Source organism: Nematolebias whitei, chromosome 3 (genome assembly GCF_014905685.2).
Source record: "Nematolebias whitei isolate Nwh7 chromosome 3, NemWhi1, whole genome shotgun sequence".
Lineage (NCBI taxonomy): Eukaryota > Metazoa > Chordata > Actinopteri > Cyprinodontiformes > Rivulidae > Nematolebias > Nematolebias whitei.
This window is the reverse complement of record NC_056500.1, coordinates 13260719-13319903: the sequence shown is the minus strand read 5'-3', so window position 1 is coordinate 13319903 and position 59185 is coordinate 13260719. Positions and strand designations below refer to the sequence as shown.

General features: G+C 38.4%; 2 protein-coding genes across 2 annotated transcripts; one reads left to right on the top strand and one right to left on the bottom strand.

Moving 5' to 3' along the window:
• Positions 1 to 6179: 6179 nt before the first annotated feature.
• tie1 (tyrosine kinase with immunoglobulin-like and EGF-like domains 1) lies at positions 6180 to 28879 on the bottom strand. The gene is made up of 23 exons (XM_037674541.1): positions 28814 to 28879; positions 25653 to 25946; positions 25457 to 25567; positions 25133 to 25288; positions 22501 to 22632; positions 20474 to 20620; positions 20264 to 20392; positions 19290 to 19435; positions 17855 to 17999; positions 17609 to 17767; positions 17142 to 17282; positions 15712 to 16002; positions 15137 to 15330; positions 14866 to 15012; positions 14691 to 14754; positions 14428 to 14538; positions 10338 to 10528; positions 10095 to 10208; positions 8997 to 9067; positions 7591 to 7631; positions 6765 to 6861; positions 6555 to 6654; positions 6180 to 6285 (listed from the first exon to the last, which is right to left on the bottom strand). Exons 1-23 carry the CDS (start codon positions 28875 to 28877, stop codon positions 6214 to 6216), a joined length of 3117 nt encoding a protein of 1038 aa, XP_037530469.1. The 5' UTR covers positions 28878 to 28879; the 3' UTR covers positions 6180 to 6213.
• A 28204-nt stretch (positions 28880 to 57083) lies between these two features.
• Positions 57084 to 59051, top strand: c3h1orf210 (chromosome 3 C1orf210 homolog). Its single transcript, XM_037674540.1, has 3 exons — positions 57084 to 57229; positions 57583 to 57777; positions 58799 to 59051. Exons 1-3 carry the CDS (start codon positions 57190 to 57192, stop codon positions 59005 to 59007), a joined length of 444 nt encoding a protein of 147 aa, XP_037530468.1. The 5' UTR covers positions 57084 to 57189; the 3' UTR covers positions 59008 to 59051.
• The last annotated feature ends 134 nt before the right edge of the window (positions 59052 to 59185 follow it).

Sequence of the window (59185 nt, the reverse complement as noted above, 5' to 3'; positions counted from 1 at the left end):
TATATATATAGTCTTTATTAAGTTTAAGGTGAAGGACTGTTCACTAATAATGTTATATTTCTAGCCCTTATAATAATGTGGAGAGTTTCACAGGTTGGTTCTCACACACTTTCTTAAGACTCTCACAGTCTTTTTATTGTAAATACACACAACACTTACATCAACTGAAAAGATTTATTTTAAACACTCTGTGTGTGTGCGTGCGTGCGTGCGTGCGTGTGTGTGTGTGTGTGTGTGTGTATGTTGATTAACCACATCCTTTCACTGCAGCAGCAGATCACACCAACTGCAACATGGTTTGATTACACATGCATATGTAGCATTTATGAAGTAATGGAGGAAGGATGGTGACACTTGCTCCCCAACTTCACTACTCTTGTTTACTTATTTTGCACTCATAAAAATGGGGCACCAGCTTGTTCTTTATTGACCAACAAAACTTAATATATTCACTCTTTAATGATCAGAACTCCATTACTAAAGTAGAATGTGTTAATTACACGGAGTCCTGTAACATAACTGATGAATATATGGCCATATGAAGAAACTAAAGTTGTCTTTGAAATTTTATTTTAAAAAATGAACAATCAAACTAAGAATCAACAACTATAATGAACAATCTAAACAATAATTAATCACTCAAGGCTTAATTCTCTTTTATCTAAGGCAAAATTAACTCTTTGAGCAGTAATTATTTTGGTTTTGTGCACATATTTAGACAAAGTTTGACTATTTTGATGTTTAGTTTGATAGTTTGCTTTGGATTTTGGTTGAAATAAATTATTTAATGTGAGCAGATCAAGTCTTTATCATCACTGCAAGCCAGGAAATTATTTATCAAGTTGCATCAGCTAGACTAAGAGTTGCATTATGACCCCCGGTTTCGGCTCCTTACTGGGTCAGTTCAAGGGCACCAGTTCATTCAAGATAAAAATGAAACCTCTGAGTGGAAAAAAAAAAAAAAAAACGTACTGGTTTGCACAAGAAGAAGGCATTTATAAGAAGATGAGTGCTTCCTGCAGTCAGATATATAACCATCCAGCTTCAAAAAGGAATAGAAAAACTCTGACGGTTCAGTTTGAACTCAATTGACCCCGGTGAACAAAAAGTAGCTTCAATCATTGTATTATACAAACCAATGAGGTGCATGATGATGAACACATTGTGATTTGATCACTAATAAACTACATTGCTTGCACTCCCCAAAAACAGTTGCCACCAAAAAAAAAGGTCACACCCTAATATTTTGTTGGACCACCTTTGATTTGATTACAGCATGCATTTGCTGTGGCATTGTTTTGATAAGCTTCTGCAATGTCACAAGATCTATTTCCATCCAGTGTTGCATTAATTTTTCACCAAGATCTTACATTAATGACTAGGCACAAGGCATGATGGGTGCATCACTCCACCTGCCTCTTTTCTTACCCTGATGCGCACATCACTCTGAAACAGAGCAAATCTGGACTCATGAGACCACATGACCTTCTTCCATTGCTCCACAGTCCAATCTTTATGCTCCCTAGCAAATTGAAGCCCTTTTTTCCAGTTAGCCTCAGTGATTAGTGGTTTTCTTAAGGCTACACAGCTGTTCAGTCCCAATTCCTTGAGTTCCCTTCACATTGTGCATGTGGAAATGCTTTTACTTTCACTATTAAACATGGCCCTGAGTGCTACTGTTGTTTTTCTTCAATATGATTTCACCAAAAATTAAAGTGATCGTCAATCACGATCATTCAGAATATTTTCAGGCCACATTTCTTCCTCGAAGACGATGGGTCCCCTCTATCTTTCCAGGTTTTAATAACAAACCAATTTGTGAGCATGGACTTTGTTGGTTTTGAACCAGTTTGACATGACTGTCGACGAGGGAGAGGGAAGGTACCGGAGGAGGGTGTGTGCCAAAGAGACCATCTTAGCACCAACAAAACTGGTTTGTTCCACTTTGGCGTAAGCTGTTGGGGGAAGAATCAGTTTTGTGTTGTATGTTTCTTTGACTGATGAAGCCTTCTGGATGGAAGGTGAAATGTTTCAGCACACACAAAAAAAGAAACTGTCCAGATGACGTGACTGAAAATTGTTGGATTGTATACCTGGATTATTGAGCATGGACTTTGTTGTTTTTAATTATGTTTTGTGTTTTTATATTTTTATTGCATGTGCTATAATTATTATATCTTGTTACTTTTTATTTGATGGTGTGATCTTTTTGTAAAGCACTTTGATAACAGTTTCTGTTTTAAATCCATCCATCCATTTTCTTCTACTTATCCGGGGTTAGGTCGCGGGGGTAGCAGCCTAAGTAGGGAGGCCCAGACTTCCCTCTCCCCAGCCACTTGGTCCAGCTCCTCCGGGGGAATCCCGAGGCGTTCCCAGGCCAGCCGAGAAACATAGTCCCTCCAGCGTGTCCTGGGTCTTCCTTTAGGTCTCCTCCCGGTGGGACGTGTCCGGAACACCTCACCAGGGAGGCGTCCAGGAGGCATCCTAAACAGATGTCCGAGCCACCTCAACTGGCTCCTCTCGACGTGGAGAAGCAGCGGCTCTACTCTGAGTCTCTCCCGGATGATCAAGCTTCTCACCCTATCTCTAAGGGAGAGCCCAGACACCCTGTGGAGAAAACTCATTTTGGCCGCTTGTATCCAAGATCTCGTTCTTTCAGTCACAACCCAAAGCTCATGACCATAGATGAGGGTAGGAACGTAGATCGATCAGTAAATTGCGAGCTTCGCCTTTTGACTCAGCTCTCTCTTCACCACGACTGACCTGTACAGCGCCCGCTTCACTGCAGACGCTGCACCTATCCGCCTATTGATCTCACGCTCCATTTTTCCCTCATTCGTGAACAAGACCCCGAGATACTTGAACTCCTCCACTTGTGGCAGAACCTCCTCCCTGGCGGAGGTTCCGCTTCCGGCTCAAGACCATGGCCTCGGATTTGGAGGAACTGATCCTCAGCCCGGCCGCGTCGCACTCGGCTGCGAACCGCTCCAGTGAAAGCTGTAGATCACGATCTGATGAAGCCAATAAGACCACATCATCTGCAAAAAGCAGAGACGCAATCCTAAGGTCACCAAAACGGATCCCCTCAACACCTTGGCTGCACCTAGAAATTCTGTCCATAAAAGTTATGAACAGAATTGGTGACAAATGTGCTATATAAATAAAACTGACTTGACCGTGACTAATTCTGCTGGTTAATAGCTAATGTGCTGAAATCACACAGGGGTTTGTAGTTGACCTAAACTACTACCACTTCCAAAACATAAATTTTCCATTGACAAGGAATAAAAATACATTCAAGACCATAACTGTTTCAAAAGTTCTCAGGAAGCTGAAGGCCTGTTGACAGACAGCTTTGAGCCTGCGGTTGGTTTGTGGAGGAAACCCTGTGACAGATCAGCCGAGTGCAGCTGGGCAGATAGATCAGTGAAAGTTGAACATCCTGAACACATCAAAACTCTCAGGCATTTAACTAAGCATTTAGTTTTAAACAAGTTGAATAAAAACACAAAACATTATAGGGCTAGCATTTATTAAAGGATAGACTTTAATGCCAGAGTTTTTAACAAAAATCTTCTTGTGCTGAGAAAGGACAGAGTGATTGCACTATATTGTGAGATGTTATGGTTACTCAGAGAAAGCATTGAAGATGATTCTCTGTGTATGAAAAGTTACGTCATATCATGACTGAATGCAAAGAACTTTGCATTTGTATTTGTGGTTGAAAAGGGGGAAAAAGGGGCATTTCTTCATGATTTCTGAAACATGAGGCCTGTATGTTTGGCTCTTGAACTGGGCAGTTTAGTACTTATGAGTCATGAAGTTCAGCTGATTTGTTCTGGAGTTCATGCATGCACTGATCACCTGTGCTTCCTTGAAGCTGCTTGGCTCATGAGTTAAAATTTGCACCAATCACAAGCCCCATGTAGACATTTCAGGCTTGTTTCGCGTTTCACTTCTGTCACAACTACTGCACTCTTCATACTCTGATGAACTTATGACCTGCTGTAGCACTCATTAAATGGATGCAAATGACAATTATTTTGTTGTTTCCAGTTCAGACCATCTATCCATACATCTTGTGAACATGATAAATTGAAAAATAAATGAGGTACAGACTTTCATGTTGGTGTGTGGCTACATCTAGGCATACCTTTCGAAAATTGGGTTTCCACTTCAAAATCAAACATGGCTGTCACCAGAAATGTTGACAGTGTTGTGAGCAGGATAACTTAAAAAAAGTGAGGTACAAACTTTTATTTTGGGGTGTGACGGCTTTTAAAAGGTCCCCTATCAAAAATGGGTTGCCACATCTATAGTAAGTCCAAGAAGGCCACTGTAATATATAGTAAGTCCATCCATCACGTGAGCTGGGCAACTCGAAACATAAAAAACATGAACATTTAAAAAAAAAAAATCCAAAATGACCACCACCTTTTATATATGTAAACCACAATCATTTGAGAAAACTTTTGTTTTCTAGTTTTTTGTATTGCTTGGACCCACTTCTTCCTTTTTGGATTGCTGTGGTCACTGGTGCCCATATCCACCAATCACGGTGTGAGAGGCAGGGGACACCATGGACAGATGGCAAGAGTCCATCACAGGACCATATAGAGACAAACGAGACAAACAACCATTCACTCTCTCACACCTATGGACAATTTAGAGTTACCAATCAGCCTAACATGCATGTTTTTGTCTGCAAAAGGAAACCGGAGTACCCGGAGAAAACTTACGCATGCACCAACAGAACATACAAACTCCACACAGAAAGGTCCCCGGCCAGGATTTTCATTTGATGGTTGATAAAATTGCTTCCTCCACTCATCAGGATCCATCACTATAAGCTGCCTCAAACAAGAAAAAATACAAAATAAATAAAAATCAACCTCTATTCTGATAGACAGTGTAACCCACTTGAACATTTGGCACCAAAAACAGCAAACATTGCATTACATGTTCTATTGCAGTCCATAAAAACACTCATCTCAAAATCTACAACTGTTCAATATTCAAATCCCTCAGCATTGTTCTAGTTTAATTCTTGAGTTCACCATTGTAACAGAACATCCACCACAACGCCAAAAGTTAATCAATTGTAGATGATTCTTTTCTGATTGTATCAGTAAAGTCTGTCCAGTGAATCAGAAGCTATTCTGCTGATGCTGCAGACAAACATAACAACTGGCAAAAAAACTTATTACCTTATGTCATCAACAGAAGACAATAATCTTGGCTGCAAAGTGCTCAGCAACTTTAGTGTAGAAAACAGATTCAAAGACTCATCATTAATCTGTAAATTTACTGAACTTGTAACAAAAAGTTGAGTTATCATACAAAACTTTTATTAAAAACAGTTATTGGACACGTTCTCTGTACATTATTTCACAGAGGATACATTACTATTAAAGTTAAACTGCAGAAAGTAAACTATATTACATAATGACTGCATATGTGCTGCTTTTTTGTGCCTCTCACAGAAAACAGAACAGTGAAAGAGCCATTTTCTAAATAACACCTTTGGCATAAACTTGCATGCAACACCTCAATATCCACCATGATTGAATTTAAATTAATCTAAAATTGTCTGACTACATTGAATACAAGGCTTTAATACTTCATAATACCTTGAATATGTGTCAAAATACATACATTAGTAGTAACTTTCACATGGCAGTGATAGGCAATAAACAGTTAGGATACAAATTAAACAGATTTAAGTGCTACAAACTTCTTCTTAAAAAAACAACTTCATCTAAAAGTTTGAGAACTATTGTTTGTGATCCACACAGTGTCCTTTAAAATTTTTCCTCAATGAAAAAAAATGTTCTTTTCCACAAATATATATATATATATATTTATATATATAAAGAAAACAGCACTGACGCCCCACAGACCCTGTGGTGTTTCATCAAATCACATAGCTCCAAATCTGCATCTCCCCTTCAATGCTCAGAGAAAAAGAAACACTTTTTTTGCAGTTGCCTCTGTCCATTGAAGGCCCAGACAAACTGTGCGTCATTCATCACCTTTGATATCTCTACAAAGTGTCCTTTCACAGTCCTCCATCTACAGCTGAGTGGTTGCAGTTGAGCGCCTGCTCCTCCTGCCTTGGCGTTGAGCGGCAGGGAGGTGGCAGTAACGTGGTGGCCTGCCACGCCACTTTCTCTTGGAGCTACGTTGAATGCGAGGGTCTGGGGGGGCTGGTAGTCAGGCCTCCTCGGCAGTGGCGTCTATTCCAGCGTAGGTAAAGTTCTCGAAGAGAGCCATGTTAACATAAGCCTAGAAGACAAATGAGGCTTGTGATTAAAGAATTTAAAAAATTGCACAGGACTATTTACAGTATTTGATTGTTACATTTTTTTTTTCCAAATGGGTGACGATGGATGGGTTAAATGCAGAGACTAATTTTGCCATTGTATGGAAACATACAGTGCTGACATTGTGATGACATTATTATTATTATTATTATTATTATTATTCCAAAACAGTAAGAAGAAGATGTTTTACTTTGCTTCAGTTTTGCAAACATGTCATTAACGAAGCGGTACCTTTCTGGCCTCCTGCATCCTGTTGAGCTGGACAGAGATATGGGAGAAGGGTGGTCTCTCATAGGGTCGATCCCTCCAGCACTGCCTCATCAGCTCATAGCTGCAATAGCAGATGGGGTGAAAATATTAAATGGGATAAACATTTTTGATAGTTTCATAAAATTATAAACAAATAAGCTTTTTATAACTCACAGAAAGCAGAGTACTTACACTTCATCATCACAGTTTTTGGGTTTCTCCATCCTGTAACCCTGTGGTAGTTTTTCATAAAGTTCAGCACATGTCATCCCACAGTATGGTGTGCCGCCTGATACACAGGGATATGAGACAAATAACATATTAAAACAAGTTCAAACCATTCTAAATCTTTAACTGATATACAGGCAAGTTTAGAGGAGCTTGTTCTTTCATAAACCAAATTGAAATATTTGTTCAAACTTATGATTTATTGATGAATCTTTGAGTGAACCATCTTTCAAAAACTGCTGAAAAAGTTCCTAATGAGACAAAAGTTGACTTGAGAATGTAAATCTAGATCTTCCAGGTAGAATGTTGTGACTGCTTAGAAGAGCAGACTCAATGCATAGATGAACATCTCTTTTTCAGTTGTTTCTATAACCTAATTATAATAAATAAAATGTATGAATAACTTGAAAATCTTGGTCAACTTGTTACATACATTTCCCCTAAAGACATTGAGAAATGCTACTTTTACAATGCAAAACAAAACTTTTTTTAAAGCACATTGATTTAAATAAGCTTATCAAATTAAACAATACGAATGCAATTCAGTATAAACATTAAAGAGCTGATTCCAAATAAATTTTTCATCTCTTCAAAATATGACATTTGCTAATATTTGTTAACTCAGTCCTGAAATGTAAAAGACAGGAAAAGTGTAACTTTTCTGACAGTGTGAGGTCTGTAGGAAATTCTGCAGTGTGCTCAAAATTAAATGCAAAATAAAATAACACATTATAATACAGTTTCTGTGCTAAACATCTTAGGGTCCATGTTATCATTTTTCCATACCTACCCAAGCTTACAATTTCCCAGAGGAGAACACCAAAAGACCATCTGAAAGAAAAATATGAAGATGATACAAGGGAATACACTTTTATTCACGTTTCGATTAAACAACCTGTTGATCTTATCTGGTGACTTTCATAAAGAAACTCAGCTGTGGTAATCTACGGATAGATTAATCAATTCCTAATCAATTTCAATTCATGGTATTCACAAAACAAAACTTAGAAAAAAGGGTGGAACCAAGCATTACCAAACAAAAAAAAAAGAACGTTAGAGTTAAAATTAGAGTTGGAGGATAGGATTTAATGAATATAACATGATTTGTAGTCTTGTGATCTTTTAGTGTTTGGAGTATGTGGAGTGAATGATTGTGAGCAACTACTGTCAAGTTTCAGCACGATATCTACAAAATAAACAGTTATAGTCATTTACATGAAGGCTGAGGTCAAATAGCTTTGGTGGCCATAAAGATGTCGATGTCCTTTCAATAATTTCCTCCTGAGAGTTTCTTTAACATCTGTCCAGTGGTTTATGAAATATTTTGCCAAGAGTTAAACAGTAAATGTAATTTGTAGTCAAAGAGCACAATCACAAAAAAATGTGATTCACAAGATATGTTTATAATTGTATAGACATACCTATAAGAAATATAAATACAAAAGTATGTATATGCACATAGATATATTGTTATTGTGGTTTTGTGTTGTTAAGTTCATCAACATGAAACCACTATCACCTCTGAAATCTGATAAACAAAATTCTCACAAGAAAACAATACAGCCAGAATCACATGATTACAAACTGTGAGTTCAGTTTTATCAGCAGACAAGTGTTTGTGCTCACACCATCTTCTCGGCTGACACCTTTTTTTTACTTTAAGCTGCACTTAGTTCTCACTTTATCTGCATCTCTGAACGTGTCTTTTTCTCATGTTTACAACTCGCTCTGACACCCCAGACAGAGTTTACGCTTTATCCGTTATTTGCCGTGTGCTTTACTGGCCCACACTCAATGCTGTGTATAAATAGGCTCCAGTTGACAGAACATCTCCGTCTGCCCGCTGGGCTTCCTGGTTGAGCTTATCAGGTATAGAACACACTATCATCAGTCCAACAGTGACAACGGGATGATTTGTTGTTTTCTGTTGGAAGGCATGTTATGGTGTTTACATAAAAAAAATCATATAGGTGAAAGGTTGTTTTCAAAACATTAATAGTGAGCAAACAAAAAAGAAAATCCGTAGTTATTATGATTTATTATTGCAGTTATAATAAAGCCACCAATTAAAATAGTTAAGTAATGATTAGATAAATAAAGACACAGAATGCAGTGAAAAATAAACTAGTACAGTTGTAGGTGTATAAAGTTGAATTATAGGTTATAATAAAGAATTAAACACAATCTGTAACTCACACGTCACTTTTACTTGTATACACGCTGTAATTCAGAGACTCGATGGCCATCCAACGCACTGGCAGCCTTCCCTAAAAAGCCAAAACAACAAATTCAAGTAAAATATTCTGTTTCATGTTTGATTAGTATTATATTTAAAGTCCTGTTACTGAAGAAAACATCAGAGTGACTCAAATAGAATATGATTTGTGTCCGTATATTTAAGTGATATAAATTTTGTGAATGATTTGAGCAACAAAACAGCAGGATGATTGCTCGCTAGAGGTTGTTCAAATGTTTTACAGCAGAACAAATCCTGTGCAGAAACAGGACATGAAACACATTAGTACATTAGATGTCTTTGATCTGGGTTGCATTCGTATTTTTGTTTTTTGGAAAGCAAACTGTGAGTCATGTGTTTGTTATGTTTTAATATGCCTGGGCCTGGTTATAATACACCAAGTTTTATATGAAATATGATGTTCCCTCACAGAACAATCACAGCTGAGTCTGAGTCACAAGAATCAAATATGTTACTTGTAAGTACTTAAACTAATTAGGGCATCATTGTGTTGATTGTATAGTTAAAATCAAATTTTGTTGAAGTGTAACAAACAAAAAAAGACATTTTACTAGGCAATGTACCGACGAGCTGAGTTTACAAGAAAATATTTCATAAAACAACTTTGACAAATGTGTCTCAAAAAGTAGGGTTTGTGTTTTCCTGGTTTCTGGCTCCATCTTGTGTTGTGTTTATGTCTGCGTCCTCCTGGTCCTGTCTCTGTCTTTGGCATCTGTGATCACTCACAGGTGCCTTCACTTTGTCTAATTGGTGTTTCACGTATTTAAGTCTGTGTGTTTGATTTTACCCTTGTCCTGGCATTGTCTCCTGTCATCTGGTGATGTCCTGTCTGCTCCCTGTGTACCTTAAGTTTTGCTGCCCTGTCAGCCTTTTCTGTTATTTTTGTAAATAAATGCTTTATTTAATCATTACCCTGAGTCTTCGATTGCCTGCCCGCACCACTGGGTTCACCAGCACCAGCCTTGTTGTAACAAAAATATAGTGCTATAAACCTTTGCTTCTGCATCTTTTATCAGTTTCAAGTCCAAACAACTCACCATTGTCTTCTTGACGTAAACTTCCTCACCACGTGACAAACCAAAATCTGCTATTTTTGCCACAAGGCTGTCCCCTACAAGAACGTTCCTTGCTGCCAAATCCCTGTGGATGAACTAGGAGAGAGGAAGAGAGGAGCTGTTGAGTCTAACCCTGTTCAGCATAAATAATTAATAAAATCAGAGACTTGAAGAAACTTAAAGACATATCATTCAGCACTAAACACACATCTTTTCTCATTTCACCTGCTTGTCACTGAGGTAATGCATCCCAGTGGCCACATCCACGGCAAACTGCAGCAGCTGCTGCGAGGTGAGGGTGGAAGCAGTACCGTGCTCTTTTGCAAAGGCAGGGTCGGTCTCCAACACACGACTCTTCCTCAGAAAGTCAAGAAGGTTTCCGTAGGGGGCATACTCTATGGCTATGTACAGATAGCCTGAAAAAGATTCAGACATAGACACCTGAAGTTAACTGTAAGGCTTTTTATTATGTTATCATTTTAAACTGTTTCATGATTTATGCACTTCTGTGCACACGAAGCAAAGAAGATTCTGGAAAAAAAGAACCATCAGTCCACGTCCAAGCTGATAGGAATTCTTTGTACTTACACAAGCTGTTTTTTCTTAGAATTGTTTGTTCTTTTATAAAACCAGAAATGTCAAGGTTTATACATATCAACTCATATCCCATCAATCTTACACTGTCATTGTTTCTCTTACCTTTAACTGATACAAAGGGTATCAGAAACTCATTACAGTAAGCATTTAATCAAAATGTTCTAAGATCACTTTGCCCTCGTTGTGTAATCTGCCTAATCAAGATGTCCATTTTTTTCCTCCTTCCTGTGTGAACAATAAAAGACGAGCAGATGTGGAAAACCTTTGGAGTTCACAGTGAGCAGCATTAGAGGTTGTGACACTGTGGATTTCCCCTTTTTGCAAAAAGCTCGGTTGAAAATCTAACTCTGTTGTCCTGTGTGGTTCTTTATTTTTCTAGGTACAAGAAATACCTGACATTAACCATCAGCTACAGTACAAGAATTGATATTGCGATTTTTCTTATATCATGTGCATCTTTTTGACTCAAGTTTGCTGAAGTAAAAATATTCCTGAAATTGTTCCAAAAGCCGCAACGAAAACCCCAATTCCCCAAAAAGTTGACGTTATGTAAAAATGTAAATAAAAACAGAATGCAATGATGTGCAAATTTCCAAATTTCATAAACACATTTTATTCACAAAGTAAAGTTTTGTTGTTGTTGTTGTTGTTTTTCGGCCGCTTCCTTCTTCAGGGGTTGCCACAACAAGCTAAGTTGCACGAAGACTTGGCAATTGTTTTTACGCCAGATGCCCTTCCGGATGCAACCACAGACCACCGAGCTGCTCAGCCCTCTGTGTGGAACAGAGAGCTGCTATCTATGGTGCTCGGGGGAGCAGATGGTAGGGGTTAAAGGCCTTGCTCAAGGGCCCAGAGTGGGGCAAATGAGGGTAGAGACAGGTGTGGATGCTTCATCTTTCCCACCCACATTTTGTTGTTGTCGGTACCGGGAGTTGAACCGAACTTCCCATCACAGGCCCACCTTCTCTAACCTCTGCACCACCATTCTCTCCTTTCACAATGTAACATAGTAAACCTGTCAAATGTTAACACTTGATAATATTAGCTTTTTTTTATAACAACCCACCTTAAAAAAGGTAAAAGTGTAAAAGTGATTCTAAGGTGATTTTTTTTTTATTATTATTTAACCCAAAGATGAATGGATGCATTAACATATATTTTAACAACCTTCCTAAAGTAATCTGAGAGAGTAAAATAAGCATGCCTGTAAATTATTTCTGAAAAAAGTATTCCTTTTGTTTATCTGAATTTATAGTAATATATCAAAATATCAGCTGTCACAGTAAAAACTAATACACATATTTGCTCTTCCTTTTGAGTTGAGTCTATAAAATCTAATTTTTAAGTTTGCTCTCCTTCCCTGCCATGCAACAGTTCAGGGCTGAATTCCTCCTGAATTAATTTAATCCTTCCAACATGTCGATATGAGAGTAAATGTGTTCCAGATCTCGGTAAGATGAGGATGCATTAAACTAGACCACATTAAAACTCCTCTGCAAGCCATGCATGCCCTTTCCTTCTTGTAATAAAATACCTTTTAGCAACCTCCCTGTCCTAAACTGAGATATGGTACGGAAAGAACACTTATAAATTATATGTTAAATAAATAGTTCTTCCATTAAAGGAACAAGTTTTTTTGTTTTATGTTGTTTCTAAAAACTTTCTTTGTTTCATGTCCTCCCTTCTTTATTGCGCTCAATATTTCTTCTTTCTTTTTCCCCTCCCACACAACCATTCTTTTAGGTTTGACTTTGTCCATGACCAAAAAAGACGAAAAAGTGTTTTATAATATTCTGTAAAATACATCTGTAAGTATACAGTTTGAATATATGTCACATTTTGGTAATAGGCTCTTGTGCTTTATAATAAGTTTATTTTTTGTGTTTCTATTACTCAGTAAACTTGACTAAATACATGAACAAGCTGTATGCTGGCCCCCATCGCTGAGTGATTTGAATAGTGACTGAGGTTTTTCAGATCAGGTTTTATTTCTGGGCTGGATTTGAACAGGGAATGCAAGTACAAAGTAAACCTTAATGTTTATGGTGCAAGATATTCAAGGAGTTACACTGTGGAGAAGAAGAGAGGTAGTTTTTTTTTTTTTTTACTTGTCCAAGACGACGCAGAGTGACTGATCCTGGTAAGTGAAGGGAGCACCATGACCAGGTGCAATGGCAGAGTCAGGGGGTGGCTAATGGTGGCCTTGACCACTATAGATTAATTCTTGGCCACTACATCAGCCATCTGAATTATTTGAAGAAACTATACTTTTAAGTCGTCAAAGTTCATGCTCAATAATCCATGTAAAAAATCCAACAAAGATAAGCCAGGTCCTCTGGATGGTTTCTTTTTGTTGAAACAATTCGTCTTTCATCCAAAAGGTTTTTCCCCTGGATTACTGAGCATGAACTTTGATGTTGTTGGCTGCCTCAGACAAGTTGACGGGGGAGAGGACGGACTCCAGAAACCATCTTATCACCATCAAACTGGTTGGTCCACTTTGTGAGTGTGCTACTTATGGGACTGAGTTTGTTGTAGCTCCTCGGATTGATGAAGTCTTTTGGATGAAAAATGAAACATCTCAACAAAAAGAAACTGGCCAGAGGACCTGACTTAATTTTGTTGGATACTTTTAAGTAATAAGATAAAAATAAAAACTAGAAAATATAGTTTCTTACGCCTAAATACAGCCACGCCATAAAGGATGTTGGCCCATTGCTTATTTTTAAAGTTATCCAGCTCACAAAGTTGACATTTGTATGGTGGCAGCCATCTTGCATTTTGGCGTAGCAACCCAATTTTTTAAAGGAGCATTTCTTGCACCTAGATTCAGCCACACATCAAAATGGAAGTCAGTACATCACTTTTTTTTTTTTTTTTGCCAAGTTATTATGCTCACAACATGCACAGACAGATGGACAGATGGTGGGTATTTCCAATTCCCCCTTTCTGCTCTGCGACAGTGGACAAAAACAAAATAGGGTGAAACTTAAGAGTCAGAGACTGTTTAAAAGTATATAAAAGTTTATAATTCAAGAGTAAATTAGGATGGCAATGCTCTCATTAATGTTATTATTGCACTAGATTTTCCTTCTTATAAGATATAATCCATATATCCATCCATTATCTTTTACCCACATATTCCTTTTCGGGTTGCAGGGTTCACTGGCACCTAAATCCAGCATTCACTGTGTTTATGAGGCGGGGTACACCCTGGACAGGTCTCCAGTCCATCACAGGGACACATGGAGACAAACGAGACAAACAAGCATTCACTCTCTCACTCACACCTAGAGACAATTTAGAGTTACCAATCAGTCTAACATGCATGTTTTAGGTCTGTGGAAGGAAACTGGAGTACACGGATAAAACCCACACATGCTCAGAGAGAACATGCAGATACTCAGAAAGGTCCCGGGCCAGGATATGAACTGGCAACCTTCTCGCTGAGAGCCAACAGCTCTAACTGCACCACTGTGCTGTTATATATCAACCTTTGATTAAACAAAGTAATTAAATTACACAGTTTAGCAGATGCTGTAAAATGGAAACTGATACTTTATAACATTCAGCACCAAAGAAACCTCATGATGATACAAACCAAAACCGTGAGGTTTGTCTTTGCTTTTTTACTGCGACGTTGCCCTGCATAATTTCTTCTAAATGAACTTAAATTCATATGAAGACCCATAGATGCCACTAGATGTCACTCACTCACCTCTGTTCTCACAGGCTCCAATCAAATTGATGATGTTGGGATGTTGGCCTAGTTTGCACAGCACCTCCAGCTCTCCTGCGAAGTCTCTGTGGTCGTTCTCTGAGGCAAACTCTGCAGGCAGAACAACACGCAACGCATCGTCGGATAAAGTGCAAGCAAAGCAGATTTTCTTGAAAACGTCAGAAAAGCTCTGCTATTGTGTATCTGCGAGCATGTGTGTGACACCTGTACCAATTCTGTATGTGTCTGCGAATGCCTGTTACCCTTTAGCATCTTGATGGCTGCACTCATTTTGGCTCCATCCTTCTTGATCATGGCTTTGATGACCTGTTACAAAACTGTTGTTAGCTTAATTGTTTTATCACATTAAAAAAAATAAATCAACAACTACAACAGAAGCATTTGACACATTAAAAAACAAAACAAATGTCCAAAAACCTGGCCAAAGTTGCCCTCTCCAATAACATCTTCAAACTTTATGTTCTCCCACTCAAGGATTGGATAAGTCAGAGGTTCTGGGGTGGGCTTGGGCCTTCTTGTGAGGGTCAGAGTTCCTGAGTTAAACTGCAGAATAGTTTCTTCACCCTAAAATTTAATCAGTTTAAAGTCAGCATCAGTACCAATATATCAAAGTTCTTTAATGTAAGAATTTGTTCAAAACAATCAAGCAGTTCTCCAAAGAACCAAGTTCAAATTGATGCCTCCTCACCGATCCGGACTGGTAGGTAAACGTGCGCCGGCGATTGAGCAGCATCTTCCTGATGAAGAAAAGAGCCAGCAGTGCCAGCAGTATGGTCACACAGGTTACGGTTACAGAACCCACAATTGCCACAAGCAGCTGATAATTGTCAGCAGCGGGCTTCCCAGCCACACCCTGGGTGGTCGGGATCATCATTTGAAGGCCTGTTTTGGCAGAAAGGACAAGATGGAAATGAAAAACGAGATAAGTTTCCGTTAGTGGAGACAGATTTGCGGTTTTAGTGCAGACTGTTTTTTTTTTTGTTGTACTGAATAAATTCCTGTCCCTTCATAGGTGGTCCTATTTAATTCAAGCCAATAAAAACCCTTTGTTGGCCGCAAAGATGGCAATGACAAGGTTTTCCATTTGGGGCTATTTTTTTTATGTTAAAGAGGAAATAAACCCAACATGAAAGTTTTGAGTATTTGAGACTTTATTTTAAATGAACTGGGTTTTTTTTCTGCTATTACACTTTTGATATGTTTTAAACAATACAGCATAGTTCAGACAATAATCTTCTAAGGAAATACACTCCTGCTGCTTACCATCCCCTTGTGTCATCTCCTGAACAAAAGTGCTCCACTCTCCTGGCACCTTGGAGCAAGCCCTCACTCTGAACTTGTACAGGGTGCTGCTGTTGAGTGCGGTAATATCTTTGGTGGTAATGTTCCAATCATTTATGTCCACCCAGTGGTGAGGGGTCCCCTGGCCAACAGGCTGGTATTCTATGGTGTATTTAATTATGCCTCCATTTGGGTCTTTGGGGGGCTGCCAGCTAACTTGGATAGCTGAGGTGGACAGGGACACAACCTGGATGTTCTGTGGGGACGATGGACCTGAGACGCAGAGACGCACGATAGAAGTTATTCTGTTATGTTCATTAAAAAAAGCAAACCCTTCCAAAGACTTTGAATAGATTTGCTCTAAATAAAATAGCTTAGCAATTTTACTTTCGTTCATTTTTATTGCACAATTATATTGCTTATTTTTCCACATTCATAAAAGTTGCAACAAACAAACTGCACATTTTAAAATAAGCCTTCCTTGTTACACATAATTGAAATTTTAGTTACCATGGCTGTTGATCCGGAAGAGGTATGGTTTGGAAGGTGGGCCCTGGCTGCCACAGTTGATGAGGCGCACCTCCACGGAATAGTCTTGATGATACTCCAAGTTGTGGAACTTGGTGGAGAGCACATTGAGCAGGGTGGTCTTCTCCAGTACTTTCTCCTTGCTGGGTGGTTTGAAGAGCTGCACTAAAAAGCCAGTTGCCATGCCAGGAGTGATGCCACTGTTGCTGGGCAGTCGCCAGCTCACGGTTGCGTTACGACCTTCCGCTGAGTGAATGTCAATCTCAGGTTCAGTTGTGGGCTCTGCACCAGAAAACACAGGATGGACTTAAAGGGCCAGCTCAAGTCCTCAGAACTGATTCTGAAAAGTTCTGAAAATGTTCTGATTCATAATCCTTAACTTTTAACTGCATGACAAGAGTAGAAATAAACACCATCAGTTCACAAACGGCTCACAGCCTTCCTGTTTCCTAAATGTAGAAAAACTGTTCGCTCCTTTGCATTAAAAGGGGTCAGTTAAGGTGGTCCAGGCCTTTAGGATGTCGCCTGGACATTGAAGGTTTTCCAGGCTTGTTTTACTGAGGAGACCCTGGGCCAGACCCAAAACCTGTTGGAGGGATTATGAAAACAGCACAGGAATTTTGTATCATCTTTGACCTGAGAATGATTGAAATTATCCAGGAGGAGCTGGAGAGTGTCACTGGGTTTCCCTCCTGAACCCATCACATCTGCATCTAGGTTACTTTTAAGCAACAGAAAGTGGATGGATTAATAGAAGGCTCTAGCTGTCTGCACCACAGTCACAGAGAACTGATTCTCTTTTTTTGGCATTTAGCAAATCAACATATGTCCATTAACTGTTTGGACTTTCTGAACCTGAAAGCACAGTTAAGTTTTGATCTTACCAGGACAGTCTGTCTCCATGATCTCCTCTGGTCCAGGGGACCCCTCTCCTCCCTCCCCAGGTCGACTCAGCTGAACACGAACATGGTACCGTGTGGCTGGCTCCAGGTTCATCAGAGTGATGGGCTCTTTGTCACTATAAACTGAAAGAAAATGTGCCAAGAATAAACTACAACCCAAATGTGTTTATTATGAGTAGTCTTTATTTGGAATAATACATTACACTTTTTATTTTTTGTAAATATAATATAGTAATTTTAATATAACTTGACCTGCTATTTTAAACAGTGAATCTGATTGGTGATAAAGTTTTGCCCTGAAGATTCTTTGTAGCTTCAGCCAGGCTGTCATAGCCTTTGGATGTTAAACATTTTTCTTCTTTTTCTTTTGATGTGCAATCAAATAAAAAGAACAAATAATATTTGACTCCTTAAAAGGACCTGGCAACATGATTGTGTTCTCTGTTTACCTATGATGGAGGACCAAGAATTCCCGTTCTCCACCGGCTTGTAGAGGAGCCTGGTTGAGATTATGGGGCCATCTCCTCTGTGGGACTTCACAGGCCTCACCACCAGTTGTTTGCTACTCTTTTTAAGCAGTTCTGGAGCTGTAGTGGGCACTGGAGGCTCTGTGTGGAAAAAAAGAAAAAGACAATTACATTAATAAATGTTGTAGTTTTTTTTTTTTTATCTTGATCAACAAAATTTACTCTGACCTTTGACGGTGAGATTGAATTTTCGGGAGTCCTGGCCTCCATTGGTGAACACCCTGCACTCCCACAACCCTCCTTGCCGAGCGCTCAGGTGAGGAATCTCAAACAGAGCCGTGCTGATATTTGATTCCATGATGGTTTTCGAGGGCTGAGAGAAAAATATGTAACATGAGAAAAGAAGAAAACCACATTTTACACCCATTACTCATTAATGCTGCTTGAATTTCCCTCAAGAAAACCTTTCCATTGAGAAATATCTGTGTTCCTGTGGGAAATGATGGTCTGATTATCCATCAGATTGTTTCTCTAATGAAGGAAACAGAAGAGAAAGAAAAACACAGAGGCTGGATGTAGGGCTTTAAGGCAGCACATGGTGACAGCTGCCTTGCAGAGATACAGCCTTATCAGGTCAGACCACTGTGGTGTTGACTTCCTCAAAGTGCGACTCAACCTTTTTATCAGTGAAGACTCAAAGGCCTAGATCAGTTGAACATTGTTTCCCTTATATCTTTTGGTCAAAAAGCTGATATATTTGTTTAATTTTATCACCAAGTTTTTTTTTTATTGACATTATGTCTTTAATAAACACTGTCATCAACATGTATCTGATTTCTCACGACAAGCTTGCAGAACAGACCCACATTTAAAAAGAAGAATATTTTAAAGCATTGGTGAATTTGTGGATTCAAGGTTCTTTATTTGTCATACGCACCACATGCGGTATATGTGGTGGAAGGAAATTGTGTACACAGTATCCCAGTTACATCCAACAAAAGTATAAAATGTAAAAGAAAAACAGTAATAAGATCTAAGATGTGAACTAAGAAAAAACGTTAAGTGGAAAATACACTAAGCACTAGTAGCATAGAAACGTTACACTGAACAGCAGCGCAAACATGAGTCTGTGTGAGCAGATGAGCACGAATGAACACAGTAACATGAAATAAATCAGCATCATGATGTGATTTTTCACAGTGATTATCCTGGTTAGGGATTCATGAGTCTAACAGTCTCAGGGTAGAAGCTGTTCCTCAGTCTAGTTGTTCTACACTTAATGCTCCTTAACCTCCTGCCTGAGGGAAGCGGGGAAAAAAGTGTGTGTGCTGGGTGAGTGGTGCCCTTCATGATGCAGTTGGCTCTCTTCCTGCATCTAGAGGTGTAGATGTCTGTGATGGTGGGGAGGCTGACTCAAACACACTTCTGTGCAGCTTTCACCACTCTGCAAAGCTTTTTTTTTTTTTTCTGCAAAACTTTTTTTTTTTTTCTGCAGCTGTGCTCCATGCCACACGTTGCACTTTTTGCAAATGTTTTATTTTGGTCTCATTGTTACTGTTTTAATATTTTTCAATACATTAATTTGTGCGAATGATTTACTTTATTTCAGGCTCACTTTCAGGTCATGTTAATGGTCGATGTGGGCAAAGGTTGATCTTTGTACCTTGAGCACAGTGCTGTCCAGTTTTCGCAGCTCTATGCTGTTGTGACTGGGCAAAGGGTTGCCTGTGGCTGAACATCTGATCTGCGGGCTGGAATTCAAATTCCACTCCAGGTTACAATTCAAGTCCAAAATCTGAGGAGCCCGGTCTGCAGAGTGACAGAATCAACAACATAGAAATAAAAAACACTTGAACAAAACTGCTAGTTAAAGAAAAAAACAATAAAATAAAATAAACACCTGTAAGATTTTCCAAAAAGCATCCATCCAACCATTATCTTTTACCCACTTCTTCCATTTTGAGTCATGGGGATCGCTGGTGCCCATGTCCAGCAATCACTGTGCAAGGGGCGGGGGACACCCTGGATGGGTTGCAAGTCCATCACAGGGACACATACAGACAAATGAGACAAACAACCACCCACTCTCTCACTCACACCTAGGGACAATTTAGAGTTTCCAGTCAGTCTAACATGCATGTTTTTGGTCTGTGGGAGGAAACCAGAGTACCCCCGAGAAAATCCACGCATGCACGGAGAGAACATGTAAACTCCACCCAGAAAGGCCCCAGGACCGAGATTTGAACCAGGGACTTGTTTGCTGAGAGGCAGCAGCTCTACCAGTTTGTTTTCCAAAAAAAAAGTACTTCTCAAAATTTTTGATTTTAAAATTAGGTGTGCTACAAATTTTGTCCTGATTGAAGAACAGGGACAAATTGTGCAAACTCTAAGCTAAGTCAAGAAAATCATTTCATCTCTAAATTTTCCATCTTTAAAATGTTGATGTTATAGAATTACACTCAGTTAAAAAAACAAACAACAGTACATACTTCCATTTGCATTAATGCTTATTAAGGCCTTTTTGTTTAGAAGACACATTTGCTATTATGAAACTAAACTTGTATTCATTGGAGGATTATGGAATTGCACATGAATAAACACAACTGTCAAAATTAAGATCTTGGTGATGAAACTAACCAGACTTCTCACAGTTCTGTCCTCTCCATCCGGTGGGACACTGACATCCACTGAAACGGTGGCAAACCCCTCCATTCTGACATTTACAGCTTAGCCTGCAGTCTGGTCCATACATGTCATGATGGCAAGCTGAAAAGAATAAAACATATTACATTCAAAGCATCTAATTATAATGTACTAATGAAGTAAATAAAATGGAGTTGTGCTCACCCGTTTCACAGTGTCTCCCAAACCAGCCCGTGGCACAGGAACATCCGTAGGGGTCTGGTAGACAAAAGCGGAGTCCCTTGCAGTTGCTGTTTAGTTCTGAGCCACACGATTCCAGGCAGTTGCGACCAAACATCCCTTCTCTGCAGGCTGCTCATCACAGAAAATACATGCTTATTATTGTATATTTTATGATTTAGCTGCATCATGCTTTAAACTGCCTTTCAAACACCTCCAGTTTAAGCACGCTGTCAGGAAAACAAGTAAAAAAATCAGCTGTGCAAAAATAACAAGCCTAAAAATCCATCTATCCATCCATCCATCCATTATCTTACATTCATCCCAAAGTTGGGTCGTGGGGGCAGCAGCTTGAGCTGGGAGGCCAATACATCTCTTTTCACAACCACCTCTTCCAGCTCTTCTGGGAGGGCCCCAAGGTGTTCCAAGGCCAACTGAGAGACAGTCTCTCCAACATGTCCTGGTTCTTCCCCAAGGTCTCCTCCCAGTCTGATATGCCTGAAGCAGCTCCCTAGGGAGCCACCCAGGGAGCATTCTTATCAGATGCCAGTACCACCTCAACTGACTCCTCTCGATGTGGAGGAGCAGTGGTACTTTGAGTCTGTCCCAGATAACTGAACTTCTCACCATATGAGATAGTCCAGCTGCCCTGTTGAGGAAACTCATTTCAACCACCTGTATCCACGATCTCATTCTCTTAGTCACTACCCAGAGCTCATGACCATAGATGAGGGTAAGAACATAGACTGAGCGGTAAACATAGAGGTTTGCCTTACAGCTCAGCTCCCTCTTCACTACAATGGACCAGCACAGAGTCCAAAATACTGCAGACGCTGCACCAATCCTCTGTTAATCTCACGCTCCATTCTTCCCTCACTCATGAACAAAACCCATAGATACTTGAACTTCTCCACTTGAGGCAGAACCTCACCCTCAACCTGAATAGAGCAATTCACCCTTTTCCGGTTGAGGACCATGGCCTCAGATTTGGAAGTGCTGATTCTCATCCCAGCTGCTTCACATTCGGCTGCAAACTGCTCCAGTAAGAGCTTGAGATCACAGCATGATGACGCCAACAGGACTACATCATCCACAAATAGCAGAGAAGGAATCCTGAGGCCACCAAACCAGACTCCCTCCGCTGGAATGAAAAATTCTGTCCATAAAAGTTATGAACAGAATCTGTGACAACGGGTAGCCCTGGTGGAGTCCAACTCCCACCCTGAAGGGGTCCAACTTACTACCGGCAATTCAAAGTACCAAACTCTCACACAGCTTGTACAGGGACCGAACAGCCCATAGCAATGGGCTCCCAGTCCCATAATCACAGAGCACCCCCCACAGTGTATCCCGAGAAACACGATCAAATGCCTTTTCCAAGTCCCCAAAGCACATGCAGACTGGATGGGCAAACTCCCATGCCTAAAGATCTTTTGACAAAATGTTTATTATAAAATAGTTACTGCTGAATTGAAACAAACTTGACTCAAAACAAAATTAGCCAAAATAGTAATTTAGATGAAGTAAAGCCAAAAATTCAAAGGATAACGTAATGCAAGCCTACTGTGTGTATCTTTTTAAGTCATATGTGTTCTTTGTTATATAATTTTAGATAGACAAAGCATGTCTTAGTGTGTAACAAAATACATGAAACAGGCTAACATCACATCTAGTATTTAGAAGGATGAAAATGAAATCTCACCCCTGTGCTGAAAACGACGGACAAAATTCTGTTGTTTTAGATATAAATTAATGTTACAAGAAGTTAAAAGTTATGGATGTAAATTTTGATAAATTTATTAAAGAAAAATGTATATGACAGTTATTATACTGTACATAACTATATGTATACAATATGTAACTAACTGCTTTGAACATATAATTTATGAAGATAGACAACAATCTAAAATTGAAAGCATTTATTGTGTTACTGTCTTTATCAATTAATTGTTTCTTTTGCTTAATACACACGTCAAACTTTAGCTGCAAGGATGTTGTACAGTAGTCCAAACCTGTCTCACAGCGTGTCCCCATGAATCCTGGAGGGCAGACACAGTCCCCATCCAAATCATGACAAACTCCACCGTTCAGGCAGTCCGGGCAGTCCCTGTCACAGTAAGGACCCCACTTCTTACCTGGACAATCTACAGAGAAATAACAAACACTACAATGACAAACTTTTTAGAGGACCTTGAGTTTCCTCGATGAGTGTTTATTTTATAGTTTGGACCTTTTATCTGTACATAATACATAAAAAGGTCATAAACAAACTTCAACAAGTGAAATGTAAAGCTCAAACATCTGTGTTTGTTAAATAGAAGTAGGAGGGGCTAAATTAAGGGAAGAGTAGAGATGGAGTCAAATTTCTGTTTACAATATTTTCTGTTGTATAAGCCGCACCTTTTTACCTAATTTGCATAACCTGTGACTCACTGAAGTGTCTTATTTATGTTTTATATCCCAAATTTATAACCCAATTTTTGACTGAGATATGACCGTTTTCATTCATTCTGACATGGAAAATATTGAACACTACCATTTTCAGCTGCTAGATAACACTCGAGTAGTATGGCATGCCGTTTGTCATGTAATAGGTAAAAGTGGCTATTATGACACAATTGGCTTGCCATAACCTACTACCTTCGTCCAGCTCCAGGATAATGCCTGGAGCAACCGTCAAATCAGCTTCATTCCGCTGCGCCGCCCCGGCGAAATGCAGCTAATTTGACCATTGAAGTACATTTACTAAGTAAAAGTTCAACTGAGACACACCTTTGTTATAATGGAGGGCAATCAAATAATTGTTTTAGGTGCTTATCTTGTTAAATTTAGAAGAAATGCACAGCATTCCTCCTTCCTGATTTCCTCCCTCTGTGTGCTCCCGGAGCACCGAGGCAACAAATACTTTTGAAATTCAGCTGATTTTACCATTAAAGTGCATTTATTAAGGAAACATTATACTGAGACACAACTTTACTATAATTTCGAACAAACAACTAATTGTTTTTAGGTGGTTATCTTATTAAATTTCCAAGAAATGGACAGCGAGTCGTACCTCTGCACACTATTGCTTCTGCGTATCATCTTTTGAAATGCAGCTGATTTGACTGTCAAAGTGCATTTATTAAGTAAAAGTTCAAATGAGACCATTTTACTAAAATTTCAAGGAAACAAATAATTGTTTTTAGGTGGTTATCTTGGTAAATTTTGAAGAAATGCACAGCATCCTTCCTCTGCGTGCTCCCGCTTCCACAGAGCGGCTTTTGAACTGTAGCTGATTTGACTGTCAAAGTGCATTTATTAAGGAAAAGTTAGACTGAGACACACCATTGCTATAATTTTGAGCAAACAAATAATTGTTTTTAAGCATTAATCTTGTTAAATTCTTGTTAAAGTCCTTCCGTGAACGCTCCCGCGGTCGTTATTTGGCAGCCAATTGATTTTTGGCATAACACCGGCCCACATTTCTGGGTTGTCAGCAATGACGCGTAACAAACGCGACGCGTCAGCGGTGACACATGATAGATGTGACTTATATGGCAAAGTGATGTATTTATGTTTTTTTTCCCACTTTATTACACATACGGTGTAAAAGCAGGGCAGCCGACTCGGGACCCGAAAGTCGCAGGTTCAATCACCCGTCATTGCACATCTCATGATGTCTCTGAGCAGTACACCTTATCCCCAAATGCTCCCCGGGTGCTTTCAATAGCTGCCCACTACACCATTTGGTGGTGTATGGGTTAAATGCAGAGATGTAATTTTACCATTGTATGGGAACACACAATGATGATAATACATAACTTTATTATTATATTTGGACTGATGCAACTTATATGGCGCTGTGACGTGTTTGGTGGAAAATATGGTATATTTTAAATACTAAGAAAGACTAACTAAACAGCTTATAAACATCTTACTAGAAATCTGCATGTGTGAACATTACAAAATCCCTTTCAAAAATAGAAAACAGATTTTTGAGGAACTTAAAAGTGGTACTTATTATTCCTTTTTATAGAAACTTGTTTTTTTTTTTTCAAATGAACTCTGATATGCAAGTCACTAAATACCCTAAGTATAAATCAAACTATAAACATTTTGTGGAAAACAACAGCAAGCAGAACTTGTCTTGCTTAAAAAAAGAAATGAATCGAAAAACATTTTTTCCCTGCATTCAAACGTCATTCCATCTGTGATGTTGATCATAATCTGGGTGTGTTTTGTGAGCAAAAACATATTCCCATTATTAATGAAACAATGTTGAAACGTGTGCCACAGGCTGAGGCTATGAGCTCAAACGCACAAGTTGCTCAGAAAAATGAAGTGAAAGTGTTTCTTAAACTGACAAGTAAAACTTGTAATCCAATAAAAATATTTTGCAATAACCTAAAGCAAGCAGTTTATGTAAGAGAGCCATCAAATCTCTGTTCCATACGGAGTAATGAGCAAAAATTAATCCAAGCTGCTGTACAGAAACTATTAACAGTTCCTGGAAGTATTTGTTTCTGCACATAGAGGCAACTCATGATAATAAAAGTGTCTATAATACACATGCATGTATTTCCGTATTATATTGTATTACTTTTGTACTATGAAAACACTGACATGAGCATAACAGTAATAAAATGTAAGAATTTAACAAACCTCTAACAATAAGCCTCATCCAGGCTCCATTAAGGGGGGTGTCCCCAAAGTAGCTGGCACTGTAGATGCCTTGATTGGCCAAAGATGCATTCTCCACAGTCAGCGTCACAGTGCGGTTAATCACTTCATTCCAGTGAGTCATGTAATAGTAGTTTCCTGATTAAAAAAAAACATGAAGAAACATTCATGGCACACGGTACAGCCAGTCTCTGTATTTCCTCAATATCTTCTAACTTAAGCTTGTGTGTATTTTCTTTTTCCTGATGGTTTTTCAATGTGTTTTAGATTTCCTTCAATCATGTTTAGTTATCCACACTCTCTTACCGTTGTACTTCCAGGTCACGTCTCTCTTTTCATGGCTGTGGAGCGTCATGTTGAGGTGAGCCGTCTCCCCCTTGTTAGCGGTCAGTGTAAGGTAGTTTGGGATAAAGTTAGCTGAAAAGACAAAGATACACATTTATTTTCGACCATGAAGCTAGGACCCCCTTCAAACCCAGTTGTAGAAAAAAAACAAATGTACCTTTGCCAATGTTGTTAATCAGTGTGACCTTGAGAGGTGGGACATCCTGAGTGCTTTCACAGTAGAAGATGCCAATGTTTTCCAGATTGCGAAAATCTCTGGCCACAGCCTCCTTCTTTCTGGGCTTATAGACTTTAAAACTTGGCGGTTTGGGAAATACGAGGATTCTGTTGTCTCTCATGATGTTCAGTTCAACTTGAGCAGGGCTGCGCTCACCATTGATACAGGAGATGGTAAAGTGATTGACGTGAGAAGCCTCTGCTGTGGAGATCATTGTCAAGTCGATCACAGCATCTGTGGAAAAGAACAGTAGTCATTCTCTCACGTGAGGCAATGTGATTTCTATGCCTAAGAACCTTGAAATAAGTTCATTTGGTAACAAAAACATGTAGGGGGGGCGCTGCGGTAGCGCAGTGGTCTGTATCATGTTCCTGCAAACCAGCGGCTGCAAGTTTGAGCCCAGGTGAATCAGGGAAGGCATTTGCTGAATAACAATTGTCAAATCATTTATGCGAGTTTGCTCACTGTGGCAACCCCTACATAAGTAAGCAGCCGAAAGAAAAATCAACAACAAAAACACGTGCTTGGTCATTAGTGTGCAATAATTTAAAATAATAACATCAGCAAAAAGAACTAGTAACTGTTTCAGTCTGGCTTTCAGGATTAGCAGAGCACAGAAACAGTTTTTCTGAAAGTGCTTGATGATAAAACAATTAATTGAGACTTTGATAAACACCCTGTTGTGTACACAGTGTTGCTTATGATCCTTTGGCTCATGAAATTTTACTGAATACGCTACTTTACCTACTTTGCATTTTAGGCACAGTAATAAATTGAGCATTTGAATGAGTGTGAATATTTAGTTGCATTGTATCTGTCTTAGAAGATTTTCCGTTTACTTATGGGGTACCTCAAGGCTCCATACTTGGGTCTGTCCTGTTTATTCTTTAAAGGATTAATTTGGCAGATGTACTTTGTAAATAAAAACACACAACCTCAACATTCTTCCAAATGCAAATGGCATGCAGGTGTATTTATTAGATGATCCTGGATCAGTCATGTCATTACTTCCCTGCATGAATGATATAAATTCATGGATGTGTCAACATTTCATACAATTAAACAACAATGAAGCTGAGATTATGGTAATTGTAAATGAGTTGGTGAATCAAGATGCAGAAATGTGTTCATAATAATTCAATTCTATTCAGTTCAGTTAATTTATATAGTGCCACGTCACAACAGAAGTCATCTCAGGGCACTGTACAAAAGCATTCACATGTATTGTAAAAGGCAGTTAGTAAAAATTATCTGTCTAAGGAAGCCTGCAGATTGTGCTGAATCTTCACTTCATCACAGTTTCCCATCATGAGTAAGCACACTAGCAACAGTGGAAAGGAAAACCTCCCTTAACTTCCAACAGAACCAAACTCAGGATGAGTGGCCATCTGCTTTGACCAGCTGGGGTTTGAGACAACAGGAAGGAGAAACACCTTCTAAAGAATACAACTGAGATCAGAAACCTTGGAGTCATCTTTGATGGCAATCTTAGTTTTAACTTCCACATCAATGAGTGCAAGGCTGCAAATTATCACCTTAGAAATATCTCCAGGGATAAAAACATGCTCAGTAAAACTGACACTGAAAAGAAGGCACATGCTAATTGTTTCATATAGATATAGAAAACTGTATTTCGTTATTTGCTGGCTTACCAAAAACATCTCACAAATCTGCAGCAAGTTCGGAGCACCAAAATTAAAATGGGAACAGGAAGGAGGCAGCACATCAAGCCAATAAACAAATCCCTCCACAGGTTTCCAGTAAAATTTTGAAGTGCCTTTAAGATTTTATCAATTTTAAACAGTCTTCAACAGTTTCACCCCCTTCACCACATATCATTGTGTCATTATTCCTCCTGACAGTTTATTAAGACTTTCCAAATGATCATCAGTGATGCCTAAGACTCAGATCAGACGAGAGGGAGCTGCTTTCAGTGATTTTGGCTCCAAGATAAACTCAGAAAGCTGCTGACTCAGGTTAAAAAGGGTCTTAAGACTTTTTCCTTTTACTGGTGCTTTTAACTAATATTGCTTTTTTCACTGTATCTTTTACAGGACTATTTATTGTTGCTTTTAGTCAGAGAGTAGAGTTTTATTTATTTATTTATTTTGGCAGGTGTGGTATTGTGTAATAATTTGCCTTTTTGTAAAGCACTTTGTATGCATTTGCTGTTATTTGACCTATGCAAATGTTTTACTAAAATCCATCCATCCATTCATTCATTTTCTTACCATGCTTTTCTCTCCCAAGTCATGAAGTAGCTGATGCCTATATCCAGCTTTTTACAAATGTTATTTACAAACAAAATACATATTTTTACAGTAAGACTCATATACATTAACATCTGATTATATTAAACTGCCTGATATTTCAAGCAAGAAGTTGTCAGATTCATACCATAAAAAAATACACATGAATCGCTGCTTTAATTTGCGTGCGAGTTGATTTCTTAAATATTTAACAAGCCATAAGTGCAACTACATTTGGTTACTTATTGAATTATTTTATAATTTCTGAAAAGGTGTTAGTGTTATAAAATCTATGTTGTGATTTTTCAGAACATAATTAAAACAAGTGTTTAAGTGTAATTTGACTCTTTAGAAAACACATGAAAAAAAAGGAAAATTTGGTCCAAAACTGAGGAAAACTGTCTAATTAAAGCTTTTCTGTCAGTTTAATCTCAAAATCTCTAATCAAAAAGACACTATAGACTTTAACTCATAAAATGGCATCAGAGAAAGTGACAGATTTTTTTTTTTTTGGAGGGTTTGAAACACAAAAGAATTTATCTGACTGAACGTGCCAAAAACAATAAAGTCTGTTTGCCCAACATTCCTTGTCTTTCTCTTCTTGTTTGCCTCAGATCCACAGAACAATTGGAGGAAATATGGATGAGCTCCTTATTTTCCCTGAGGGTTCAGAAACCTAAACTCTGCACGTCAGGGGCACACAAAACAGATTTAAAACCCATCAATAAAAAGATTTATCAGGCTAAACTGTGCGGCTTTAGCTTGTACCAATATTCAGACATCAGAGTTTCCAAAAACAAACGCTTTTTTTTTCCCCCTCACAAAACAAAAAGTTTGAAAATTGCCACTCACTTGATAATTCAGTAAAGCTCATCTCCAACACCCACAGAATCGTCATGGTTTGTATAATCCTCATGATGATCCTCATGGTTTTCTCACTAAAGTCGGACTTTCAGAACTCCACACCTAAACCGGTGGTGCCGCTGCGTCTCCACGATGCGCCTTTTTACGCATAACGTCCTCCAAATCGTGGGGTCAGGTTTAACAAATCTGATCAGCAACGAAGCCAGTTGTAGGAGATGGTATCACACAGTTGTCACACTGAAGTCAGTTTGAGCTGCGGAGAAAGCTCAGCCTCCTCTGGGTGGGAAAGGAAGGAAGAGCGTCAGCAGACAGCGGACTGCTGGCGCGCCAGACCTCCCCGAATGCGCTTCTGTACCGGTTCGATCCAAACAACTCCACCGATTGACTCTGTAGATAGAATAATAGATTTTAAAACACATACTCATTTAAAAAGCTAATGAGTTATATTTGAATCAATTTTCTGTGACGGACTGAAAAGAAAACCCAAAATAACACGAGATTTAAGAACAACAAAAGTCGCACCTGACAAACTTAATGGCGCCACTTTACAAGAATATGCCTGTTTTCTGTAGTATTAATTAAGTTTTAAACACTTAAAACTGTTAAAAATGCAATTAGAGTGCAAAAAATACTACACAATACTGACTCGTTTCTTACCAAAGAGGAAGCCAACTTTTATCTGTAGTACTTTCTTTATTTTTAACTTTTGTTCTTTGTAATTTAGATTTTAAATGCCAAACACTTGTCTGGAGGTTTCTTGTAAACACCAAGCGTTTTCAGATAAGTTTCTTTTGGCAAATGAAGTTGCATCAAAAATAAACTGAGCTACTAAAGAAATGTGTTTATCTGAATGAATAAAAAGTAAATTGATAAACACATAAATATCAATGAATCATTGATAAAGTCTTTATAAAGAGAATAAGAGTTGTAAAGTTATACAACTACCAGAAGATATCCATCTATCCATCCATCCATCCATCCATCCATCCATCCATCATCTTTACCTGCTTCTTTCTTTCCAGGTCACAGGGGTCACTGGTGCCCATATCCAGCCATCACTGTGTGAGAAGCAGGGGACACTCTGGACAGATCTCCAGCCCATCATAGGGACACATAGAGACAAACAAGACAAACAACCATTCACTCTTTCACTCTCACCTAGCAGGGACAGTTTAGAGTTACCAATCAGCCTAACATGCATGTTTTTTGGCTGTTGGAGGAAACCGGAGTACACGGAGAAAACCCACTCATGCGTGGCGTTAACATGCAAACTCTACCCAGAAAGGCCCCTGGCTGGGATTCGATCTGACCACCTTCTCGCTGAGAGGTAACAGCTCTACTAACTGCACCACCATGCCACCCACCAGAAGTTAATATTTAAGAAAATAAATCAGTCACACCGACTCTGACATGCTCACACAGACACAAGCAAAAACATTATCATGTTTTTCCTCGAGTAGGCAAAACTTGAAATGGCAAGCCTATTCTCCAAGCATCTGTAGTTGTACTACATTGTACTCATTTGTTTCTATTGATGTGAACTGTAGAGGAATTAGAGCAGCAGCCAGAGTCAAGTTTTGCCAAACGCAACAGCTTTGTTCTCTCACTTGGATGAACTGCTTGCAATCCCTGCAGCTTTTATGGTCAGCCAGACTCCCCCCTTTTCCTCTTAATCAGTCACCTCCAGGAAACCATGAACAATATGCTTGTTGTGTCTATTTCTGCCCCAATTTTCACTGTCCTACTATGAAATGTATTGGAAAAACTGTCTTTTCTCATTTTCTCTGCAGAAACTGTTTTGCTGATTCAGTGTTTTTCTCTGTTTCCTTGAGTCTTTAGACAATCGCCTTAAAGTTGAAACAACTTCTTATTGTTCAAGATTTCCTGTTTTCAATTTTGGGGGATCACATGAGTTTCTTTTGCCTGCAAGACACATTCTGTTGTAAGCATCCACAAAACATAAGGACTTAAAAAAAAAAGCCCATGTAGGCGTGTTAATAATGTCATACTCACTCAACATCAAGTTGTTTCACCAGTTAAAAATGTGTCAAGATTATATATATATATTTTTTTTTTTTTTTTGTTTGTTTGTTTGTTTTAATAAGTTAAGAAAAGAAAGTGGAAGTTAAATTGAAATGTGAAAATAGGTGCACCTGGATTTCTTCTTACTTTATGCACTATGTGGTCAGATTCCTGTTTGTTTGCTTTTTCTCCTACTAAGTTCAAGTTCAAGGTTCTTTATAGTCATTCACATTCTCACCACATGTGGTACATGAGGTGGAACGAAACTGTGTACACAGGGTCCCATCAGTTACATCCAACAATAGCAAAAACATAAACTGTAAAAGAAAAACAGTACTAAGGGTCTAAGATGTAAACTAAGAAAGACACTAAAGAAATACGCTAAACACTTAAAAGTGCAAAACGCTGAACAACAGCAGCACAAACATGAGTCTGTGTGAGTAGCTGAATAAGAATGAACACAGCAGCATGAAATAACATGAGCATGTCCTTTGAGTGGGAGTACTGGTTTCCTCTCAGCTGTTCCATATGATGGCTGATTGCCATTCCTAAGCCCGTTTGCCTGCACTGCAACTCTGTTCTACTAATGAACGTCTTACCTGTGATTTACTCCTTGAGACTTGGACCTGGAATCCTAAACTTGCTTCCCCTGAACCTAGAACACAACCAGTAAAAACCTCCTTCATAAATATTAAGGATTGTGATCTACTACCATACGTGAATATCACTAACTCACCATTTGTTTTCTGCGAATCATCCTGCCTCTGGTTATCCATTGCTCTCCACACAATACAACTATGTTACTTTAACTTTGTCTCCAGTGAGATGTTACAGTTTTTGGAATTTTGAACCCTGGGACCAAAAATGACCAAAAATGGCCCTATGACTAATATTGCAACTGAAAAGGTTATAACAAACTATTTGTCTTTACATGCATTTTGCACATGCTTTGTTTACGTCCACTGAATGGGTTCTACAATGGGAACAACCCTCTGTTTTCACCTGAGCAGAGTTCAAAGTTTTAACTGCTGCAAAATATAAAACAAATATTATACGCATGAATATGTACCCATGAAATAAAATCAGACTAGCTTTACAAGCTCACTTTCTGCAGTTATAGTGTTTTTATGCAGGATTTTTCCTCATAATTTAGGCGATGAATAGTTGAATCCAAAGTGTGAAGGCAGAGAAGTGTTGCATGCTTGGTGGAGCCTGCATGGGAAGCCAAAAAGGAAAAGACTTGAGGCTAGGTCAACACAGATGTTTCAGCCTCTGGTTACATAGAATCTGCCTGGAGTCAAATAAAAAAGGTATAAACGCTTGTGTGTGTGTGAGCATAAAAACTATATGTGTGTCTGTAAGTGACGGCTTCCTGCAGAGAGAGGGGCAACAGATTTAGTGCACATAATGCATATGTGTGTACAAAATTTAATGACTATATGTGTTTAAATGCATAGGAAATGGTTCTCGTTGAGTGGACATGCAGGGTGGAGGGGTGCATCACTCACACATTAACTATTGTATCCATTAATATTTGTTGTCCAGCAGTGATTATGGTTGTTATTGATAGACATTTGCCTAATGGCTGAACCGCAATGCTCTGCCCTGACGAAGTTCAAAAATGATGCAGACACACAAAGCCCAACAACAAAACAACAAAAACTCGTGCGAAGCTAGTAAAGTACTGTGCAAAACTCTTGGGTCATCCCTCATTTCTTTACACTTTGCTTCCAAGGAACCATACTGTTGCATAATCACTAATAGCCCTGGGTCTTTATGTATTTATTTATTGGTTTGTTTGTTGGTTTATTTATTTGGGGGTAGAGGCAGGGCAGCCGACGGGACCAGAATGCCGCGGTTCGACTCCACGTCATTCACACATGTCGTGGTGTCTCTGAGCAAGACAACCAATCCCCAATTGCTCCCTGTGCACTTGCATAGCTGCCCACTGCTCCACCTGGGTGTATCCCACGTGTGATGGGTTACATAGAGAACTATTTTTGCCATTGTATGGGAACATACACTGGTGACACCACATAGCACTATATTTTGTTTATTTATTTACTTATTTTTCAATCTTTCAGGACGTCTTTCAAAGATTGTCCTTGAAAACGTATTGATTGTTTTAGTCCTTTTATTTCATTTTCTGATTGATTTTAAATCATTTTCATTCAACTTTTATTTATACAGGTTAGTCTCATTGAGCCTCGAGGACTCATTTACAAGAGAGACCTTTTTTAAACAAAGAATGCTGATGACAACAATGACAGCAGTAGACAATCAAAAAAAGAAAGCATATGAATTGAAAAAATTAATGGAAGAAAATTATATTTTAAAAAATAAACAAAAACAGCTACATTGTAAAGCGATGTAGAAAAATTAAAACAGGAACATGTCTGCATTGTTTTTTTGCCATGAACTTAATAGTTGTTTGAAGCCACTTAGAGAGGTCAAGGTCGAGAGCTTCAGAAGTTTTTGCAAGGAGTTCCAGGAAACAGGAGTGTAGTAGGAGAACGCCCTTTTGCCACGTTCAGCCCGCACTGAGGTAACACTGCAGGTAATAATGTCCTAAGAGTGCACGCTGTAGCTGCACTCATGAAGTGACATAGGAGAAGATGTAAGAAGGCAACAGACCAAGAAGTGATTTAAAGATGAAGTGAGAGAGTCTGTGTGAAGTTAATCATGTCCAGTTAACCAGTGGGTGCAATGGTGGGTATGGTAATTACAGCCAGTTATGATTCTTAGCGCACCATGATAGATTTTGTTTGCTTTTGTTGAGGCACTTACATTAGAGCCATGAATAATCCAGAAAAAAAGGCTCCGAAATACATGAAATTAACAAGATTGCCAACATATAGCAAATATATATATATATATATATATATATACACAAGTATAATGTCTATCCTCTAGTTATTTTATTTTGTTTTTCCAAATTCCATTTGGAAAACTTAATATTGATATCAGGGGAATTGTGGAGAAAAGCTATCTTAATTGCCACCAAGCAAGTTGCAGCAGCACTCTCATGTTTTGCTGTATAGTTTTTGTTTTGATTGTAGTGGAGGTGGTGATGGTGTAGCTGAGGGTGTCTGCAAGTGAGTCCGACAACACAGGCGGGAGGTCTAAGAGACTTTGTGAGAAAGTTTGTATTAAATTCCCATTTCCCTTCATTGTGTGTCGAGCTGGCCTGGCTCCACACGCACTGAGCCCTGGGAGCCCAAGCAGAGGGGTCGCTCACACCTTTCAGAGCCCCAAATCACCTCCCTTCAATTCTTCCTCTACTGTAGTTACAATCCTCAGATCTCCATCTCAACATGTTCTTTGAGAAATCAATCCTACTTATGGAGCTTTCAAGAGGTGTGTGACTATGTGCTTGAAAGCATGATAAGGGCGCTGTTTGAAACAAGAAAAATGTGCACGATACTCAATGAGTTCATGACAGACAAAAAGATTTTGAGATAAAGCATGTGCTTAAAACTTATTAGCAGGATTTAAATGCCTTTTTCAAACGAAGTCGGATTTCCCTGAAGATAAAAACCCATAAAAGCCCAATAATGGTTTCCACTCATGTTTTAAAAGCAAGACTGCCAAGTGACAAACTGACAGGTTTACTAAACATCTTCCCATCTATATTTCCCACTATAAAAAAAAAAAAAAACTAAAATCATGCTAACACTAAAAAGGTTTGTGTAATTGTTTCTTTATTTGAATTTTTGGTTTGTTTTGTAATATTCTAGAGTCTTGGTCCCCAACTCCTTGACCGCGGATAGGTAACGGCCTGTGGGTCAACTGGTACCGGCTCACACAAAACGAATACATAGCTTACATTATTTCCATTTTATTTCTCCTACTCCGCCTCTGTTTCCCCGAATATCTTGCAAAAAGTTCTGAAGCTCTCGACCTTGACCTCTCTAAGTGGCTTTAAACATCTGTTAAATTCCTGACAAAACCTTTGCAGGCATATTCCTGTTTTTAGTTTTCTAGAATAGATCACTTTACAACCTAGCTGTTTTTTAATTACTTGTCCTTTTAATTAGCATTTTAATTAGCATTTTATTTTCACTTGTTAAAAAAACTAATTAATTTTTACGCATCCTTTGTGATTGTCTATTGTTGTTGTTGTTATCCACTGTTGTCATCACTCTGTGTTAAAATTGAGGTCTCTCGTAAATGAGTCACAGAGGCTCAATGGGATTAACCTGTATAAATAAAGATTGAATGGATTTAGTATCTGATTCTGAACAATGTTTTATTTTGAAAAACTACCGGATTCTCTCCGTCACATCAGTCTGTGACTCACTCTTGACACAGGTAGTTGAGATTTTATTTGAACTTTTGAGATGTTAGTCAGCAGCTCCCAGTTGTAAAAGAACATCTTATTGTTATGGCTATGCATGATAACAAATGTCCAAAAGTAAAAAAGTTTTAGTAAAACTTGTATAGAGATGAAAAAAAAAAAAAAAAAAAATATATATATATATATATATATATATATATATATATATATATATATGAAAAAGATAAAGGAGATAATTGTGGACTTCAGAAGGAACAAACACACCTACACCACCCTGAACATAAGAGGATCTGCGGTGGAAGTGGTCTCCAGCTACAAGTACTTGGGTGTACACATGAATGACAACCTCAACTGGAGCAACAACACCACCAGCCTGATCAAGAAAGCTCATCAGAGACTCTACTTCCTCAGGCAGCTGATACGAGCTGGTCTGGGAAGCTCAGTCCTCACCTCCTTCTACAGGTGTGCAGTGGAGAACATCCTGTGCTCCAGCATCAACGTGTGGCATGGAGGCTGCACAGCTGCAGAAAGAAAAGCTTTGCAGAGAGTGTTGAAGGCTGCACAGAAGTCTGTTGGAGTCAGCCTCACCACCATCACAGACATCTACACCTCCAGATGCAGGAAGAGGGCCACCTGCATCATGAAGGACCCCACTCACCCAGCACACACACTTTTTGCGCCGCTTCCCTCAGGAAGGAGGTTGAGGAGCATTAAGTGTAGAAACACTAGACTGAGGAACAGCTTCTACCCTGAGGTGCTGCTGAAATGTCTGGAGACTTCCGATCAGCCTCTTGGCCAAAGGACACAAAGAGGACACAGAGTTTGTTCAGATCAACTGAAATCCAAACGTTTGTCACATGTCCCTTCCTTTTTGCTCCCTGATTTCCTGTCACTTTCCACGGGATGCTTTCTCACAGAGAAAAGCTGCCATTTGAGTAACCTTAAGAGGAAAATGTCTGCAACAGATGAGTGAAATAATGAGTAAGGGTTCAACAGAGACAACAACTGTAGTCCCAACACGGGCGAGTCTCTTTGATACAACTACAAGTATTTAAGGAGTCCTATTTTATTTTATTTTATTGGAACTTGCTTGAAATAGTATATGCAGTCTATTGACTTTACCCCCCACTCACTCACATATACTTATACACACACTTACACCCCCCCCCCCCCCCACACACACACACACACACACACATGACCCTGTCCTTTGGGGTAGCAGAAATAAAATGAGTTACTGACAGGTTTTAGGGCCTTGCGAATCAGGTTTCGAGTTTCTACTGACAGGATCACTTCCCTTCAATCCCTCCCATTTCCTCGGGCTCCACCAGCAATTATAATTATATTACAGTCAGACAGACATTAACTTGATGGTTAATATCAAGCCATAACTCAGACTGCCTATAATACAGTGCAAATGATATCATCATCCACAAATTGCTGCTTTAAAATACAGCCGATGAGTGGGATGGTAATGACCCTGACAGAAGCATGAAGACACTCAATGACAAATGAGCCAAGAAAGTAACGGTCAACAGCCAACTTGCAAAATGTATATTGTCTGAAAATTTAAGATTTATTTTACTCTCAAAAGTTTCAACAGCAAATCGTTTCAGTTTATTTCCATTTATTTATATACAGTACTTCCAATCATAAAAAAATCATATCAATGTAGGCTACTATACAGAAAAAAAAAACTTAAAAAATAATCAGATCCAGTTTTAAACTTTGTTACAGTAAAGTCAACAACTAAAACACAATAACTTCACAAAAAGTACATTAAAAAAGCTTAGTAAAAGTTACTTATCCAATGAAATCAGCAAATTGCATCAAATCTACTATTCATCACAATCCTCCATCTTGATCCGACCATTGATGGCAGATGAAATAAAACCCTTTTTAAAAGGAATACGATCTCCAGCAAAACCAGGCTCAGGACATGTGGCTTCCTGCCTCAAAACTGGCTTTGAGTTGAAATAAAGAGTACAAGAGCACAAATACAAATATGGAGATTAGCGTGGGTAAAGACAGCAGCAGTTAGGAAACATGGTCAATTTGTCAAAGCAGCAGAACTAAGGGAATGTTTAAGGAACCCAAGCCAAATCAAGGATGTATTTTAAAAGAAAATTTTAAGTCTTAAAGTAGACAGGGTCTTTAGCATCCTGGACAGACTCTGGAAGTTGGTTCCACATGAGAGGAGCCTGATGATGGAAAACTCTTCCTCCCATCTGAACTCTAGGAACCACAAGTAAACCTGTAGTATGAGTCTTGAATCAGTCATAAGGGAAGTTAAAGATTGCTGCATGGTTGAGTGTGACAACAGTGTTCTTCAATAATATTAATAATAAATAATATTACAAGACTAAAAAATAAGTTGTGTATTTTTTGAGTAATGCGCATTATGTTATTACAAGTTTTCTAACTTTACAAAGAAAGAAAATCTTCATTCAAAATTAGAAACTAATATCCTGATGGTGTTTGTCCTAACATATTAGACACATGACCTTGCTGTTTGCTGCCTCACAATGAAGGTACCATAGATTCTAAACAAAAAAAATGTCACGAGATAAACAAACTGACTCCGCCTTACTTTTGAGATAAAATATTTTAATGGGAGGTTGCATGCATCAAAATTTGAGCATAGAAACGTAAAAAAAATATATTTTTGAGTTCAGTCTAACAGGTTGTTTTGTTTAAAAAGCTTAGAACCTACATGGGTTTTCATGCCTAAACCTTGGTAGATGATTTAGATTCTTAAACTTAACCAAACAGTGACTAAAACAACAACAAAAATAATATTAGCAACTGAACACAAAAGGAACATTTAAAGCAATTAGCCTTCCAACATCACTTTGTACTTCACAAATGTGAATTTCATAAATTGCACTGAAAATGTAAATTTCAAGGTTTAGACACATATTTCAGCTCAAGATTAATTATTGTTCAAGTCCAAATTACTAATTGACCATTTTGTGACATTTACAAAGTGCTGACACCACAGTATGCTAACAGACAAGTTTGAATTTAGACCATGAAAACACGCAAACTCTTAATCTCTAACAAAACGGTGCACCACTGAAAAATTAATATAATGTAATTAAAACAGGGTGATGATGTTATTAATTAAAAACTTGCCCGTAGCTTACCAATCCACAACTTTTCAAGCCAACGGTACGTCTGCAGGCATGTGTTTTCTGTTTCATGTTCATGGTTTGTTTTTCTAGTTGTGTGTTGTTTTGTGTGAATCCCCCACACAGACACTGGAGCATGCACACACTTGTAACAGGGAACAAGCTACTTGTTCAAAAACATGGATTTCCTGTTCATTCATTGGTCCCAGACCGGAAAGAAAACATGGTTCAAAACTCGGAATGACCCACCATCAACCCATTTCTCCCAGTCTGCCTCCTGGGGTGAGGATGGGGCACTGGGAGTGAGGCTGATGTGATGTGGGTCCATCACCAGATGGGGAGCTCAGTGACCTCCATCAGTCTGACATCACACTAACCCTTCATGTTGTAAGGATGTTGATGTTTTAGCCTCCCTCGACCTTGCACAGGTAGATGTACTGAACCTACAAGCACCCACCTCATTATTGGTGTTATGGAAAGCCTGTGGAAGGAAGCCCTAATCATCAGAGCTGCATAAACTTGACTTGTAGGGATAATGTGGCAAAATGACCGAGGTCCAGTAAATGATTTCACAGCAGAGGGGATTATGACCATTAGCAGACACAGCTAGATGAGTAAAAGGATGGCAAGCCTCAATTTAGAAAACAGGCTAAATGGTTTTACTATACCGTCATGTGTATTATGTCTGCACAGTGGTGCATGTGGTTCATAAAGTTATCCCACTGCTGTATGATTCTTGGGTTTTCTATGTCACAGTCTCTCTACAGCTGCACCAATCAACCAACTCTCACTACCTGCCGTTGATTGAGAAGGACTGCTCTGCTGGTGTTTAAAAGCTCCTGCCAGACATTCTTCCAGTGCTGGGACGTTTACTCCCATTGGGGTTCCTAGTCGAGTTCATTTGAGTCTTTCCTAAGACCTTCTCGCTCCTTCATGGCTCTCCTATGGATCAACATTGTCCCTTCAACTACCAAACCATAGACGCCCAAGTCTGATACAACCTGCTCCTCTCTCCACCGTTACTCACCTTCTCCGGATCATCTGCTCCTCCAGGAAAACTCAGGACCTCGTGTCCTTCTCCTCTCTGGCTTCTCCTACAATTATAACAGTAAGAAAGAGTCAACATTTCAAGTTTCTTGATTTGTCATTTGCACCACATGTGGTGCATGTTGTGGAATGAAATTATGTACACAGGGTCCCAGCTACATCCAACAGAAGTATAAAATGTAAATGAAAAACAGTAATAAGTTCTAAGATATGAACTAAGAAAAACATCAACTAAAAATACTCTAAGTGCTAGTAGTATTAAAACAATATACCTAACAGCAGCACGAACATGAGTCTGTGTGAGAAGATGAGCACACATGAACATAGCAACATGAAACAGATCAGCAGCAACATGAAACAGATCAGCAGCAACATGAAACAGATCAGCAGCAACATGAAACAGATCAGCAGCATGATGCGATTTTTCACAGTTATTATCCTGGTTAGAGATTCATGAGTCAGACAACCTCAGGGTAGAAATTGTTCATCAGTCTAGTGGTTCTACACTTAATGCTCCTCAAGTGCCTGAGGGGAGCGAGACAAAACGTGTGTGTGCTGGGTGAGTGGGGTCCTTCATGATGCAGGTGGCCCTCTTTCTGCATCTGGAGGTGTATATGTCTGTGATAGTGGGGAGGCTGACTCCAACAGACTTCTGTGCAGCCTTCACCACTCTCTGCAAAGCTTTTCTTTCTGCAGCTGTGCAGCCTCCATGCCACACGTTGATGCTGGAGCACAGGATGCTCTCCACTGCACACCTGTAGAAGGAGGTGAGGACTGAGCTTCCCAGACCAGCTCGCCACAGTCGCCTGAGGAAGTAGAGTCTCTGATCTGATCATCATCTACTGTTACCTAAACCATTGCTACAATCTCTGAGTGAACTAAGATACACACCTTGTCCTTTTTCCCTTCCAGCACCAAAGCTGCTGCACTTGTAAATAAAGATTGCATACTTTTGCAGGCCTGGATCTGTCTTTCTTCTCAGTCTGCTAACCTGGGGTTGACATTAACTGTAAACATGATAAATGCAGGAGGGTCACAGGTATGGTTTTGTTGGCAGCTTTTGGTGTCCCTTTAAAAAGAATAAAAAAGATTCCATTGTATACCATGTCTGTTCAACTTCTGTTTGGAGTAGACCTAATTATAAACAATACTGGAGGTTTGAGGGCCACAGGCAGTAATTTGTAAAACTTTTCCATCAACCACAAATGTGTTAACAGCAAGTATTTAGTCTCAAAAACCACTTTTGTTAGGCTACTGTCATGGACATTATCACATAATTATGGTAAAAATTAAATTCTATGTTTTCAAATTTCCCATTCTTGTAATTTATTTGTTTTTAAATGGTCAAGTTTGAAATCTACTTTCCGTCTTTTTGATGCTTGTAGTGATGTGTTGACACTTCAGTTTGTATCATATACTCAAGGTCCTGCACTTCTCATATGGATGGACCAATCAGATGACTGCTTACAGGTGTGCATGTTTACCCACAACACACCTCTCTCTCATTGTTTGCCAAAGATTGTCTGACAGATACTGACTTCTGCTAGTCTAGTATAACACTTAAGTCACTTTAGTATCATAGCAGTTTGTGATTCTGGCAGCTTAATGGGGGTCAAATATTTTAAAACGTGTCATAATCAGGCCCACTGGATACATTTTAAAAGCTTTATGCCGATCTCTGTCATAAGCTATGTTCCGATTTTGGCTGGGTACCTCTAGGATTTTCACAAAATATTTTTAAAAGTCACTTTTCTATTTTATTTTTCTATGTGTTGTTGAAATATAAATCTCAACCTCCGTCGAGATTCTTAACATTCTGGAAACTTTTTTTTTAAGCAGTCTTGCTTTATTTTGCCAACGTTCCCCTTTCTTCTTTCAGACACGGTTTCAGAAACACTTCCTCTCTGAGTGATGCTTTCATTACAAGGTTTAACTGCAGGGTTGGTACTAAATACTCACTTTCTTCCCACACACTTATGGAAATTTTCCAAATGGCTTTTTCTTTGTTTCATCAGTGAATTTTTATTCTCATTGTTTCCCACTCACTGAAGTGAATTTTTATAATTGCCAATAAGGCACTTTGATCAGTCTACCATGTAATTTTTATTTCACCACAAAGAAATTTGAAACCCATCCATTTGACTGCTGACTTATCAGTTATGTTTTCTTGCTTAAATTGGCTGATTTAAATAGCCCAACATAAAAGTCTGTTGATAGATTCACATTTTAGTCATTTGAAAATTATGGGAGTTAATTATTTGAGACTTTTTAAAATAAATGCACCAGAATAATTTTATATTGAAGATCTGTGACACATTCTTATTTTGCAGGACTATAGATAATCGTTTTAAGATATCAGCTTGAATTCCACTTTAACACGTATCGTTAACTTTGAGACCTTCAATTTACAGGCAAGTACCTTTTCTACTCATGTCTAATTATTCCCTGAGGCCAGAAGACAAAGGCAGACATTAATGTTTTTTACCCATGTCTGTATATGTGTGTGTGTCATTCAGCAAAATATTTCATGAACAACGGAACAAATTTTAATGACACTTGCAGGAAGTAATAATTATATATATATATATATGGATATTATATTATATATATTAACAGATTTTTAATTTTATGTATATATTAACAGGTTTTTATTTTATTATATATATTAAAATGTCTCTCTTGTAAATGAGTCCTCGAATCTCAATGGGAACTAACCTGTATAAATAAAGGTTGGATGTATAATTGTTTAACTTTTCTAAACTGAGAACTTATCTTGCCATCCATCCATCCATCCATCCATTATCTTTACCCGCTTATTCCATTTTGGGTCACGGGAGTCGCCGGTGCCCATGTCCAGCAATCACTGTGCGAGGGGCGGGGTACACCCTGGACGGGTCGCAAGTCCATCACAGGGCCACATAGAGACAAACGAGACAAACAACCATTCACTCTCTCATTCACACCTAGGGACAATGTAGAGTTACCAGTCAGCCTAACATGCATGTTTTTGGTCTGTGGGAGGAAACAGGAGCACCCGGAGAAAACCCACGCATGCACGGAGAGAACATGCAAACTCCACCCAGGAGGGCCCCTGGACCGGGGTTTGAACCAGGGACCTGCTCGCTGAGAGGCAGCAGCTCTACCAGTTGCGCCACCGTGCTGCCTACTTATCTTGCCATATTGTATGAAACTGTACATTGTTTTTTGACATTTTCATCAAAATTATTTTGTAATTTTACCTCAAAAGAACCTCAGTATAAAATGTGGCATGAAAAAAAGGTCATGTGACATACGTTTCTTTAAGCAATCCACCTTTAATTAATTTAATGAACAAGACGAACTTCATTAAAGCTGCATGAAAATAGAATTACAGAGGAAAGAGGAATCAAACAAAAATGCCCTAAAAATGTTATTTCAGTTTTGTTTTACTGTTTTAAAATCGTAAAAATCTGGGGGCAAGTCATCTTAAGACAAGTCAGACATAAAGATGGAAGAAAAAAAAACGTGCACTGCAAGTTTAGTTAAAAAAGTCATGTCAGGTGCAAAATATGTAAAATCTTCTCCTTTCTTTAACTCACAACAATATAAAATGATACAGAGTACAAAAAAACATGCAAACACACCTAAATATGTCAGTGGGATATAAATCCAAGTTTACATACATAATAACAGGGCATCATGAATCTGCAGCTCAACAGATTCTTCAGGAAAGTGTTTTTAAATCATTACTATCATGCAAATAGAGTTGCAACACTTTAGTCACAACAACGGAAACAGCAAATCTGTCCCTCTGGAAAGCAGATATGAAGGAAATTGTGGAAAGGGAGTGGTGCTAAATGCAGCCATCAAGTCTCTGAAATATTAAAGGCATTTGTAAGGAAGTTTAAAAAAAGCACCCTGAGTGCTGAGCTAAAAGGCAAGATTCTGTGTACTCTGCAATCACAAAAACCCAAAGGGGTCATCTTAACAATAATGTGATATCAAGTTAAAAAAGATGGAGGAAACTAGGGAATGCTGCAGGTGAGAGTTTAAGAAAGCAAAAGAAAGTGAGATGGACGAGCTGGTTTTGCTTGTCCACAGTGTCCACAGGACTTGAACCAGATTCAGGAAGAGGTGCTGCTGCTGGAGGCTGATATGTGTGTGAAGGAAGTGGAGGGAACACAGGGGCAGGAATCACCCTGCAGACCGGAAAAGGCCTGTAGAGGTGATGGTGGGGGTGGAGGCAGAGGGTGTCCACTCCTGCCTCGTAGCGTGTGTAACAAACTGAAACACACACACGCACCAACCTAAACATGTCCTACGCTCTGCAGACTGTAGATTCATGTTTCCATCAGCTAACTATAGGAGGACGGACACAGTATGTTCAAGCTCCAAAGCCAGTGGTGAGAAAACACACATGCACCCTGAGTTACTCAGGAAGTTGGTGCAAGTATTTAATTACGTGCAAAAGTGTAGATACAATAAGGCTATTACCAATCATGGTGTTGTAGGAAATGTTTTTCTTACTGAAGTACTTAGTTTGTTCAGCAGACAGGGAAAAAAAAAATATTTAAGTTGGTCTTGTTGTTTAGTTTGACCATATTCATTGTACCTAAAGTTGTAATAATGGAAGCACATTCAGTTGCATTGCTGCTTCTCATATGAAGAGTACAGAAATTGTACTAATGCAGATGAGATTGTATGCAGTGTAACAAAGAATAAAAATTGAGTTTTCAGTGATGATTAGTTAAAAGTTACTGCAAGATACTCAGAGTATGTGTTGTGAATGACTCTCAGCTGCTACCACACTAAGTTTGTGCAGAATATCTGTAAAATGGGCTGAGTTCTACATGTTTTTTTTTTGGGGGGGGGCTTTCCAAGGTCAGATAGCCGTGGTAGTCATCTTGAATTGGGTTTGCTCCAATGATTATTACTTTATAAAAACAACATTACAAGAGGTAATTTTGGAACAGACTGACAGGTGATGGACAACCAGTATGTGCTTAAACCCAACAAAAACTAAAGCTGCATATTTGAGACTGCAGATGCAGCAGCATTTCTAAAGTTGCTTTGACAAGGTAAGAACAAAGAACAGTGAAAACACACAGAAGGAAGTGTCTACATTTAAAAACTGTTCCACATATTGTTAATCCTGTCTTCCAGTGGTGTAGTATACATTTTTTTGTGCTGGGTTTACAGTGCTTAGAAACGAAGTACACCGGTTAGTACAATGTTGTCATCCATTTATTGAGATTTTTAAGCATAATATTGAACATAAAAAAAAATTATCTGAGACTTATAATTAAATGAATGTACAACAAACTTTGTACAACAGCTGACTTTGTATAAACACATGTTAGAAATTTTATAAAATAGTATCAAAGCAAAACATGTCCAAGTATTAAGTAGTAAGTACAGAGGTATTAAATATAAAATAAAACAGGTTGAACCAACTCAATGTGTCTAGAAAATGTTTCAAATGTGTTGACAATGACATGAGTCCATATCAGGTGTCATTGGGCACTTTTAAGTGGGTATACTGAAATTCCCAAGCTTTTCTAGTGGGTATATTCCATATACCCACATTTCACATAGACTACACCACTGTTCATATTGCTGAGGAAACACTGACAGGACAAGTTGGTGCAAAACTTTACATGGTGTACTTTGTATATGTCAGAGTCAATGCAAAGTGGATGTCAATTCATTCACTTTGCATTGACACAATTTAAAGCATACCATATGAATCAAGACATACTGTACTTAGAAATTATTACTTTTTTGGTTTTATTACTACAGAAAAAGGCAAAACTGGTTCTAAATGTGAATAACTTTCAGCACCACATTTTACCTTTCAAAACTTATATTGGCATGTTTATCTAGCCATTCATCCATTATCTTTACCCGCTTTTTCTTTTTTGGGTCACGGGGTCACTGGTGCTCATGTCCAGCTATCATTAAACAGTGATATGTCCTGTCAGCTAAACAGGACTCTCTTGTAAATGAGTCCTCGAGGCTCAATGGGACTAACCTGTATAATTAAAGGTTGCATGAATCACATGTAACACACGTGGTGTGCATGACAAATAAAGAACCTTGAATCCTTGAATCCTTGAACATGCAAACTCCACCCAGAAAGGTCCCAGGCCAGAATTTGACCCGGAGACCTTCTTGCTGAGAGGCAACAGATCTATCAACTGTTTCACCGTGCCGCCCTGGCAAGTTTACATTTTGTTTTATTTTATTACTATAAATAAAAATATTGATAGGCTACAACAGGCAGCTGAACACTGGATTCCCATAAGACACCTGCATTTGTGAAAATATACATTTTTTTCCAAGTGTTTTTAACAACTTATGTGGGAATAAATCATAATGATTTTACAATTAGCCACAAAATAACAAATAATAAAATATATAACTAAATAAAAATAAAACAATAGTTAATTATATTAAATTAATATTTGGTACCTAGACATATTTCCAAACTAGGCACACAGAGTTACAAACAGCTCTTTCTAAAAAGTTTAAAGCATTGGATACTGTTTCATTAGATGTCTCTGGGCTTTTCACTATTCACATTATTAGACCTTCACTGCCCACCAAAGCATTAAAAAGTGCAGTTAAATGTTTTTTTTTTTGGAACAGGTTTAATACATTTTAAGTTCTACTATGTTATAAAATTGATAAATTTAATGCACCTCAAACTTTTCACCTACACAAAAAGTGCATTTGTGAGGTCATTTTTCCATTTAATCTATGTGCCAGGGTATTATTGCTAGTATCAACCATTACACCCAAAACAAAACAAAGAGTAAAGTACTCTGACTTAATAATTAACAAGGCATTTAACTAAATCCCTTTCTTCAAAGAAGCCATTAGATAAATCTGACCCTGAATTATTCCAAACCCTGTCATCTAGCCAGTTTTAAACCCAGTAAGTATAAAAAAAGAAAGAAAATAATAAAAAAAGAACAGTTTATTCACATTGAAGGTAAAAAAAACAAACCCATAAGTCTTATTCAACCATCAAAATGAGAAATTTAAGACTGAAACGGATTCTATTTCTTCCTAATACATAAACATTGTTAAAGTTTCGAGGGCTGGCAGGAGGTCAAGCCAAACAAACACAGACTCTGTGCCCTGCATGCTAATGCCAGTAAGACATGTAATGTTAGATCACTTAGAATACAAAACCAGGTCTGTTTATAATAAATTCCATTTAATCAGACAATACTGTATTTGAAATTGGATCTTCAAGTTAAAACTGAGTAGATATATATAGAGAAAAAATTGCATGCAAAATTGTTGATATACCTCCCTTTCATTATATAAATTAGGCTACTAATACTGTATCACAAGGGTCTTCAACCTGCGGCTCTGGAGCCCCATGCGGCTCTTCGGACCCTCCGGAGAGGCTCTTTCAAGCTTTGAGTTCTGAATTTTATAGGATGTTATACCCACAACAAAAAATGAATAGCTTAACCAGTTTTTTTCTGTCATTTCCTTTGCAAATATGTGGATAATAGTACTAATACACAGAGTGGATTATACTCCCTTTAACTTTATGCCTTATTTCTTCAAAGTACTCAATTTCTCCAGAATAAAAATAAACACAAGCTCATTATTTTAGCTTTTTAAGAATTGGAAAAATAATATATATTTTTTTTTCTTTACAAGAATCCAGTTTTCTGTGATAGACTTGTGACCTGGATATGGGCACCACTGATCCCCTGCAACCTGAAAAGGAAGAAGCGAGTAAAGAACGGATGGATAAATGAATGTATGGGTGGAATCTAGTTTTTTTTTTTTTCAAAATGTAAACATATCAATATATTTTAACAAACATTGGATGTTTTTATTTTTTATAATTGCATGCCTATTGGCCAGAAAAGCCCCTTCTAGCAAACTTAAAGTGGCCCATGGGCCACCAGATGAAAATGACAATTGTAGCAGGTTTTGCGGCTCTGGACACATTTAATTTAGTGAACAAAGGGCAGAAATGTCTCCTTTGATCGTAAAGGTTACAGACCCCAGCTGTGTCACATTTAGTAAAAATACAACACAAGGTCAAAATTCAAACAAAACTGCAGATGTTTTATGCATAGATAGACAGATGTAAAGCAGATGTGTAGAAAGCCTAACTCATCATATCCTGGTTCCTCGTGGAGCCCACATGTGGAATCGCAAATCCAGAAATGTGAAAAATGTGAATCTTTGACCTTGTAAAATTCACACTTATTCCTTTCAGCAGGGAGGTTTTTGTGAGTCAAGGAAACACAAAAACTTACAGTCAGCCTCCTGAGTACTTCAGATTGTCTCCAACGGCCGGTCACAGGCTTGTTTGTCACATAGCTCTTCCTCCTCAAGTGCAACTGTCCATTGTTTGTACAACCTAGCACGTGTTGGCATTTCCCTCCTCATAAAAGGACCTTGCAAGTTGTTCTCATCTTCTCCACAGAAACAGCCGTGACCTCAGACCCCAGCACTTCTCTTAAGGACAAAGAGTAAACAACATAGGTTGGCCAATGTGGGGGAAATAACCAGCCCTCCCCAAAAATCTCATACAGTTGAGAGCTCTTCAATTGCCTTGGACTGTAATCTTTCTGCTGCTAACATGCAATGGTCCTAAATTTGTATCAGTGATATTGTGAATAGGGAAATATTGTAATGCCAGACGTTTTCTCCAATAGATTGAATCCTAAATTTGGGGTTTGCTGCCTAGGTGAGTATAAAGCTGGTAAAGGTGGATGTGATGTTGGTGGAGGTGAGCAATGAAATAATCTGCACAGCATAGAAGGCAGTTTTGCCAAAAAAATAAGCCACAATTTCTAAAAGTTGCCTTTGCAAAATGCAATTAAATGTCTGCAACTTGCCTATGATTTCCTAACTCCTCCGTGAACTTGTTTCTGAAGCTAAACCACACAAATGACTAAATGCAGGTGTAATAAAATACAATGATTTCTGTTTGTTTTCTTTTAATCCATCAGCTCTGTCCAGCTACTGCAAACATAATTTATGGTAATCAAAGGGTCATGCAGACACCAAGCAAATAAATCCCTGAACAGATAACGCTGGCTGATAAACATCTGTGACTTGTCTTTTGTGTGGGAAACCCCTCTTTTGTTTTTCAGATGATGCCAAGTCATCAGTTTATTAAATATTTTTCAACTCATCTTTGTTCCTGCAGTTTGCCCCAAGGCATGCAGCTGAAGCATCCTGGAACATAAAGAGGGAGGGAGGTATGGAGGATCCTTAAGGGAGTGAAATGTAAAGACACAGAGAGGCCAGGAAGTGGCCCCATTGTTTTCAGGGTCACCTCGTTTTTCCTTTCAGAGTCTCGGAGGTCCATTTTCTCCACTTAAGCTGTGGATGTCACATAAACAAAACTCCTTGTCCTTGTCGCCTCAACTGTATCTTGTCTGATTTCACGTCCCATCATGCGAGAGCTGAGAAAAAAGCTTATATTGTGCATGAACAAAGCAAGGTGTGGCACCTGTGGCACTGGACTGTAAACAGACACGCCTACTAGAAGTGGTAAATGTTTAAAGCAAAAAAAACAAGCAACTTCATTTTGGATAACTTGTTAAAATTGGTATTTACACTGAAGAAGAGTGCATAAACAGCTCACACTTGGTTACAGTGTTATAAATAAAATTAAAACACGTTGCTTTTTAGTCATTTTGCATCTCTTCCTGGTTTGCCACAGCTGTCCAGGTCTGCTGCACCATTGGACAGGGAAGGGCAGCAGGAGGCAGGAGGGAGCGCACCTTAGTTACTAAAGTTACTCATTAACACGTTGTTCTGGGAAGCAGAAGCCGAGAACACCTCGTTCAACCTTTTCACGACATTTCTCCAAGTCAAAGACAAAAGCAAGAGAAAATGTTAAGGCTGGTGCGAGAATGTGGTGACACAGAAAAAGCGGGTGAAATCTGAGGCTGCAGGGGTTTTCATGGACAGGTGATGAGGTAAGACTTTAATAAACAACTCTTCATGAGGGTCTTTGACCGTATGAACAGCCGATTGGGCAATAGTTCTCAGGTGGACACAGTTTTTACCAAATACAGTTCATAATGACTTTAATATAAGAAATAGTACATCAGTGCATTAATGCATGTATAGGTCAGAGTGAAAATTCACAAACTATTTATTAATAGCTACAAAATGCATAGATTTTCTTGTGCTTTCAAACATTATATATTGTTTTAAAGTGTCACTATTCAAAAAAGGTATAAACTTGAATGGTACACTGTATCATCAATGATTAAACAAATTATAGCCAAAACATAAGTGCAAAACTGAAATAGTTGTTTCTTTGTTTTATTTTAGTTAAATGTTTTTGTATTCTTACTGGTTTCCAGTTTCTTCACTCTGACCAGGTACTTTGTGTGCTGCAACACTCTTCTGCACAAACATGAGTAGGTTAGAATGCTACAAGTAAAAGCTAGCTCAGGAAATGTCATGACTAGCCTAAGCTAAAGCTAAATTAGAAAGTGAATTATTCCTCTTGGAATGAAAACAGTTGCAGATTACTAGTCTGGCTTATCCACACCTTAAAGGATAAGGAAGTGGCTATGAGGGAATATAGTGCAAATGATGATCAAACTGAGAGGTTTTGTAAAGGAACTGGTAAAAATGACAAAATAAATAAAACAGCACCGACTTCAAAAATATTAAATAAATGTTGTAAATACCAGCAGACAAAAAATCAAAAAGTAAGAAACAAATTTTTCACAATTTTCTGATATTGATGGTTATGGTGTCCTTAAATTAAAAATCAATAAGCAAAAATTGTTAATGACTAACAACAATTTGGTGCATTTGTTTACCCATGGGAAAAAAACAAAGTGGCTGAAAACAATGGTGATATTTATGATAGGGCCATTTGGGGTCAAGAGGTAAGAAAATTTAGATTAATGGGCACAGTATAAGCAGATTTGAGGAGTAAAGTCTGCAGGTAGTTGATCGAAATAATCTTAATTAAACTAGATTAGAACTCGAGTTGTATTTCAGCTGTCCTTAGAGAAAAACAAAATGCCTCTTCAACTATTGCAGACTGAAATTTAATGTATTATGCTCGTCCAGTTCTGACATATTTGATCAAACTACACAAACTGCAGTCAGCCTTATGGAGGTCAGTTACAGGACTCAAACTTCCAAGTGGTTTTTGAGTGATTTGTTTATACTGAGTGTGTACCTGCATTTTGCTTGATTATTATTATATATAAAAGGGAAATAACATTTAAGCATACCCTTAACGTTTAATTGCACCTCTAGTTTAATATGTTGTTTCAAAAAAACAAAATAAAGAATTTACACGTAATATTTGAAGCACAGTTGGTATACAAGGTTCTCTTTACTAGGGACAAAATTGGCATACTTTTTTTTTCCCTACACGTAACAATTATTCATCAGTAACAGTTACTGAAATATACCTATCCTTTATCTAGGATTCTATAAAATGAACACATTTGTATAGATACAGTATTTTTTATTGCCTTCTGCAAAACGAGAGCAATATTATTTTGCCCTTATCTCTGCATGAGCGCATGTGTTTGTTTGTCTGTCTGTTAGCAAAATATCTTATGAACCACTAGTCAGATTTTAAAGAAACACCCAAAAAGTACTGATTGGATGTACTTATCTGTGATGCTGATTTTCCATGCTGTTGATCTCATGATGCTGCTGTATTCATACCCATCTGCTCACTACAGACTCATGTTTGGGCTACTGTTTAATATACCGTATTATTTTACATTATCAGAGTCAGAGTCAGAGTTTCTTTATTGTCATTCGCACCTCATGTGGTACATGTGGTGGAGCGAAATTATGTACACAGGGTCCCAGTTACTTCCAACAATAAAATGTATAAGAAAAACAGTAATAACATCTAAGATATGAACTAAGAAAAACATCAACTAAATATACACTAAGCACTAATAGCATAAAAACATTGAACATCAGCACAAACATGAACATGTGCTTACATTATTAGTGTTTAGCTTAAATCTTGGATTTTTTTAGCTTACCGTTTAGCATTTGTTTAGCGTATATCTATATCTTATATCCTTATATACTGTTTCTTTTTATACTTTATATTTTGCTCTTTTTTTTGGTGTAACTGGGACCTTGAGTACACAATTTTGTTCCACCGCATGTACCACATGTGATGAGAATGACAATAAAGTAACTTGAACTTGATCTACTGTACAAGTAATCAACGTTTAGGTTCAATCCCATTCAAAATGGCTTCCGTAGATAAGTATTCCTATTAAATATTTAAAAAAACATCTATAAGTGTGTTGATATAACAGGTATCCAACTAAAACTTTGTGCAGTAATAGGTGGGAGTCATTCCCAACACATACTATGTGAGTTAACCGATTACACAAGTTGTGTTTTTAAAACATCATGTAATGTTAACTAATGACGATATCATATGTTTTGAACTCAACTGTGTATGTCTGTTAACAAAATATCTCACCATCCATTATCTTTACCCACTTCTTCCTTTTGGGTCGTGGGGGTTGCTGGTGCTCATGTCCAGCTCTCACTGTTCGAGAGGCGAGGTACATCCTGGACAGGTTGCGTCCATCACATTGTCTCATAAACCACTCCACAGAATCTAGTAAAACTCTCAGAAAGTACTCATTCCATGTACAAATACAACTTAATAATATTTTGACTTCACCCATTGCTTAATGGTTAAACCAACCAAAAAATGTAATGGCCTAAAATGTATTGTGGGAGTAGCTGAGAGTCATCCCCAACACATTCTCTGAGTGCTAAATCAAATGGTGAGATCTACAATATTGCATATTGTGCATAACATCAGCACAAGAGGGCTCTTAAAGAATGCTTGGCCTTTGTTTGATCAATTCATTAGTGGTAAAAAAGTGAAAAGGTTAACGTACATTTGTGATCGTGGTGCTGTTTTGAATGTGTGTGAGCATGATGTTGTGTTTCTAACCTTGCATTAATCAGTGGTGGAAACAGCAACAGACAAACATTTAAAAGCACCTCACTTATGACCTCGCATTAAACAGGAAGAGTCCAGCATGTTCAAGTTGTTTCCAAGGGCGTAGCTTTCACAATAAACTACTTAGAATCTCGGAGTGAAATGATCACGCTGATAAACAGAGTCCCTAACGTGCTGCTAAATTACATCTTTTGCCTATTATCTCTGACAAACAATGGCACGGCCCGACTCCACACATTTCAAAGCAAACAAAAATACTGAACTTGGCAGCGGGATGAAAGAAGGCGTGAGGCTCTGGTGCTGCTCTGTGGTTTGTTGGGTTATGGCTCATTTAAAGAGCTGGTTGTTATCTTTAAAGTATGAATATCTGTGTTTACAGCAGCCAAGGATAGAAGATTGTTTTTGTTGTTGTAATTATTCATAAAGTGCATACATTTTAGTAGAGAATCGTTTGTGTTTGATTCAAGCAATGATTTGGCAAAGGTTTGACACAAAATCAATTTTGATAGCAGAAAACTGCTTGGGACTGTTTTGTATTAAGTTATCTGTTCACACTCACCTCGAATAAAATGTTGATGTTTACTTCAGTACAACAGAGAACATTATTCTCATCCTCTGGCTATCGTTAGCTTTTTAAAAAAAGAGATGCTCAACTCTAATTTGGGCACAAAGAATCACATTGTACCACTTAACAATAAGGTTCCCCTCATGGCTAATAAATAGTTTATAGATACTTTATTAATTCCTCTACAAACACTTTATAAATCATTAATAACTGCTTATGATGCATTAATTAAGGGTGAGAAAGAGGCAAAATTGAACAGTTTCTTGTCAAATCTGTTCACCTAATATGTTTAATTAAGTATTAAACATTTCAGACTAAGTTACTACCTTGTGAGAACAATAAGCATTTGTAAACCTATTTATTTAGCATATAATTCTTCTTTATCTTTTGGCTGCTCCCTTCTTCAGGAGTCACCACAGCGAACTAAGTTGCACAAAGACTTGGCGATTATTTTTACGCTGGATGATGTAACCACAGACCATCGAGCTACCGCAGCTCTCTGTGTGGAGCAGAGAGCTGCTATTTAGGGCAGCCTGGGGGAGCAGATGGGGGGTGGGGGAGGTTAAGGGCCTTGCTCAAGGTCCCAGAGTGGGACAAATGAGGGTAGAGACAGGTATGTGTCCTTCACCAATCCCACCCACATTTTGATGTCGGTACTGGGAGATGAACCAGTGATCTTCCGCTCACAGGCCCACCTTCTCTAACCTCTGCACCACCACTCCTAATATGGACTAAGTGCAATATCATATCCTACAACAATTAGGTTTACAAATGCTTATTGTGCTTTCAAGGTAGTAACTTAGTCTGAAATGTTTAATATAACAACTCTAGATGAAATATATACGTGAACAGATTTGGCTCACTATTTGGGAAGAAATTGGCCAGTTTTGACTTTTTCTCGCCCTTAATTAATGCACAATAAGCAGTTATTAATTATTTATAAAGTGTTCATAGAGGAATTAATAACGTATCTATTAGTCATCTATAAGGGGAGCCTTAATGTAAAATGGTACTGTAAAAATTATCAGCTTTCTTTTATTAATAATGAAATCTCTCTGCAAATGAATATAGAAAAACCCATGGCAGCAACACCAGAACACAAAAACACATATTTCTGTCTCCTGTATAGCTCCCCGTTCTGCTCTGCCTGGTTTGTATATTTTGTTCTGCTTTGCCTATGTGAAGACAGAACAGGAAGAGATAAAGGCAGCCCTGTTGGGGTGTTTACAGTTAGCAGCGCTGAGGAGAATAGCTGGACAAGATGAAGGGGAAGAGGCCTAATGGCTGGCGCTGAGCAGCCAGACGCTTCTTACTGTGAAAAATCACCCTGGAGCCAAGAAAAGTGAGCAAGGAATTTAGATATCTTGCACATGTCTGAGAAAGCATCAAGCTCGTTTCTAACACGATAGATTCAAGACAGAGGAACGGCTGAGTATTTCCAAAGCCATATTTTATTATAGATATTAAATCATTTATTTATTTCATTCATCTGAATTATCCTGTTGTAAAAGCTGAGGGAAAATCAAAATTGGGCTATTGGGTGTCAAATATATGTGAGCAATTAATTCAAACGCTCAACAGTCACTAAAACTGATACATTTGTTCACATTGCCAGAAGCATCGTGATCACCTTCAGTAATATACGTTCAAACTCACTTATAAAGACAAACAAAAAGCTGAAGCAAGAAAACAATGGCACACAAATATTTTATTTTATTTAAACCTTTATTTTACCAGGAAATAAATCCATTGAGATTATTAACCTCTTTACAAGGATGTCCTGGGCAATGTGCAAGGTGCAAACAAGTCATTGCAAATACAGCAACAATCTCAATAACAATAACAGTAATATTAAAACATTTACAACAAAACATCTGGTAATAAGACATAAAACACAATGCAAGTTTAAAAACTATCATAATTTAACTGTTTTTGTTTGTTTGTTTGTTTGTTTGTTTGTTTGTTTGTTTTTTAGTTTGGAGTGGCTGTGGCTGAGTGGTTAAAGCAGTCATCCTCCAATGCAAGAGTTGGGGGTTCGATTCCACCAGCAGTCACATGCCCAAGTGTCCCTGGGCAAGACACTGAATCCTTCATTACCCCCGATGTGTGTCCCATCGATGTATGAATGTGAAAAAGCTCTGATTAATCTTTGTATAGATCTAGTAGAGTGCTGTATGAATGGGTAAATAAGGGCACAGATTGTAGTGTAAAGAGCTTTGAGTATCTTGATAATAGAGAAAGGTGCTGTATAAGTAATAATAATAATAATAATATTAATAATTTTATTTAAAAAGCACCTTTCATGACACCCAAGGACACTTTACAGTAAGAACAAAGATCAACAGGAATAAATTACATAAAGAATATAAAATACATAAAGAATATAAAATACATACAGCAAAGTTAAGGATAAGCGAGTCTAAAGAGATGTGTTTTCAGAGCAGTCTTGAATATAGAAAGAGAGGTGGTGTCTCGTAAGTCAGGGGGTAGAGAGTTCCAGAGATGAGGGACAGAGCAGGTGAAGGCCCTGCTCCCCATGATGGAGAGGCGGGCAGAGGGTGCATGGAGGTGTAGCGAAGAGGAGGATCTGAGAGAGCGAGAGGGGATGGAGATGTGTAAGAGGTCAGACAGGTACGGAGGGGCAAGGTTGTGGATAGCTTTGAAAGTGAGAAGAAGAATTTTGAAGACGATACATAAAGTATCTGGGCATCTCTTGTTCAGATGACCTGACTGAAAAATGTTGGATTGTATACCTGGATTATTGAGCATGGACTTTGTTGTTTTCAACCAGTTTGACAAGACTGTCAACAAGGAAGAGGGCCGGCAATGGAGGAGGGGGCGTACCAAAGAGACCATCTTATCACAAGCAAAACTGGTTTGTTCCACTTTGGAGTAAGCTGTTGGGGGAAGAATCAGTTTTGTTGTGTGTTTCCTTGACTGCTGAAGCCTTCCGGATCGAAGGCGAAACGTTTCAGCATAAAAAAAAGAAACTGTCCAGATGACCTGACTGAAAAATGTTGAACATTGAAGAAAATTAACAGAAGACAGGATATTCTGGTCTGATGTGTTTTTTGTATTTCTTTTGTGGAGTAAATAAAAACAGGAAGCTTCATGCAGGCAAATGTGTAGCACGCATGTAAATAACTATACATAAAGCTACTCCCTCCTAGAAGCTCCTGTGGACAACAGGTTTGTATTTGCATTCAGAACATCAACAGCATCATGATGTCAGCTTAAATTCAGCTAAGGGAAGAAAACAAAAAGACAGCAGAAGTTCATTTATTGCAGCTACTCATCTTGGATGTGTCTTGGGGGTGTTCAGCTAACAACCTCCATCTCCAGGCTTTGTGCTAAAATTAAAAAGTCACATAAAAATGTAAGCAAGATCTCAAAATGCTGGAAGTTGTCTACTATTTTGCAGCATTTCCCATTTGCACAGCTTGAAGCCAAAATTCAGCTTTTTATATTTGTTGCCAATCAAAGAAAGTCTGCAGGTTTCCTTTAACTGCCCTTTGAGATCAACACACAAACACACACAGAAATGAATGATTTTGTGTTTTCGTTCACCTAAGAGAGCTTCATACAGAATGCAGGACTTCCTGTTTGCGACGCTTTTCCTGCTGTGGATGAGCTCCCGACAGCTTGTCCTCAATAACGACTTCTGAACACAAGCCTTTCTTGCAACAACTTGGTTTTAATGACATATCAGTCTTCATGGACTAAGTGAAATATTTAGGTCATTATGTTCTGTCTGCTATTAAATATGCATTTGATGGCACAAAGAATTTTCAGCAACAATGCTAATAAAACCTGAGCTTCTATAACTGGAGAATTGCTTTATGCTTTATTTTTTTCCTATTTGTGCCATCTTTGAAGCCACAAAGGAGAAAATTAAAAGACTCAAGCTAATTTTAGTATTTCATTCCTCTCTTCCTCTTTCTGCAGGAGCTCATTTGACTACAACAAAACGAACACTGGCTTGTGTGTATTTCAGCTTGTCACCAGGTCAGCACTGAGGCAGCACTCCACCTGGCCACCTAGTGGAGGTTCAACTCCCCACTGGTCAACAGGGGTCTTACAGACAACTATCTCCCTCATCTGGGGAGATGCCTGCCCTGCAACATCTCTTGTGTCCTGCTCAGCTTTAACAGTTGAAAGTAATATAGCAAACCAGGCGGTGAGAATTAAAGAAAAAGCTTGAGTTAAAGGTTTTCTTGGCTCTTATAGAGTTTAAAAATCATATTTGTGAAATACACAATTGTTGGTTTGCAAGCTAATGGTGCCCTTAAAGCAAGAAGCAAACTACAAAACTCTCATCTAGGCGGCTCAAAGAAGAGCATCCAGATGGATTTGTCAGCAACCACGCTACCGACAACAACAAATGGTAAAATGAAGTTTTATTATATTGTTTTGTTGATAAATCACATATTTTAATAATAAATAAATAAAAAACACAGACACTCTAAGAAAATATTAAATGAACTTGTTTATCCTGAACTATATCAGATGGCTCAGTTTGAAAAGGTTTACTCCAGAGGTTGTTACGATATATGGATCTGCAGTTGTTAAATGCAGGTACACACCCACTGTAAACAAAGCAACGGGCCGAGTCTGCCAACACACGCTTGATGGATTCTCTAGATTTGTTTCAAATCACTGTTTTCTTCTTTCACTCTTATGCTGCCACAACATCCTCACTACGAGCAAGGAGTGAGTTTCTGTGCTGCTTTCTTCCAGACACGGTGACCGCCCAGAACAAGAACTATCCCAGCCACAACTGGGAGTTCTTGGTGGCAGTCCTGGTCACGGCCATCTCTGTCTCCATTCTCATCGCTCTCCTGGCCAAATGCCAGATGATTCGACGTTACTTGGCCAGCTACAGACACACACGACTGAGGGAGATAGAAACTCTCAGCCAGTGTGACTCGTCAGGTTTGTTTTCGTTTGTTTTCCTCCACAAAAATCTGAAAGAATGTTGCTAAATATTATTTTTTATTGGGGGTGGGTGTAGAATTCTGCTTGCAGTTATGGTAATAAACGTGTAATTACAAGCTCATTACATGAAGATATGAATTATATTTCCATCACAGAGAGCAGCTTTTTTAAAAACTAACAAAACAAGGCATATTAATAACAATAATAATAATAATAATAATAATAATTTAATACAAATAATCTAAGGGTTACATTTGCTAAATGGCTAGCTAAAAGCTAGATTATTAAAAGGGTAGCTAAAAGCCAAAAGTAGCAGAGCTGTATCTATAAATTAAACGTTTCATGAAAAAAAAAAAGAGAATATTTGTAAATAAAGGTAACTATTCTGAAATGTATTAAAGCTATAAATAAAATTAATAAAGTCACAGCACCCAATTGAACCTTTGAAATGTAAATGGCTAAAACAACATATGCAAACACATATTAGATTGGAGAAAAAGATATATACAGAAAAAAAGGAACAAAGGGTAGAATAATTAAGCACTGATGCTATTAATATCATAATCGGACACTAAATAGAAAGAGAGGAGGTGGAAACGCAGACAGTGACTGGGAAACAGACATCAGTCGCAGCAGCCGCCACGCAGAAATTCTTTGCTCTGGTGTCTTTGGTGCTCAGAGTGCTGAATCAGCAGTTTGTGAGCTTGTCAGACTGAATGATTGGCGATTCAAGCTCGTAACCAAAGATTTTCTTACAAGTTTATTCTTTTCACAACAATATATTTTGTGTAAGATGGCCAAAAGTCACACAACGTGAACTTGTTATAGTCAAGTCAGTTGTGACGATCAGTAAAGCTCACACATTTAGACCTGGAAAAGAAATGATGCTTTCTCAAAGCCAAAAGTGAGAGAAACTGACATACGTGCCCTGATTCTTTAATGAACACGGCTGTTAATCCTGGCAGTCATGACAGACTGAACCCACCTTGAACTGATGTTTGTTTCTGTCCTTCTCCAGGTCTGGGGGTGGAATTTGACTTGCGCAGGGGCCGTGGAATGAACCCTCACTCTTTTCCTCCCGTGAGCGAGGATGATGATGACGGCTTCATTGAAGACAACTATATCCCGGCCAGTGAGAGAGCCAGGGCTGAGAGAGCAGCTCAGGACATGGAGGTGGAGGAAGACACGGAGGAGGAGCTGGAGGAGGTTGAATTCAGCATCACTTAGCGTTAGCATCTCTGCACTATTTGCTGGTTGAGCCAGAAACCTAAACCACCAATTTCACTCCACTGAAAATGTAAGATTCAGATTCAGTCTCCGTCCTGATTCTCCCTTAGTGTGAAGAAACTTGTGACCATCTCCACCACCGTCGAGGATATTTAGGATTTATAATATATATATATAT

Excerpts from the sequence above, each read along its gene's own strand:
- tie1 (XM_037674541.1), bottom strand. The coding sequence starts at position 28,877 with ATGAGGATTATACAAACCATGACGATTCTGTGGGTGTTGGAGATGAGC. Across the intron at positions 22,633-25,132 it reads GATGAGGCTTATTGTTAGAG|ATTGTCCAGGTAAGAAGTGG; the intron begins GTTTGTTAAATT and ends ATTTCTCTGTAG. Across the intron at positions 14,539-14,690 it reads AGCCATCAAGATGCTAAAGG|AGTTTGCCTCAGAGAACGAC; the intron begins GTAACAGGCATT and ends TTCTGCCTGCAG.
- c3h1orf210 (XM_037674540.1), top strand. The coding sequence starts at position 57,190 with ATGGATTTGTCAGCAACCACGCTACCGACAACAACAAATG. Across the intron at positions 57,230-57,582 it reads GCTACCGACAACAACAAATG|ACACGGTGACCGCCCAGAAC; the intron begins GTAAAATGAAGT and ends GCTTTCTTCCAG. Across the intron at positions 57,778-58,798 it reads CAGCCAGTGTGACTCGTCAG|GTCTGGGGGTGGAATTTGAC; the intron begins GTTTGTTTTCGT and ends GTCCTTCTCCAG.